This window comes from Benincasa hispida, chromosome 7, assembly GCF_027475165.1.
Source record: "Benincasa hispida cultivar pf3 chromosome 7, pf3_genome.v1.1, whole genome shotgun sequence".
NCBI lineage: Eukaryota > Viridiplantae > Streptophyta > Magnoliopsida > Cucurbitales > Cucurbitaceae > Benincasa > Benincasa hispida.
Window position 1 is genome coordinate 29,601,232 of NC_143484.1, and position 71,166 is coordinate 29,672,397.

Below are 71,166 nucleotides of genomic sequence, written 5' to 3' on the forward strand. Positions count from 1 at the left end.
TATTATTATTTATTATTATTTTTTTTTACTAACTTGCCCCTTACTATTTTTTTTTGTAGGAGTTACGGTGCAACCAAAGGAGCAAAACAAAACAAGTTTTTTTTTAATCTCATCGAACTGTCTTTGGTGCGCTCGTGTATCCTAATCGTCATGGGAGGGGCCCTGTAAAGGCTTACAACTCTCTCATTCGATCACTCTAGCTGGATCTCGAAAAGGTCTACTTTGTAGCACCGTTCGTACATCCTGATCATCATGGGAGGGATCCCACAAAGGCTTACAACTCTCCCATTCGATCACCCTAGGGAGTCTCAAAAAGGCCTACCTTGTAGCGTCGCTCGTGTATCCCGATCGTCATGGGAAGAGGCCCCGCAAAGGCATACAACTCTCCCATTCGATCAACCTAGGGAGGATCCTCGAAAGGTTTGCTTTGTTATGCTACTCCTTGATCAAAATTTGAAGATAAGGAAAATATGCCATTGAGTATTTGAAGATGAAGTGGATATGCCATCAAACCTTGAAGATGAGAAGAATGTGTCATCAAGATTTTGAACGGAGTTAGGCTAGCTAGAGTCGATCACACGCACAAGGCGAGCCAGACGGATCGGAGTTGTCCTCGCATATGAGGTGGAGCCGGATGGACTAGAATCATCCTCGCATATAAGGTAAAGCTAGACAAACCAAACTTGATCTCGCATATGAGGTGGAACCACAGCCACATTTTTGGAGAGAAAGCGAAGCTACACAAATTTTAGAGAAGAGGTAAAGTTGTACCAATATTTTGGAGAGGAAACGAAACCGCACCACGAATTTGAAGATGAAACAAAGTCGCGTCATCAGTTTGGAGATGAAATGAAACCACGCCACGACTTGGAGATAAAGCGAAGCCTCGTCATTAGTTTGGAGATGAAACGAAGCCACGCCACGACTTAGAGATGAAGCGAAGCCGCGTAATTAGTTTGAAGATGAAACGAAGCCACACCACGACTTGGAGATGAAGTGAAACCGCGTCGTTAGAGAGATGAAACGAAGCCACGCCATGACTTTAAAGATGAAGTAAAGCCACGTCATTAGTTTTGAGATGAAACGAAGCCATGCCACGACTTGGAGATGAAGCGAAGCCGCGTCATTAGTTTTGAGATGAAACGAAGCCACGCCATGACTTAAAGATGAAGCAAAGCCGCGTCATTAGTTTGGAGATGAAACGAAGCCACACCACGACTTGGAGATGAAGTGAAGCCGCGTCATTAGTTTGGAGATGAAGCGAAGCTGCGTCATGATTTTGTAAACCGAGTCATTGAAGATGGAGCTGAGCCATGCACACCGACCTGAACTTGAAGATGGAGCGGAGTCATGCACATCGACCTTTAACTTGAAGATGGAAGTGGGGCCATGCATGCCAATCTTGAACTTAAAGATGGAGAGGCATCAACGAAGCCTTTGAACTTAAAGATGGAGAAGCATCGATGAAGCTTTTGAACTTAAATATGGAGAAGCATCGACGAGATCTTCGCACTTGAGTTTGACAAAGCATCGACAAATTCTTCACATTTGAGTTTGATGAAGCATGAAGCTTTGGCAGTAGGCTTGACTTTGTGATTTTGAGCATGAAGATGAAGCATCAATGGAGCCTCTAAACTTGAAGATGGAGGAGCATATGAGTTACTTTTAAAGAGGAAGCGAAGCACATTCCACGTGTGTGCCTTTTATTTACTGTGTTGGCTTCTTACGAAGGATGAACATCTTCAACCCATTGTGTTGCCCCCAATAGGGATGAACATCTTCAATCTGAAGTGTCATTCTTTGACGGGGATGATCAGCATCAATCTTGTAGTATTATACTTAGGTGGTTGTGGTACCTCTTCTGATGAACTAAACTTAAATTTCTTTAAGTTTCTTTCGTACCTTTAAAGAAAGGGATCGAATCATGACGTAGTTCAAGTTTTTTTTTTTTTTTTTAACTAGACTGAACTTGAAGTTTCTTTCAAGCTGCCTACATACCCTTCTTAATGATAGGGATCAAGTCATAATGTAGTTCGAAGAGAATTTTTTTTCTTTTTATGCGCGACTGAACTTAAATTTCTTTAAGTTGTCTACGTACCCTTTATAATGAAAGGGATCAAGTCGTAACATAGTTTATACAATTTTTTTTTTTGGGGTCGTTCACATTTTAAGCTCATGCGGGCTAGGAGCATCATACAGTTTAGGCTCTTGCGATAAGGAGCTTCTTCATTTAAACTTCAGAAGCTCTTATTTCATCATGGTTTTGATTATCCTCTTCATTTGTAGGATTCGTCAATATGATGAGTGTTGGCTTCACTATCAAGGAACCTTCTGTACTTATGTCAACAAAATTTCCTCTTCATGTGTGAAAGGACATAATTGTGAATCTTTTCGTCGTTGTTTTCTTCATGGAATGACGTTGGCTTCAAGATTTTCATCCTTCCTTTACGTTGATCGCTTGTTGTCTTGAGACGATCAAAAGCAGATGCTGAAGGTTGATCTTTCTTTGATGTGGATATACTTAGCCTTTTGAAGGTTGAAGTTCGAGCAGAAGTAGTCGTTGGACATTGGTCTTCTTCTCCTACCATGACCATACTCAATCTTTGAAAGACTGAATATCGAGCACTTGAAGGCTTAATACGATCGAAGACAGAAGTTCTTTGCTTCATTTCTTCTAAGTCTTTGACTTCTTTAGCAGTCACATGATTATTGTCGACTTCCACTATGCCGACAGTGTGACATGCAATAACTTCTGATACTTTCTCTGGATGATTATTGAGAAAGCTTCTTAGGAGAAATTCTACCGAAGTTGTCGGTCGTCAGAATTGAGGGAAGTCTTTGTCTTCTTTCTTAGCAGGCTTAGGCTTCCATGTCATCTTTTTGTCTTTCTTTTTATGAGTCTTGTTTCTTCTTCTATAGCTTCGATAGGAACGCGACTCTTTTTGGGTGGAGTTTGGTTGTCTTCTCTTTCGATGAGTCACTACTATCCACCCTTCGTTGTCATCTTCAAAAAGATCATCTTTCTTTTCGAAATTTGCTATTTGAATCTCTTGTTGGAACTAAACAACTATAGGCTCGAATTCTCCAAACTGGATCGGACTTTGTCTTTGAGCATGGGACACAGACAGTAATGGAACATTTGAAGTCGCCGCTACTGTAGCGTGATTTGTCTGAGCTACTTCATCCAAATCTAGCTCAATCTTCTTTTCACGAGCCAACTTCATAATTCGTTCTTTCAACACGAAGCACCTTTCAACTGGGTGACTAATGACTCGATGATACTTGCAATAGTTAGAATCATCTATTTTTCCTTCTTGTTCCGGCCGCTTGCATTCCGGTAGCTGAATAAGTGTTTCTCTAGTAGTTGCTCCAACATAGCTGCCACATCAGAGTCAGGGAATGGATAAACCTTTTCTTGTCGTTCTTTAAGAGTTGGACGACGCTTCTCGCCCTCATTGTTCCTTCTTTCAAATTTTGTTTGTTTTCCTTTTGAGGAAAATTTCAGAGGGGTCACATGAAAGACCATAGATTCTTTTATGGCACTACCCACGATCTTTTCAGTGCCCTTGGCATCATTTTTGTATTTTTTTCCCTTCAAAGACTAGGAAATCTTTAGTTCCCCTATTGGCAATGCTCAGTTCCATATCATGAGCGCGTGTTGCCAGCTCCTCAAACATACGAGGTTTTATCCCTTGTAGGATGTAAAGAAGCTCCCAGTGCATGCCTTGAGTGCACATCTCCACTGCAGATAATTCAGTAAGTCTATCTTTGCAATCCAGACTTAAAGCTCTCCATCAGTTGATGTAATCGACGACTGTCTCTCCCTTCCACTGTTTGGTATTTTTCAGCTTCATCATGCTAACAGTGCGCCTTGTACTGTAGAAGAAGTTCAAGAACTCCCTTTCTAGTTGTTCCCAACTGTCAATCACTTCTGGCTCCAAATCAGTATACCAATCGAAAGCATTTCCTTTCAAGGTACGAACGAACTGCTTGACTAGTTGGTCTCCTCTGATTCCTGCATTTTCGCAGGTTTCAATAAAGTGTGCAACATGTTGTTTTGGATTGCCCTTTCCATCGAACTGCTAGAACTTTGGAGGTTGATACCTAGCTGGCATTCTCAGGTTGTTGATTCTCTTGGTGTATGGCTTCGAGTACATAAAGGAAGTTTGCAACGGTTCTCCGTACTGAGATCTTATGGAGTTTGTGATCATATCCTGGAGCTGTTGAACTGACAGGGAGGCAACAGAGGTGGATTATGATGGCTGACTTTCCTGCAAGATAGTCTTTCCTTTGTCATTGGCTTTTGTAGCTGGGGATTGACTTGATTCAGCAGTATCTTGAGCTTGTATCTGATCTTTTAAAGCAACGATTTCATGATCTCGCTCCTCTACAGTCTTCATTAGGAGATTTATCTTTACCTCCATCTCTGCCATGGTCGACTCAGTTGTTACGTCAGCCATCATGACAGACACTACATCAAAATGTGATTCTTTCTCTAATAGATCAGTAGCAAAAGCATAGTTGTCGAACAAGGGATTTTTTCTGATGACAATCCCGCCTTTAGAAGATTCCATCAGCTGGTCCAGATTTCCTCCGTGATGACAGAGCTTATGTAAGTGTTACTTGTGATGGTAGCTTTGGATGCAACTTTCTTTGGTGCCATTTGTAGACTTCTTGTCTCGGATGACGAGAGAGAGATGAGAGATAGAGATATCCCACTGGACGTGCCAATTTGTTCGCACGAGGTTTCCGGAGAAACGTGTTTCATGGAGTTAAAACTTGAGTTGGTGTTGATGTTGGAGTTGATTTGATGCGATGTGGTTCGATCTCTAATATTTGATCCTCTGATTCTCTTTCAGTTGAGTGAATATGCTTGACTTGGAGAAGGAAAGCACCGAACGTTCTTGAAGTAGAAGTCTTGGAAGAGTATTTGTGTCTTCAAAGGTCTTTTGCATTATAGGAGTGCAGCTTCAGGAGTCTTGGAAGCTTGAAGTATCAAAACTTTAATCAGTTTCTACCCCTAAAATTATAAATTAATAATTGAATCAATTTAAATTTTGAATTTTCATAATTGTATCAATTTATACCTTTCATTATGTCTTATTTGGATAAATATTGTGTGAGATTTATAATTTTACAAATCAAACCTATAAAATTTAATAAAGGAATAAATTTGGAGTCTTATTTCGTATTTCCTTTGAAAATCATCTATGTATCAATTCCAACTATTACTTTGTTAGTCCAATATTTGAATATAAGAATGGATGACTTAACGATATTCAAAGGTAATATTAATAAATGGTCTAAATTGATTCATTTATGATAATTTAAGAGTTTAATGGAAACAATTATAAATCTCATACAATTTTTTTCAACGAAATCTAAAGAATGGTATAAATTGATATATACGCAAGTTCAACTTAGGAGTTTGGGTTTAGTAAACTCTAGAATGAATCAGTCATCATGTCAATACCCACAATTTTGCTTTTCAAACTCTTCGAGTGGTTTTGGAAGAAATCTATATGTTAAAAGGCATAACTAAATAAATGAACATATTTGATTATTTGTATTTTGAAAAGATCAAATGATTATTTAATTGGAAAAATGACCATCCCCTAATTTTAAATTGAATCGAGAAAGAAATAATGGACTAAATTGCCCTTCTCAAATTATGAAATTAAACTACCACCTTAAATAAAGGTGTTGAACGAGAAATTTTGAACCAATCACAAACTGCCACGTCATTCACTAAATTAATGACGAAATTACAAATCATCAAATTTGGGACAACCTAGGAGGTGACATGTATCCCAAATTGAAGTTGAAGACAAATTTCGATAACGCCGCGTGGTTTTTTATGACCATTGAATCAGATAAGATTAATTTGACCCATTTTGATATTATTATTTTGGTTAAAAGTCCAATTGAGCTAAAAAAAAATAGGTTTAATTTGAACTAAATGTCAAATAAGGCTCAAATCCAATTAGTTGGGCCCAGGGATTAAGCTCATGGACCTACCAAGCCTAAGCTCATGAAGCCTACCTGAGAACTCTATAAATAGATAGGTTTTTCTCATTTGTGGGGGTCAGCAATTCTACACTCCAGAGAACTTAGAGGAAATTCTCTATAATCAGAAGACTCCTTAACTCCTGAAGCTGACCACGCTTGAAGACTGAAATCCTTTGGAGATACAAGCATTTTGAGGACCGAAGTCCTTTGAAAATACAAGCATTCTAAAGATCAAAGTCCTTTGTAGATATATTATTCAACTCGATATAACCATGATTAGTAAATTAACCCTTCACAGGTTGTTCATAATAACGGCTGGATCAAATGGTTGTTTTACCCCCGAGATTACCTCTTGTTCCTTAAGTTCCACTGATCCTCTAATGAACAATTAGTTTGTGATGCAATCAACAAACCGAGTCCCTCTCAGGCCAATGAGAGGGTGGGGCCTCTTGTTCAAGACTCGGAGTCAGCACTTAAGGAACAACCTCTCTACTATCCCTAAAAGTGGGTAGGAGTGAATTCCATCTTGCACCCTATGTCCCCAGCTATCTACCCGGTCTTACCCCTGAAATGGAGGTTTATTGACTCGGCGATGTTAAGCCATCACCAATGCAAATTTAAGGATAATCCCGAATAAACAGGATTTCATAGTTAGCTCAGGATTAAGGTTAAGTTACCTAGGTCATCGCTTTGAAATAGTCAGTTTTAAACAATAAACAACGTTATAAAGTAAGAGTGACTAATTTCATGGTCTGATCTTGTACAAACCCATTGCATAGGACGCCCCCACTCTTCATGTCATAACATGTATGAATTAGGATCACATCATCTGTACTACTTTACAACTCCTTGTAACAACTACAGAGTGGGCCGCATCCGATAGTGTTACCAGAATAAGGCACCTAACCTTATTCATATACTATTAATCATTTTGACTATTTACTCGAACCTGATCCACTTTTATATCTCCACATAAAGTTCAAATACTTATGTAATAGTCATGGATCTTTTAGTTTATTGGATTTATTTCTAAAGTGAAATAAAAAATTCATATATTCAATAATAATTTATTGAATTTTCAGAATAAGTTTAATTGTTTACAAACCATGAGTTTTAGGACATAAAACCCAACAAGCTACCACTTGGACTAAAACTCCAATGGTAACATATATATCTGAATATATAATACTGAGTTTTTGAGTTTTTACAGAGAAATACAATAAACTAGGGCATCACATACCCATGGTTTACCATTCGGTATCACATACCCGGTTTTTCTCTCACTTGCCCTAGGTTATATACCTGGTAGTCCTAGTCTTACTAGGAGATTCTCAAACACTTTAGCCAAGAGAATTGTTGTAAACATGTTAGTGTACAATAGACTTTTTATTAAACTATATGGGGAATGCATATTATTTTCACAACTCTTGTTTCTTAATAATGGTTAGGAAGTCATACTTCCTCCTACTACATCAAGGTACTCTCAACTCCTTGAGTAAGATGCATTTGACCTGTTTGAACAAACTTTGTTTACAGTGTCAATTTCAATCAATAACTTTTTATTGATATATGCAAGCTTTTATGGAAACAAATAATACAAGGTGATCTCGAACAATATTCTAAACCTTAAGGGTTCGATATTAACAATTATATGATCTTTTCAAATTTCTAAACTATGTAAACAACTTTTACATATCATAAACAACTTTTATGAGTTTTCTAGTTTCAGAAATACCTTAAACTTGAAATGATGTTCGAAAACAATTAAGGCAACTAGGTTTAGAAAGTTTTCACTGGATTTCATATTTTATCAAATAGTCCTAAAAATCTCAAACTTTCTATACTTTGATCCAATCGAAGTATTTCGATTTTATTTTACCTAACAATTTTTGTACACTTTGAACTTTTCAAGTGTTCTAAACTTATCACTTAGGTTAAATAACTATTTGCCTTGATTAATTTCTAGTCGTTTTAAATATCTAAATATTTGCAAATGGTTTCTAACTAGGTTGGTTCTAACAGAAGTTGCTTCACAATAAAACAACCATACTTTTGCTAATGAACATTTCATTTACAACAAAAGATTTATACAATTTTGTTCATTATAATAAGACAAAATAACTTTTATTACAATAATAAAAGTAGACAAGATCATCTTCAGTCAGCAACACACTGGTTATCTTGAGTACAGTAAGCAATCTTCAGAAACTAGTTTGCCTATTTTTCTTTCTCTGCTCTCTTCTCTGCAAGGTATTGAGGGCAGTTCCTCTTCTAGTGCCTTTCTTCGTTGCAGTGGAAAAATTTTCCTTTATCTGCAGCGTTAGCTTTGCCTCTTCTACCATTGGTTTTCTTCTTCCCTTTCCCCTTGTTCTTCTTACAGGAATACTCTTAGTCTAAGAAGAAGCAACTCAGACTTTTGGAGGATTCCTTTGAAGATACAAGCATTCTGAAGACCGAAGTCCTTTAAAGATACAAGCATTCAGACCATGCTTGAAGATTGAAGTCCTTTGAAGATACAAGCATTCTGAAGATTGAAGTCCTTTGAAGATATAGCATTCTGAAGATTGAAGTCCTTTGAAGATACAAGCATTCTGAAAACTGAAGTCCTTTGAAGATACAAGCATTTTGACCACGTTTGAAAACTGAAGTCCTTTGAAGATACAAGCATTCTAACCATGCTTGAAAACTGAAGCCCTTTGAAGATACAAGCATTCTTTTAAGACTCCAAGCTCAAGAACATCCACACACTCTGCTTCTATACGTCAAGCGTACGCATTCAACCAAGAGAAAATCAGAGGATCAAGTACTAAAGATCGAACCACGTCGCAACATCAACATCAACACTAACTTAAGTTCAACTCTACAAAACAAGTTTCTCCAGAAGCCTGGTGTGAACACTAATCCTCCAAGAAGACCATCAAGGCCAAAGGTCGATCATCCAAAAAGATCAACAAGCCCAAAGGCCTATCATCCAAGAAGATCAACAAGCCCAAAGGTCGATTGTCCAAGAAGATCAACAAGCCTAAAGGCCCATCATCCAAGAATATCAACAAGCCCAAAAGCCGATCATCCAAGAAGATCAATAACCCCAAAGGCCGATCATTCAGAAGATCAACTAGCGTAAAGACTATAGTTTATTTTAAAAGCATCAAAATATTATGTTTAGTGATTGTACTCACTTTCCACAAAATTAATATAAATACAAAGTTCAAGTTCTATGAAATAAATTTCTCTTGAAATCTCGTGCGAAAAAAAGGAATCTTAAATCAATTCAAAAGAGAATATGACCAAAATTTATTTAAATACAAAAGCCTGTAAGACAATATCTTGTGGTTCAAGACTAGATAAAGTTGCAACAAAATGGTTGATTAGTTTTACATCCAATAATCCATTAAAGAAATATCAAAGGTAATTTTATGTAACTTAAACATGTATGTGGTTAACATACAGGTGGATCATGTTTTAGTAATAACTTAAAAGTTCTATAGGATATGCATAAGGTTGGGTACCTTATCCTAGTAACACACTGATATGACCCGCTTTTTAATTGTTACAATTATTTTAAAGTGTTATAAATGATCTAATCATGATCATTCATGTGGAGACATGTGAGCAGATGTAAAACCTGTACCTTACTTTCCCCTTTTTCATTATGTTTATTGTTTAAGTAAGTAAAATGTTGGGTTAAATGTTTAAGTGTGGGAACTTAACTCTCGGTTACTTATTGATTTAGCCTTACAAAGTGAATTTCTGGCTAAGTGTTAGTCATGTCGAGGGGTGTTTGAGCAACGAGTGGGCATAAGGCAGGCATCGAGTAAATGCTGTCGAGCGTCGAGTATAAGTGATCGAAAAAGGGTCGAGCATCGAGTATAAGTGATCAAGGAAGGGTCGAGTATCGAGTATAAGTGGTTAAAGAAGGTCGAGCATCGAGTATAAGTGATCGAGGAAGGGTCGAGCGTCGAGGGTAAGCGGAGAAGGGTCGCACATCAAGTACGAGTCATTGAGTAAGGAGCATGCATCGAGCGAGCTCCCACGTCGAGTTTCCCATCGAGTATTTAACAAAGAGTCGTGGAATCTTTCATCGAGTAAGGACCTTCCTCCATCAAGATTTCTCAACAAGGATCGAGTTGCTCAAAATGCTCAGTTTTAAACATCTCTTTTAGTTACCCGGATAGATGGCTTAATCTCGGCCCTTAATCGCCACTAATGGGTGGGGTGGCTTAAGAAGATTTCACGCAAAAAGCTGGACGGTACTATAAAAAGGGAGGAGAAATTCTAGGGCTTGTTTTGGGACGATTTACTCGAGCGAACCAAATGAACTTGCTACCATTAGAAAGCTATATGAGTCTAATTTGTTAAATTGAGCCTTTGAAAGGGAGTTCTCGCTGAAGAGAGGACCAGAGAAGGAAGGAAGAGTCAAAGGTTCATTTTTCGGGCGTTTTCGGGCACTCGACGAAGAAATATAGATTTAGACCGTGGAATTCTAAGCTGATAATTTAAGATAATATTGTTATCATTTTTATGAGTAAGTTTGTAAAAGGAACTTTTGAAAGATGAGGTCTGGGGCTTGAGTTACATATTTTGGAAGCTAAACCTAGAAAGTGTTGAACAAGCAGCCAGCTTCGTGGTCTACAGCCATTGGGAAAATTTAAAGCTCCAGATCAAACCACGAAGAGTTTTATACTAAAATTTTGAGGTAACATTGTTAACACAATTCCGAGCCTATTTGAAGAAGGAATTTCTTAAAATGAGTTCTGGATTTCGAGTTATTGACATTAGAAGCTAAATTTGAAATTTTTTGGGCGAACAGACAACTACTTGCTAAACGTGGACTTCGCACCCCAAAAACCCTACTAAGTACTAGATGTGGGCGTCAGAAACAAGGCGACCAGCTGAAGTTTAAGCCCTTTTAAATTCGACTAAGTACCCGATGCCCTAAGGTAAGTTACGAGGAATTGAAAGCGAAAGGAATAAAGGTGAGCTTAATTCTGAAAGTGAATCTAAAAAGGGAAACCATGGCTAATAACTAAAGTATTTTGATATGTTCACAGGGTTGACATTAATAGGAGAAGCTCATCAGTCTTAAAAGGAGTTCTCAAAGACTGTGAGTAACTCTAATGTTTGCAAACATTTGTGAATGATTTAACAAGTCATGCTTTTATGAAAGTTACTTATTGGTAGCCAGCCTCAAACGTAACCTAGCTATTTACTTTACTATTGTTTATGAATGCTTGGTAGATTAATAACTTATAGAGTATGGATAGTTATGGTCAAGGCTTGATCTTCTTAAGTAATTAATGTCTAGTACTTATGAAATATGTTGCCCTAGACAAAACTTGAATGGTTAGCGTATGCTACTAGGGAAAGCTAGTTCTATAAGACAAGCTAACTTGAATGGTCACCTAGTAAAGTATGTTTAGCTCAATACCTCGAAGTGGTAAACGAGCTTAAAGACGGTTGATGATAGGATCCTAGCTACGTATACGTAGGGTCAGTATGACTGGGAAGGTGATGGGAAGAGGATCCACATCCCAAGTGATGAATTCAAGTTTTAGTAAAACTTGTTAGTTAAGGATGCTTTGTGTTGAGTTAGTTCCGCATTAGCAAGAGCTATCAAGAACGATAAACTATGTGATACCATTGATAATTGTTGATAAGTTTATATGTTTTCAAGCAATGAAGCCTTATGAGATTGCTTAGCATTTTCCTCAAGTATGTACTTGTTTGATCGCATGCCAAGGTAATATGATAGCCTTATTTCATATAAAGCATTCTATGTTGAAGCATGCATTCTAAAGACGGTAGCTAAGTTTCCACAAATGCTAAGCTTAAACCTACGTTCTAAAAGATTCATAATATGTATGATGTTAAAGCATGATATGTTTTTAGTAAGCGGATACTGAAAGCATGGAAGATGTCCAGGAAGTACCTAAGGTGTTGACGGTACTTAGTAACTCCAGTGCACGTAGAAAGTTCTAAAGATGAGGCCGAAGTATGGATCTCTTAGGCCATATTTGAGAGGTCGAAGTATGGGTTTCTTAGGCCATATTTGAGAGGCCAAAGTATGGGTCTCCTAGGCCATATTTCAATAACCGAGGTCGAAGTATAGGTCTCTTGGCATGATACAGACGTTGGGAGCTTGAGCGATGAATGCTCGTTCTCAACTAAGATTCAGGAAGTATTCATAGAACGTTATAATGTTTTATGCTTCAAGTGTTATGAAGTTGTTCGATGAGTTACAATTAAAGACATAAAAAATGGTCAGAAGTGACACACCTCGACTAAGGTTATAGTGGAAGTTGAGCCAGAGGGTCCCTCCCCAACCAAGTTGAGGTTCAATAAGGTTATGTTCAAGAGCAGACTAGAGAAGTCGCTCTCTTGTAAGATATTTAATGTGGAAGCTGAGGCCTAAGGGCCTTCTAAAGCTGATGTCTATGATGCCGATGTTATGTTTAAATTCTAGTAGAGAAGTTTTATGTAATTACTTGCTTGACCAATTTCTCAGTTTTCAACTACGCTTTTCAGTTCATGATCTCTTTATTAAGCATGATTATTAAGTATGTCTCTTACATTTCAAAGGTTAGTCACTCATTGGGTTTCTAGCTCACCCTATTTAAATGTCTTGACCACAGGTAGCGGTCACTCCCCAGAAGACGACTCTATTGTTGCTCTGCCACTTAAGACCAAGATGTTAGAAAGTCTAAGTGTGGGCTATGTATAAAGTAGTATGCATGTGTTATGTCATGTAGGGACTAGTTGAGTGTATTGGGCTTACTGCTTCTGTAAAGTGTATAAGTTATATTATTGAAAAGTAATATAGAACTCTATTAATGATTGTTATTTGGTTTAAGTTGATGATTGAGTATATATATGCATTTAAAGTTTCTAAGTCAGGTTAAGCAGGTTAGTAGGCAGTAAGTACCAGCAAGAGGGTTGGTAACTATTGCGGTTACATCTCTTTGCAGGTTTAAAGGATAATCTGGGAAGGGGTGTAACAAGTTGGTATCAGAGCATAAGGTTTTGGGAAATGAAGAAAATTCATGTATAAGTCCGAGTCCTAATGTGAGTCCCTAGCATGTGTACTACTTAAGTAAAGAATGTAAAGAGGAAGTGGCAGGTAGAGCACACAGACAGAAGATGGGGATTTTGACCCCTACCACTAGAGGTTCCAAAGTTAGAAAGGAACCAGATTTTAGAAAGGAAAAGCGTAGAAATCCAGTGGTTCAGGGAACGACTCCAGAAGGGAAGTCGAGCACCACAATGGGGAAATCGGATCCTCGGTTAAAGGACAGAGTATTTGACTGTCTAAAGATTGGCGACAAGTATTTGGTCTAGTTAGATGGATTCAAAGTTGAGATAAGACATGAGAAGATTAAATTGACTAATAAAAGATTAAATATGTAACAAATGTATCATATAAGGGACATTTTGGCTAAGGCTGGTTCTGGCTAGGTTGGGGTACTTAAGTCAATGAAAATGTCACAGACCTACTTGAAAACCTACCTGGAAAGGTGAATTAGATAGATTTATTACATACATGCAACTTTGATGAAAGTCTATTGAAGTATTTAATAAGACTTGAATCAAACTTGTTTAATCATCAAAAGCAAGTGTTGTTTTTTAGAAAATTAAACAAACCACTTAGTTAAAATCAGTAGTCGGATTTTTTAAGGTAACAAATCCTTAGGTATAACATTCAGTGGGAGGTAATTAGGGTATATGATACTTCACTTTACCTCTACACGTTTCTCCCTAAAAAGTTCACACTGTGAGATCTATCCTCGGCCTCGAGGCACCTCTGGAGTGTCCCCCTACTGGTGGCATTTGGGTAGGTCAATAACAAGGTGAATGGAGAGAATGTTCATAGTAAATGGGAGCGGTACGTGTGCCAACATATCCCTCGGTCTCTCTCATTAGGTTGGATAAAGTTTTAGTGCATCGCCTTATAGCACCCTGAGAATGTCCCCCTAAAGGATGGCAGTCTTGCACAACTCTTTATTTGATCTCCAGCAATGGATAGGGTTGCTTTAGTCTCTTGTCCTAATCGACTTTTCCCTAAGGTTTGCTCATTAGAGCGGGACTCTAGGGCCTAAAATGAGGGGTTACACTTACACAGAATTGTTAAGGATGTTAATAAATTCTAGACCGAACAATAGTGACTGTTAGATTCAGTTACAAGGAGTTATTTCTATCTAATGGTTGAGATTGTTTCATTCCAGTGAAGGGGCACTTGATCACCCTATGGTGACTTTTGCCCTGCCTCACTTGAGCATCATTGCAAAATAGATGTCATTCAGGGTACAATAGAACTATTTTGCTAAAACTTGATTGGTTCTAAAACTGGTTTAATGCAAGTAGATTTATTAAGTTTGCTCATTTTTAAGAAATTTTACATTATGGCTACCACTACTTTATCTTTACTTGTTGCCGACAAACTGACTGGCGAAAATTACGCTAGTTGGAAGAATACAATAAACACGATTTTAATCATCGATGACTTAAAGTTCGTCCTTATGGAGGAGTGTCGTCCTATTCCACCTCCTATCGCTGCTCAAAATGTTCGAGACGCATATGAGCGATGGACATGGGCGAACGAAAAGGCCCGAGCGTATATCTTGACCAGCTTTAACAACGTTTTGGCCAAGAAGCATGAGCCCATGATCATTGCATGCAAGATCATGGAGTCCCTGAGGGGAATGTTCGGACAATCGTCCGTGCAACTTAGGCACAACGCTCTGAAGTACATCTTCAACTCATGGATGAAGAAAGGAACATATGTTCGGGAACATGTTCTCAATATGATGGTCCACTTCAATGTGGCAAAGATGAATGGGTCAAGCATCGATGAGGCCAGCCAGGTTAGCATAATTCTAGAGTTGTTACCAAAAAGCTTCCTTCACTTCGTAAACAATGCTGTTCTGAACAGGGTTGATTACAACCTTACAACTCTACTCAATGAGTTGCAAACTTTCCAATCTTTGCTGAAAAGCAAGAAAAAGAAGGTTAGTGAGGCAAATGTTACTTCATCATCTTCCAAAAAGTTCCACAAAGGTTCGACCTCTGGAACTAAGTCTGCGCCTTCTACTTCCGACACTAGAAAGTGGAAGAAGAAGAATAGTGGTAAGAGGAAGGCGCCTACTAACGCACAACTTGCTACTCCAAGGGATAAGCAACCAGTGAGGGTTGACAAAGGAAAATGTTTTCATTGCAACTAGGATGGGCACTGGAAGCGGAACTGCCCACATTATTTGGCTGAGAAAAAGAAGGCCAAACAAGGTAAATGCGATTTACTGGTTTTGGAAACTTGTTTAGTGGAGATGATGATTATGCTTGGATTATTGACTCTGGGGACACTAACCATATTTGTTCTTCATTTCAGGGAATTAGTTCCTTGTGGTAGCTTGGGGCTGGTGAGTTAACAATGCGAGTTGGAATCGGGCACGTCATCTCATATGTGCCAGTGTGAGGTCTCTGATTGACTTTACAGAATAGGTTTATCATTTTGAATGATGTATATGTAGTTCCCAAGTTAAAGAGGAACTTCATTTCTATAAATTCTTTACTCGAATGTAATTATCAACTTAATTTTCCTGTAAATAAAGTGTTTATTTCGAAAAATGGTGTTGATATATATTCGACTCAATTGGAAAATAATTTGTATGTGCTAAGACCGATAGCAACAAATTTCCTCCATAACATAGAAATTTTTAAAGCTGTCGTAACTCAAAATAAGCAATATAAAAGTTCTCCTAAAGACAACGACAAATTTTGGTACCTACGTTTAAGGCACAGTAATCTCAATAGAATTGAGAGGTTGGTGAAGAATGGACTTCTAAGCGAGTTAGAAGAAAATTCTTTACCTGTGTGCGAGTCATGCCTTGAAGAAAAAATGACTAAAATGCCTTTTACTGGAAAAGGCTATAGGGCCAAAGAGCCTCTAGAGCTAGTGCATTCAGACCTTTGTGGTCCGATGAATGTGCAAGCCAGGGGAGGCTATGAATATTTTACACTTTTACTAGTGATTATTCAAGGTATGGGTATGTTTATTTATGCAACATAAGTCTGAGTCCTTTGAAAAGTTCAAAGAATTCAAGGCTGAAGTTGAAAACGCATTAAGTAAAACAATTAAAACACTTCGATCTGATCAAGATGGAGAGTTTTTGGATTCTGAGTTCCAGAACTATATGATAGAACATGGAATAGTTTCCCAACTCTCAACACTTGGTAAACCTCAGTAGAATGGTGTATCAGATAGAAGAAATCGTACCCTGTTGGACATGGTTCGATCGATGATGAGTTACTCTTCTTTACTTGACTTATTTTGGGGTTTTATAATAGAGACTGCAGCTTATAGCCTGAACTGTGTTCTCTCCAAGAGTGTTGCCAGAACACCTTTAAAGTTGTAAAATGGTCGTAAAGCTAGTTTACGTCATTTTCGTATCTAGGGTTGTCAGCATATCTGCTTGAGGCTAATCCTAAGAAACTAGAACCACGTTCAAGGTTATGCCTATTTGTAGGCTACCCCAAAGGGATGCGAGGGGGTTATTTTTACGATCTTGAGGAAAACAAAGTGTTTGTATCAACAAATGCTACTTTTCTTAAGGAGGATCATATACGGGAGCACAAACCTAAAAGCAAAATCTTGTTGAATGAGATTTTCAAAGAAACTACTGAATCTTCTACAAGAGTTGTTGAAGAACCTACTACATCAATAAGAGTTGTTGACTCAGGTTCACCTAGAAGGTCAAATCCACCTCAAACGTTGAGGGAACCTCGACGTAGTGGGAGGGTTACGAACCCACTTATTCATATATGGGTTTAACTAAAATCTTAACTATGGTAGTTGTGGTGAGATTGAGGATCCATTGTCTTACATGAAGGCAATGGAAGATGTTGACAGAGATGAATGGATCAAAGCCATGGATCTCGAAATGGAGTCTATGTACTTCAATTCATTTTGGGATCTTATAAATCAACCTGATGGGGTTAAACCTATAGGTTATAAATGGATCTACAAAAGAAACGGGATGTTGATGGAAAGGTGCAAACCTTCAAGGCTAGGATGGTGGCAAAGGGTTATACCTATGTAGAGGGAGTTGATGAGACTTTCTCGCCTGTTACCATGCTGAAGTCTATCTACATCCTCTTATCCATTGCCTCATATTATGACTATGAGATATGGCAAATGAATGTCAAGGTTGCTTTTCTGAATGGCAATCTTGTGGAAACCATTTTTATGATGCAGCCCGAGGGATTCATATTCCAAGGTCAAGAGCAAAAGGTTTGCAAGCTGAATCGGTCCATTTATGGACTGAAACTGTCATCTCGATCTTGGAACATAAGGTCTGATGATATCCTACTCATTGGGAATGACGTAGGCTTACTAACTACAGTTAAGAACTAGCTAAGGACCCAATTCCAAATGAAAGATTTGGGAGAGGCATAGTTTATTCTTGGTATTGAGATCTTTTGGGACCGTAAGAACAAAATGTTAGCACTGTCTCAGGAATCGTACATTAAAAAGATGTTGATCAAATATTCAATGCAAAACTCCAAGAGGGGTCTATTGCCTTTCAGGCACGGAGTTACTTTGTCTAAGGAACAGTGTCCTAAGACACCTCAAGAGGTTGAGAAAATGAGACGGGTCGCCTACGTAGGCAGTTTGATGTATGCGATGTTAGATACTATACCTGACATCTGCTGTGTAGTAGGGATAGTTAGTAGATATAAGTCCAATCCAAGATATGATCACTGGAGGGCCATCAAGAACATTCTCGAGTATCTTCGAAGAACAAGGGACTACATGCTTGTGTATGGTTCTAAGAATTTGATCCTTACAGGATACAATGACTATGATTTTCAAACTGATAGGGATTCTAGAAATCCACTTCAAGATCAGTGTTCACTCTTAACAGAGGAGTTGTAGTATGGCGAAGTACCAAGTAGGGGTGCATCGCGGACTCCAACATGGAGGTCGAGTATGTAGCGGTTTGTGAAACTGCTAAAGAGGCCATTTGGCTTAGGAAATTCCTGACTGGTCTGGAAGTTGTTCAAGATATGTTTCAGCCCATCACCCTTTATTGTGATAATAGTGGTGTTGTGGTGAATTCTCGTGAGCCTCGGAGTCATAAGTGCGACAAGCACATTGAGCGGAAATACCATCTCATCCGAGAGATTATGCATCGAGGGGACGTGATTGTCACGAAGATGGATTTGGAGCACAACATTGATGATCCGTTTACGAAGGCCCTCACGGCTACAGTGTTTGAGGGTCACCTGTACAGTATGGGTCTATGGAACAAATCACAGCTGAACTAGGGCAAGTGGGAGATCTTGTACTGGGTGTTTGTGCCCCAGTTTATTGTTTTGTGTACTTGTAATTTGATTATCTTGTACACCCTTACTAGCTTTAAGATAAGTGGGAGATTGTTGGGGTTGATGTCCTAAATCTCGTAGGGTCTTGTAGTTTGTAAACCATGTATGAACAAACATTTCAGTGATTAATAATATATGATATTTTATTCACATTAGTCTATGAAATATATGATTTTTTAGTTGCATTAACCACAAACCAACAAACTAAGATCTATGGTTATCTTTGTAACTTAAACATGTATGTAGAGATATACAAGTGGATCGTGTTTAACTGATAACCTAAAAGGTCTGTAGTATATGGATAAGATTGGGTACCTTATCCTAGTGACACTACGAGTATGGCCTACTTTGTAGATGTTACAAATGTTGTAAAGTGCTACAAATGATCTGATCCTAATCAGTCATATAGCAGGGATATTCTTTACAAAGAAGTTTGTATAAGACCGAACCACGAAATGTTTAGTCTCGTTATATAACGTCGTTCATAATAGAGACTTTCATTTCACTAGGATGACCACAGGTAACATGACCTTAATTCTCAGTGAGTTGTGAACTCCTGCCTATGAGGGCGGTCCTTTGATTTGCATGGGTGAGAGTGGTCAAATCGCCTACTCAACAAGACGACCATTTTGGAAATTCGTCTAATTGGGTAGCTGGGAACTCAACTACACAACATGCTCCCTAAAGGGCTGATTCCGGGTCTTGAACAATGTTGCGCCACACCCTCTCTTGGCTCGAGAGGGGTTTAGTCATAATGGGACTATGATCTATTATTCATTGGAGAGATCAGTAGTAATTAAGAAGTTAGATGTAACTATAGGGGCAAAATGGTAATTTGGCCCAGCTGTACTTATGAGCAATTTGTAAAGGGTCATCGTACTGTTGATTGGTTATATCCAATGGACACAGAAATATATCTATAATACGAAGAGTGCAACTGTTTGTCTTTAATGGAGTGCCCAGCAGTTAACGGATGGTGGATAATATGATTAAAGAGTTTAATAAGTTATTCACATACTGTTGGAGCTTCAAACTATAGGTCCATGAGGTCCTTTTGGTAGCTCAATGGATTTAAGTTGAGAATAGAAATGGATATGGTTTCTTAGGTCGATTCCCAACATTGACTCTCCAATTCGGTAGCATTATTGGGGCTAACCTTTTGGGTCTAAAAATGACGGATCACACTTACAAGAATTACTAAGAATTAGTATATTCTAGACCAAACAAATGATAACTAAAAGATCTATTGGAGTATGAGTTACTCTGGCAATAGTGATTAGCTGAGATTGTCTCAATTCAAAGGAGGAGTAACAGACTAGCCCTCGATAGATGTTGTTCTAAACCTCTGAAGTATCGTTGCAATAAGAATAATGATGGGTACATTATTTTCTTTGCTAAGCCTGATTGGATATTATTTAAAGGTTTATAGCAATTCACTAATAGAATTTTTTTATATTTTCAGCATGACTAGCTCGTTAGACAACTACTTGCTTTCGAGAAACTAAGTGGGGACAATTATGCTACATGGAAATCAAATCTGAATATAATACTGGTAATCGATGATTTTAGGTTTGTTTTAACTAAGGAGTGTCCTCTAAACCCCGGCTCAAACCAAGCCAAACTATTCGGGATGCATATGACAAGTGGACAAGGGCAAATAAGAAAGCCATAGTCTACATTTTTGCCAGCATATCTGATGTCTTGGCTAAGAAACACGATGGTTTACATACTGCTAAAGAGATTATGGAATCTCTGCAGGGAACGTTTGGATAGTCGTCTTTCTCCCTTAGACATGATGCCATCAAGTATGTTTATAACCGTCATATGAAAGAAAGGATCTCTGTTAAAGAACATATTTGGACATGATGGTCCATTTTAACGTGGCAAAAGTAAACGGAACTGTTATAGATGAGAAAATTCAAGTCAGTTTTATTCCAGAGTCTCTTTCGAAGATCTTCTTATAGTTCCACACAAATGCGATGATGAACAAGATAGAATATAACTGACTACTCTTCTCAATGAGCTTCAAACTTATCGGTCTCTCTTGAAATCTAAGGGACAAGAAGCAGAGATAAATGTTGCCACCACAAACAAATTCAACAGAGGATTGTCTTCTAGGACCAATTCTGGCCCTTCTTCCTCTAAGAACAATATTGTTCCAATGGAAAAGGGTAAGGAGAAAAGGAAGACTCCTACTGGCCGTAAAAGCAAGGCTAAAGTTGTAGACAAAGGAAAGTCTTTCTACTGCAACAACGATGGGCACTAAAAAGGAAACTGCCTAAAGTACTTTGCAAAGAAGAAAGCCGAAAAAGCAAAACAAGGAAACTAGTTTTTGAAGAATGCTTACGGAAGGTGAGATAACTCTCAGGGTTTTGAATAAGAGAGGTTATCTCAGCAAAATTAATGGGAGTTTTTTAAGTTGTTATCCGGAGATAGATTCATTATATTAGATAACATACTTTTTGTTTCTGAAATGTAAAGAAATCTATCTCTTGTTAGAACAATATACAAAGTATCTTTTGACATAAATGAAGTGTTCATTAGCAAAAGAAGTATTTTTATTTGTTCTACTAGAAAACAACTTATATGTTAAAACCAATCAAAGAGATGGATATTTTAGAATATTGAGATATTTAAGAACGGCTGAAATGAAAAACAAAAGGCAAAAAGTTTCTTCAAATACATATCTTTGGCACTTAAGACTTGGCCACATTAATCTCAATAGGATTGAGAGATTGGCTAAAAGTGGTCATCTATACTAGTTAGAAGACAACTCTTTACCTCTATGTGATTCTTGTCTTGAGGGTAAAATGACTAAAAGATCGTTTTTTGGAAAATGTCTTAAAGCAAAAGAAACCTTAAAAATCGTGCATTCAGATCTCAGTGGACCAATGAATGTTAAAGCACGAGAAGGGTATAAATATCTCATCAAATGATTATTCAAGGTACAGTCATGTTTACCTAGTTCATCTACAGCATTTGAAAAGTTCAAGATGTATAAGGCTGAAGTTGAGAACTTATTAGGTAAAACATGTAAGACACTTCGATCAGATCGAGGTGGAGAAAATATATACCTAAGATTTCAGGACTATTTGATAGAAAAAGGAATCTAGTCATAACTCTCTATACCAAATGCCTAAGCAGAACGGTGTATCAAGAAGAAGAAATAGAACCATGTTAGACATGGTTCGGTTGATAAGTGAGCTATGCTCAGTTGCCTAATTAGTTTTGGGAGTACTTAGTAATGACTGCTATATACTTTTTGAACATAGTTTCCATTAAGAGGATTTCTAAAACTCCATATGAGTTATGGAAAGGTCGTAAAAGTTGTTTACAACACGTAAAAGTTGTTTACATTATTTCAGAATTTGGGGACAATCGACATATGTGTTGGTGCAAAACCCTAACGGATTGGAACATCTTTCAACAATATGCCTATTCTAGGCTACCCAAAATCTGAATACTTCTTCAACTCAGAAGAAAATGAAGTATTTGTATCTACAAATGCTATTTTTCTTGAAAAAGATCACGTTAAAGATCATCAATCTTGTAATAAGCTAGTATTGTGTCAAAGTTTCCATGGAAGTTATAGAAAATCAACAAGAGTCATTGATTAAGCTGGTTCTATAACAAGGGCTGTTAAAACTAGTCAGATACATCTTTCTCCTAGTCATCTTTCTCAAAAGTTGAGAGTGCCTCGACGTAGTGGAAGAGTTGTGTGACAGCTTAACCATAACATGGGTTTAGCATAAGCTCATATCATCAATATTTGATGATAGCGTCGATAATCACCTCAAGAAGTTGAGGATATAAGATGCATTTCCTATATATTAAAAGTTAGAAGTCTACTGTATGTTGATCAATTTACAAAGGTCCTCATGGCTAAACTTTTTAAGGGTCACCTAGTGAGTCTAGGTCTATGGGTTGTTTAATCTAGGGCAAGTGGGAGAAAAACCCATGGGTATATAATGCCTAGTGAAGACATCAATATATAATGCCTAGTGAAGACATCGGTATATGATAATGTGATACCCTAGTTTATTGTATTTCTCTCTAAAACTTAACAACTCAACATTATGTGTATATATGTGTTACCACTGAAGTTTTAGTCCAAGTGGGAGTGTGTTGGGTTTTATGTCCTAAAACTCGTGGTTTGTAAATAATAAACTTATTTATTATTAATAAAGATATTATTGAGGTTTCATTCAATAAAGTTGTTATTGAATATATGAATTGTTCATTTCGTTTTAGAAAGAACCTAAATCCAATAAACTAAGATCTATGGCTATTACATGAATACTTAGACTTTATATAGAGACATAAAAGTGGATCAAGTTCAAGTAAATAGTCAAAATGGTTTATAGTATACGGATAAGACTGGGTACCTTATCTTGGGACACTATCAGATACAACCCACTTTGTATTCAGTACAAACAATGTGATCCTGAATCGTTCATGTGGAGACATGCGAGTGGGGATGTCCTGTGCAAAGAGTTTGTATAAGAGTGAACCGAGATATAAGTCATTCTTACTTTATAACGTTGTTTATTGTATAAGACTGATTTTTTCAAAGCGATGACCTTAATCCTGAGCTAACTATGAACTCCTGTTTATTCAGGATTATCCTTAGACTTTCATGGGTGAAGGTTGACTCAATAATGTCGGCTCCATAAGCCTCCTATTTCAGGGGTACGACTGGGTAGATAGCTGGGAACATAAAGTGCAAGACGGAATTCACTCCTACCTGCTTTTAGGGATAATAGAGAGGTTGTTCCCTTAAGTGCTGATTGGATCATTGGCCGGAGAGGGACTCGGTTTAATGATTGGATCGCAAACCAATTGTTCATTAGAGGATCAATGGAATTTAAGGAGAAAGATGTAATCTTGGGGGTAAAACAACTTTTGACCCAGTCGTTATTACGAACAACCTATGAAGGGTTGACTTACTGGTTATGGTTATATCAAGTGGACAGAAATATATCTACAATGAGAGGAGTGCAACTACTGGGCTTTAGTAGAGTGGCCCGGTAATTAACGAATGTTGTTTAATTGGGTTTAAGAGTTTAGCCGGTTAATCTCAAATCATTGGAGCTCATGATCTGTAGGGTCCATGAGGTCCCCTTACTAGCTTATATCGGACTAAACCTTAGAACAGTGTGACAAATGAATTTGAAGTGTTCGAATTCTGTTTTTTAAGTATAGTATTAAATATATACGATATATTTAACCTAATGTTTAATTGTGAATTAAATATAAAGAGAGAGAGAGAAAGGTGTTTAAATAAGATTTAAATATTAAAACTATGAATAGAGATTCATATTGATTGGGATTATCATTGGACTTAAACATAATCAGATATTTGAATCTTATTTAATCATATTTCTCTCTCTCTTTACGTTTAATTCACAATTAAACATTAGGTTAAATATATCATATATATTTAACGCTTTACTTCAAAAATAAAATTTGAACACTTCAATTCGTTTGTCACACTTTTCTAAGGTTTAGTCCAATTGAGCTAGTAAGGGGACCTCATGGACCTACAGATCATGGGCTCCAACGATCGGAGATTAACCGGCTAAACTTTTTAACCCAATTAACCAACACTCGTTAACTATCGGGTCACTCCACTAAAGCCTAGTAGTTGCACTTATCTCACTATAGATATATTTCTATCCATTCAATATAACTATAATCAGTAAGTCAACCTTTCATAGGTTGTTCGTAATAACGGTTGGGTCAAAAGTTGCCTTACCCCCGAGATTACATCTTACTCTTTAAGTTCCACTAATCCTCTAATGAATAATTGGTTTGTGATCCAATCACTAAACCGAGCCCCTCTTGAGCCAATGAGAGGGTATGGCCCCTTGTTCAAGACTTAGAGTCAGCACTTAAGGGAACAACCTCTCTACTATTCCTAAAATCAAGTAAGAGTGACTTCCGTCTTGCACCCTATGTCCCCAGCTATCTACCTGGTCTTACCCCTAAAATGGGAGGCTTATTGAGCCGGCGCTATTGAGCCAACCCTCACCCATGAAAATCTAAGGATAATCTCAAAACTCCTTAACTTAGAATTAAGGTCAAGTTACCTAGGTCATAGCTTTGAAATAGTCAATCTTATAGAGTAAACAGCGTTATAAATTAAGGGTGGTTTATTTCTTGATTCGGTCTTATACAAACTCTTTGAACAGGACGCCCCCACTCGCATGTCTCCTCATGAACGATTTAGGATCACATCATTTATACTGAATACAAAGTGGGCCGCATCCGATTGTGTCCTTAGGATAAGGTGCCCAGCCTTATCCATATACTATAGACCATTTTGACTATCTACTCGAACTTAATCTACTTTTATGTCACTACACAAAGTCCAAGTATTCATGTAATAGCCATGGATCTTAATTTATTGGATTTAGGTTCTTTCTAAAACGAAATGAGATATTCATATATTCAATAACAACTTTATTGAATGAAACCTCAATAACATCTTTGTTAATAATAGAATAAGTTTATTGTTTAGAAACCATGAGTTTTAAGACATAAAACCCAATAATCTTGCATTGTTGGACTGATAACGAAGCAATTGAAGTTGAATGTTATTGTTGACTTTCTTACAAGATTGTCTTCCTTTTGTCATTATCCTTGACAATCAGTGTTTGGCGTCTAGTAGCATCATGACCTTCGATGTAATTCTTTAAAGAGGTAATTTCATAATCACTCTCTTTGATTTGAAGGATCTCTTAACGAAGAGTTCTATGAGCGCGTTCGAATCACTCTAATTTCACCATGACCGAAATACACCATATGCATTCAAACACACAGTTATGCAAACAAACAGTCATTATCGGCATGCTTTGAACAAGAAATAACAAGGGAGAGAGTTCTCATACCAGTTGAAGACGCTTTTCAAGCTATGGAACTCACGCAGCGAAAGACCTCTACTCGATCAACCAACGCCCAGTAGATGCGTCAATTACAGCAGCATGAACAACCGCAAACAAATGAACGCAGCAGGGACGACACCACCAAAAAGAAGCCCCAGGTATTCTCAAAGTGAGAACTCAAAGCGTGGTCTTTGGTGAGTTTGGTAGAGGTAGGAGGAAGAACTGATCGTGCAGACGATAAGCAAGTGGGAGAGAATAAGAAGCTATCGCATAGCTAAATGCTTATCGCTTAGAAGAAACTACACGATTGTGTAGGTTTTACTGAACGATCGTTTAGAAAAAAAAAAGTAGGCGATCGTTTAGCAAACACGACACACTATACGATCGTTTAGGAAAGCTAATCGATCGTTTAGGTGCTAGGTAGCGATCGTTTAGGCGCGAGGTATGCAATCGTTTAAGCGCTAAGCGACTATCGTATAGGCTCTCAACTTTAAGCGATCGTTTACGTTTCCACACCAACGCAAAACCTTCCGATCTTTTTCTGAACTTTTCAAAATGAAACCAAATTTCATTTTCATCCTTCGGTTATAATAACCGACGCTGTTTTTCCACTAACGCACGTTCGAAAGAGATTTTAGGTTAATTATCATATAATTAACCAATTAAATTATTAATAAATATAATCATATTATAATTTTACCCTATAGTTTGATATCACATATCTACTATAGTAATTTATCCTCTACTTGATATAAATCATATTTACATCTAATTTCCTCCAAAATAATGTATCTCATACATTTAGCCAATTATATCATTTATAATTAACCAGTTCAATTATATCATATATAATCAAACTTCCTCTTGTCAATTTGAACATTTCAAATTAACCCAAATACTGATTCTCGACTTTATCCAAGCTACCCAGGGGACCTAATGAACCTGTGGCTCGAAGCTCCAACAGCCCATGAATAGCTGACTAAACTCTTCAGCTACAAGATCCACCATCCATTAATTGTCAGGCATTCCACTAAAGACCAACAGCTGAACTCTTCTTGCCACAGATATATTTCTGGGTCCATCGGATATAACCAATCATGAGTACGATGACCCTTCACAGATGCTCGTAAGTACAGTTGGGCTAAATTACCATTTTGCTTCTATAGTTATATCTCACTCCTTAAGTACCACTGATTCCTCTAATGAACATTACAACATAGTCCAACTATGTGTGAACACCTCTCGAGCCAAGAGAAGGTGTATGGTACCACATCGTTCAAGTCTCGGAAGCAGCCCTTAAAGAAGCTATCTATCTACTTACCCCTGTCTCGAGGAAGGAGTGAATTCCATCTTGTGTAGCTGAGTTCCCAGCTCCCAAATCAGACGAATCCCCAAAATGGTAGGTTTGAATCGGCGACCTGGCCACTCACACCCATACAAGTCAAATGACCATCCTCATTGACAGGAGTTCCTAACTCACTTAGGATTGAGGTTATGTTACCTATGGTCATCCTAGTGAAGTGAAGTCTCTGTCATGAACGGTGTTATATAACGAGACGTTAACACTTCGTGGTCAGGTCTTATACAAACTCTTTGTATAGGACGCCCCTGTTCGCATGTCCCCAACATGAATGATCAGGATCAAACCATCTGTGACAAGTCACAATACTTGTGACCATTCCACAAAGCGGGTTGCATCCATTGCGTTACCAGGATAAGGTTTTCATCCTTTATTCATATACTACAGACCATTTTGGTTATCACTCAAGACATGATCTACTTGTATGTCACCACATACATGCTTGAGTTATATTCAGATAACCAGGGATTTTATGTTTATTGGTTTGTGGTAAAGAAAATAAAACATGCAACTGAACAAAAAACAAAATGTGAAGTAAAATATCATATATTATACAACACAAGCATTCGTACAAACTATAGGACACAAGGCTTTAGGGCATCAACCCCAACATGATTTCCTTCATAAGCATACTCACCTATTTTTTAGTTCAGTCATCTTTCCTCACTTGTACCTACGTTAGCCATCATTACTGACATTATATTTGGGTTTGACACTTCCTTGGTTGATTGTTCATAAGATGATGTAGATTTGTTTAGTTGGGGATTGTCCTTGAGGACAACCCCACCTTTTGTTGATTTTATCATTCACTCTCATATATTCTTTGACATATCAGAGACTTGCTCCACTTTAGATTGCTAGATTTCCTTGGAGCAACCACAAGTAATGTCTCATGTAAGCGGTGCTTGAAGTTTTGGAAGTGTTGCCTTTAGATGTCATTACTTCATGAGATAGATTTTTTATGAGAGAAAGAGATGAAAAGTAGAGATGTCCCACTGGACATGCCAATTTTTCCAATGAGATATTCAAAGGAATTTGATTAGTTGAAAATAAAATTCGTATTTATATAAATTTTAGTATGTGAATACAATGTCTAATATATGATCCTTTGGTGATTTCTCTCAAAAAGTAAACTTTAATCCTTAAGTTGTTGATCTTCTTGGATGATTGGCCTTTGGATTTGATGATTTTCAATTGAATGATCGACCTTAGATCTGTTGATCAATTTGGATCAGCCTCTAACTTATTGATCAGTTTAGATCGGCCTCTGACTTGTTGATCGGTTTGAGTCGGCCTCTAACTTGTTGGTCAGGTTGGATAGGTCTCTAGCTCGTTAATCAGGTTGAATCGGCCTTTGGCTTGTTGATGAACTTGGATCGGCCTCTGGCTTGTCGATGAACTTGGATCGGCCTCTGGCTTGTTGATCTTATTAGATCAACCTCTAGTTTGTTGATCAGGTTAAATCAGCCTTTATCTTGTTGATCAGGCTGGATCGGCCTCTGGCTTATAGATCAGGTTGGGTCAACCTCTACCTTATTGATCAAATTGGATCAACCTTTGGCTTGTCTGGAGTTTCTGACTTCAAGAGCTTCAAAGAGTCATCTGATCTTATGGGAGTTTTTTTAGCTTGAGAGCTTAAGAGCTTCGGTCTTCAAAACTTGGGAGCTTCAGAGCTTTAGAGCTTCAGAGTTTCAGTATTCATAGTTTTAGAGCTTCAATCTTCAGTTCTTCCAATCTCTCTTAAAATGAAGGTTAAGATCTCTATTTATAGAGTTTTCGTAGGCCTTACATGGGTTTGAGCCCAACTACTTTTGGGCCCTAAAATTAGGCTTGGGCTTGGTGACAATATCTTCTATGGCTCAAATTTTCTCTATGGGCTTAAATTGGGTTGGACGTTGGACCAGAGAGACTTTATTTACTTGACAACAATCAAGGTTTAATTATCAATAAATCCAAAAAGTCTATTATTGTTATTGGATGACCAGAAAGGAGATATGTGGCATTTTTTAGTTTATCGTTTATTTATCTCCAAATAAAATGACTTTCATTGTAATGATGTGGTGAAATTTGGTTGGCCGAAATTTCTCATTCAACACCCTCCTAATAAAACCACGTTTAACAAAATTAGAATTCGAACACATGTTTAACAAATTCAACATTAAAAAACCTATATTTTCTATACAATCCACACATTAATAAACTAACGTTTAAGAACTCCAAACTCAAACCTCCCAAAATAGCGACCCCCTTAAAATGTGTATTTAATAAGTTAAAATTTTCAATTTTGTGTACAAAAAGTGTCTAAAATTGAAAAAGCAGGTGAATTTAATAAATGGATCTACAAGTTAATGACGATGTTACAGACAAGATACAAGACAACAAGTCAAATGGAAAACAGTAAAAGAAAAAACACACAGAGATTGGTTGCTCAGTTTTGGTGTAACTACACCTACGTTTGAGGATAATGTACTCAGTGAAAAAGAACTTCACTAATAGAGTTAATCAATTACAATAGAATACTCCTTTTTTTAAGCTTTATTGTTCTTTCCGCCTTATGTTTGAAACATAGTCCAAACAAAATTTCTTAGACTCCTCTTAAGAAATATTGTTCTTTACTCATTATTATATCCATCAACTGAGTATGTAATAATTTGTGAAAAAACTACACCAAACAACCTTAGAATTATAAACATATAGATGATCAAATAAATCAATCAACTCTTACACGAAAGAGTGCAACAATATCATTTGAAACCTTTCTCTCCATGACAACAATGTTTTCAATAAAGGCACAATCCCTAAAAGGCATACATAAACAAATATAAAGAGAGAAACAAAAGGAAAAAAAATCTACAAGGTAGAAAATCTTTGTGGCAGGCACGATTGGAAAGCTTCGCTAGAAATCTGCACCATATAAGGAAAAAAATATTCTAAAACCCTTGACAAGAGTAACAATAATGAGCATAACGAAAGGCTCAAAAGAAAAAATGAACAGTCAACACAATAGCAAAAACGTAAATTTTAAATTTGTGACTATATGAAGTCTCAAGACTTTCAATTTTGTAGGTAAATACGTCTTTAATTCTTTTTTTTTTTTTTTAAGAATTCACGAGCCGTGAATATTATGTCTATTATTTTGTTTTATATGATAAGTTAGAATCTTATTAAATATAAAATTGAAATATAGAATCTTATTAGATATAAAATTGAAATACTTCTGAAGTTACAAGACCTATTAACACATTGTAACAGACATATCTCAACCAGAATAAAGTTTGTACTGTCGACTTTGAAATTAGGGGTTTGATTTTCCATTCTACATAATATCAAAAAAAAGGTTTGATCCATCTATTAGACCTTTTTTTCTTTTTTCTTTTTTTACCAAATGACACAAACAAGCAAATCTTTTTCTTAGGTCATGTTTACAGCAATTGAAAAGTAATTCATCAATGGTAATGTAAAAAGTGGGTCACACTTAATTACTTTTATTGTTGTTTACCTACTTTCTGTAATCATAATGAGATGTGGGACTTATCCTGAAATTTGTAATCAAATCATATAATCTAATTGAGGAATAAAAGGTGTTCAATTTGATTGTGGTTGAAAATTACATGGGATCCACTACCTTTCTTGTTACTGTTGTCATTACACTGTATGAAAATTATGAATTGCCACATTTATTGTTACCTTTATCATTACCATTACTATTATAGTTACCGTATGTTACCGTTAGAGTCAAATAGTGACAATAACAATAACGATAACAATAAAATGTGACAGATTCATAATTCTAGGTAAACGCAATCAAAAGCAATCCAATTGTATTTGCAATTCAAGCCTATTACGATTCATCAATCAATGAAATCTCATTCTGATTATACAAAGTTTCATTACGGTTTGGTAAATGTGGCGTTAGTACAAAAAAATCATCAAGCAAAGTAGGATCCACGTACAGAGAGTGATCTTCGATTTAAATCTTTGAAAAACAAAATTAGAGATGTCCACGAAGTGGGGTAGGGCCGGGGATGTCATTCCTCATCCTCATCCCCGTTCCCCATTTCATTCCCCATCCCCGTAAAATTCACCACAGGGATCGGGCCGGGGAATTCTCAGGGATCGGGTTCCCCGCAAGGAATTTTTTTCCGTTACTTTTTTTTATATATATATAAATCCAATTAATTTAAATCACTAATATGAGAAAATTGTAATTAAATAATTAACTTTATCACTAAATTGTTTTTTATGGTTAGTTTTACATGAAAATTAGAATTTAAAGATAAAATACTCAAATTTTGGCCTAAAAAAGCTAATTAAATTTTTTTAGTAGAAAGAAAAAATATAAATCAAATTATTCACCTATACAATCTAAATTTAAATATTCAATTTAAACATATTCATTATTTTTCCCAACAAATAATCAAATTTGAAATTTAAAAATATAATATTTATATAATAATAATAACATAACATTAGGTAACTATACTAAATAAATATGAAGTTAATCGGGACAGGGACGGGGAACAGGGTGGGGTGAGGGCGGAGGCGGGGAATGCATTCCCCGTTCCCATCCCCGTTTAGCTCATGGAGAATTTTTTTCCCCACTCACTTCTCCATTTTTCGTTTAATCGAGGAATCTCCATCCCCGTATAGATATTGAACACCTCTAAACGGAATCTTCAAATATAATAAGCTAATTCATGAGTGATAAAGTTATAGCCATGGACATCAAAATTTATTACAAACATGTAGTTGAGATGGCATATAATGGTACGGACTACGGAGGTTACATTTGATAAGATGATTTATGGTAAACGCCCTTATCCTTTTTATCCACAATTGCGATTCCCATTCCCTTTCTCTCTGTCTTCTTCCCCAACATAACACATCTAAGCAGCCTCTTCACAGCAAAACGATTTTGCAGTCACAGAGGGAGATGATAAAGACGATTTACAGCATTCTGAGCATTTGAATTTAAATTTCTGCTCAGCAACAAGATCATGTCGTCCATTCACAACAGCCCATTACCTTGTTTCTCTGCTTCCTCTTCTTCTTTCCCCAGAAGAAATCGATGCGCTTCTTTTAAGCCTCGAATCCATTGTTCTCTTGGAGGTATGGTTCTTTTTCCGATATGGGTTTTGTTCAATTTCCCAATTTGAGTTTGTTTTTTAATAATTGGATTTGGAAAACTTGAGGTTTGACTAGTGTTTGTTGATAATTTCTTTATTGGGTTGTGGAATTGAACCTTTAATTTGGATTGTTTCCGTCGTTGTTAGGGTTTTGATTTAGGGAAGTAGAAATGATTGAGAGCTGTGATAATGGAATTGACTTTCTTTCCATGATCCATTTCAGGGCGTTTTGAGTTTTTTTTTTTTTTCTTGCTGCGTTTTGGCTTAGTTCATTTCTCCAATGAAATCAGTGCAGAATTCAAGTCAATTTCTAGCTCATTTGGAAATTCTGCATTTATGTTTGTGAATTTATGATTAAACTCAGAAACTTAGGTGGATAAGTTATATGACATTTGTTCTTTTTGATGCATTTTTAACGCTCCATAAGTATAGGATATGCTAAATACAAAAGTTTAAGCGGACAGTTTATGGTATATTTATCATTATTGCTATTCTGTGTACGTTATCAACAATGGTATATTAGCTAACCTGAGCATAACTCAATTGATTAAAATATATAGTATACCGTCAACCGGCAAGTCAAAAGGTTCGAATCCCTCACCATATAGAAAAAAATGCTACTAATGTCAGATAGAGTTTTTCTGGTTGTGAGACAATAAGAGTTTTTCAACACTCATAAGAATAAGAATTATAATGCAAGACAATCACATCCAGGAACTGTAGCAGAACCAAAAGCTACCACTTCTGCAGAACCATTGTTGCTTAATGCTGTTCGTGGAGAGGATGTGGAAAGACCCCCAGTTTGGTTGATGAGGCAAGCAGGGAGGTACATGAAGGCAGGTTTATACGGCTAAGATTTCCACAGCCTCTCTTTTTATCATTTTCTTTCATATACCTTGACATAGAGTTTTTTTTTTTCTTTAAATAGTTTAAAGTAAATTGGATCTGAATTTTATTTTTTCAACATTATATTGTTACGTTGTGATAATCGGTTTTCTTAATCAAAATGGTTAATTTTTTTTGCACTCTGTGGAGGATTTGGTTGGATTTAAAGCCCATGACCTGGATAGTTTTAGTGCACTACACATAAAGTGGTCTGGGAATATGTTTCATTAATTCACCCAAAATTTCTTTCTCCAAATTTATGTTTTTATTTAGCCTCTTTGTGTTCTTGTACCTGTTCATCCAAATAAGATATCTATTTTGGTACAATTAGGAATTAAGTCGTTAAATCACAATTTTGGTTCTGTTCTTAAGAGGGTAAACCTTGAAGTTTGTTCTTGGAGAAACATCATTTTCCTGCCAAGATATGAACATATTATTGTTACATGTAAAGTAATAAAAATGTTTATTGGATACAAACTCCAATGGGGAGTGAAAGAAAACAGGAAAACAAGAAACTTTCTGAGAATGGGAATTTAAAGGCACCTGAAATAGTACAAAGATCAAACAAATAGAAGTCCATGTGCGCTGCTGAGAGAAGCCACTTTCCCCTACTTCCAGGAAAAATCATTGCTTAATTCCTTCTTAATTCTCTTATATACACGCATACATAACTGTACTTCTTATACAACAAAGATTCGATGGTGATACACACAACTAACTGTTCAATTTTATGACACTGTTTTCCTTGATACTCTTGAGTCTTGGAATGCTCTTGGCTGCGGATTGATGTAGATTTGAACAGAAAAGTTGAGTTGATAGATTTAACTAATTCTTTGTGAAAATTTTAGTGAGGCATCTACAATGAAAGGTGGGAAAAATAATGATTCTTTCATTTCATACGAAGTTTGATTCTGGGTTTGTGTAAATTTATTTTGTATGAATTGTATTCTCTTTGAAATTTGAAAACTTATGTTTAACCCGAATCTCATGCTATGCACGTCTGTTGCAACAGAGTTACCAAATCATTTGTGAAAAATACCCTTCGTTTCGTCAAAGGTCAGAAAATACAGATCTTGTTGTGGAAATTTCACTTCAGCCATGGAATGTCTTTAAGCCTGATGGGGTGAGCTATCATATGAAGAAAGCAATGATTTTTCTGACAGTTGTAGTCATGAGTTAGTCCTTTGATTTGACTTGTTTGTTGCCCTTATCAGATTCTATTTGTGTTGGTTGCAACAGGTGATCTTATTCTCAGACATTCTCACTCCGCTTTCAGGGATGAATATTCCCTTTGACATTGTCAAAGGTAAGGGTCCGATCATCGCCAATCCTATAAGTGAAGCTGCCCAAGTTGACCAAGTGAGGGAATTTGTCCCTGAAGAAAATGTTCCATATGTTGGGGAAGCTCTGACGATTCTGCGAAAAGAGGTCTTAGATGTCATGTATTGTTTTTCAGTCTGTAGTTCATTTTATGTAATGTTTTAGCTTCTCAACTTTTAATATATCTATCATGTATTTTCCTTTCCAGGTTGACAACAAAGCAGCAGTTCTAGGTTTCGTTGGGGCTCCTTTCACCCTTGCTTCGTACGTGGTTGAAGGTGGTTCGTCGAAGCACTTTTCCAAAATAAAAAGGCTCGCTTTCTCTCAGCCAAAGGTAATGCCACACGATGATTTCGGATCAATCATATAACTATCTTCATTTCAAGTTGACATCACCAGATATTTGTGAACTTTTCTCCTTATGTAACTATACCTCACAACATGAATGTCCTCTTCAGTTCATGAATGGTCACCGAACTTCCTGAAAACCCCGCTCCGCTTTCTGTTTAAGCAAGCAAGCATAGTAAGCATTGACCCTTCATTCCTCCTGCAGGTTCTTCATGCATTACTCCAGAAGTTTACAAGCTCAATGGCGAGGTACGTTCAATACCAAGCAGACAATGGGGCGCAAGCAGTTCAAATCTTTGATTCATGGGCCACAGAGCTCAGCCCTGTGGACTTCGAAGAATTCAGTCTCCCATACTTGAAGCAGATTGTCGAATCTGTGAAGAAAACACATCCAAACCTTCCACTGATTCTTTATGCAAGTGGATCTGGGGGCTTACTTGAGAGGCTGGCTTCAACTGGTGTCGATGTTGTTAGCTTAGATTGGACAGTCGATATGGCTGAAGGTAGGAGGCGATTAGGAGCAGATGTAGCAGTTCAGGGTAATGTCGACCCCGGTGTTCTCTTCGGTTCCAAGGAATTTATCACCCAAAGGATAAATGATACTGTGAAGAAGGCAGGTAAAGGGAAGCACATTTTGAATCTAGGTCATGGCATTGTTGTGGGTACACCTGAGGAAAATGTAGCTCATTTCTTTGAGGTTGCTAAAGGAATTAGGTATTAGTGGATTGTTGAGATTGATTCATTCTGTTTAGTTGAATTTTTGCAGTGTTGTAAACTTAATCTTCTCTTTGTTGCTCTCAAAGAGCATATAGAGACTGATTCTTGATAATATTAATTTAGTTCTTGATTAAACTATGTACTATGGCCTATGGGCATGCATTATTGCTATCCTTTTTTTTTTTTTAATTTATTTAGTGATGATTTAGGGAAAATGAAATTTGAATGTTTGATGTATATTCAAAGTTTAATCATCGAGATCTTAATTTTATAAAAATCTCAATGAAGTTTTTATGTTGATTGATAGTACTGAAATCATTATAAATACTAAAAAAAATCATCAAATTTATTAAATAAACATGCAAGGATTTAATATTTTTTTAACATGTTTAAATTTATTATTAATAATATTAGATCCTCATTAGTCATATCCTTTTTATATTTATATTAAATTTAGTTTATTTTTATATGATAAAGTTTGATTCACTTTTTTTTTACGTTTAAAATCTTACATATAAATACACTCACACATGCATACATATGTCTATTTAAAACATTTCTAGAGTTTTTCTCCCTTTTTTTTTTTATTTGCACATCCTTGTCTACTATATGATTGTTATAAAATAAAGGATTAGAGCATGAAAATGAAAAACATGCCTTTTGCTAACATAAACATAGTTTAGCAACTAAAACATATACGCTTTTGTTGGAAGGTCAAAAATTAAATCTTCACTTTTACATTATTTCACCAACTACCATTCTTCTTCATTTAGAATTTCTAATCACAAAACTCAAACCTTTGACTTAGTGCTTAAACTAAGTTGGGTCGTTTTTTTTTACTGTATGTAGGATAAAAAAATCGAACTTCTAATTTTGAGATTTGTAGTACAAGTATTATATCAATTGAGTTATACTATTTTTGTAATCAATCAAATCATGTCCTAATTTAAGAAATAAAAAAATAATAAGAAGAAGCATCTCGTGAATGGCGACTTGTGGAAGTTATTTTCACGTGGAAGGTCGGCGGATTTGCTCCTCAAAACACCCCAAGTTCTTTGATTCTATAGAATTTCATCGCACAATTTTGATCACTTCGATCGTCACCCAGAAGGAAATGGCTGCTTCTAGCCTCCCTTGTTTTTCATTGCTATTTGCATTTTTTCCACATCAAAACAATGCTCCCAACAAATTTTTACCATTTTCTTCAATTATTTCAAAACCCCATTTCCGATTGAACAGGATTTGCTGCGGAGCCCCCGAAAGTGGAATTCAGCAAATCCCCTCAACTTCCAGAGCTTCCTCTTCCAAGAACAGGATGGAAGAGTACAATTTGGCTATGAAGAAGATGATGAGGAACCCCTATGAATATCACCATGAACTGGGTCAGTTTCCTCTTTTTCTTCTAATGTTTTCTCACCCCCATTTTATATTCTTCAATCGCTCTCCTTCTGCAAATTCGTTAATGGGTAATTTTGGGGCAATTTGTGTTGTTTGGAATGAAAAATGAATGGATTGTAGTTGAGAAGTTGATGTATTGAAGTGGTTTTTTGGTTTTCTGGATGTGTTTTCCTGGTATGAGAGGTACACAGTTGAACCTTTTCTGTGGGCGATGATTTATTGTAGCTTTTTGCTGAAGTTACTAAATGCTAGTGGAGGTTTAAGTAATTAATTAGAGGGTCTAGACTTTTATTGGCATATAACATTGATAACATCTTCGAATTGTTTGATAATCTAAAACAATTGTGGGTCATCTCTTTTTGTTGGGATGAAAGAGTTTCAGTTTATGAAATCTCATATTGGAAGCAGTTTTACTGGTCACTAAGGTCCTGTTTGGTTCCATTTTAGGAGATAAGTCAACCGAGAACAATTCTTTTTGTTGTGAAATTCCAACAAAATTTATATAATTGAATATGAGTTCATGAAATTACAAGACTTTTTATATGTGTTAAGGGGTGGGAGGGAGGAAGGGAGAGAGGGGAAGATACTGTATCAGGGAATCTGCTTCTGAGAAAAGAGGGGGTTTTATTTTCAGGAAATCTACTTCTATGTTCATTTGAAAACAAATATTACACTGAAGAAATGAATTTAAATTGTCAAATATCCCGTTCTGGTCCCTTTAATTTGTAGTTTATTCAATTTTTGTCTTGCAATAAATCTTAAATTTAGTTTTTATTGTTAGTTTATTGTTGATTTTTTTATTAAAAAAAAAAAGGAAAAAATTATTTATTAAAATTTTCTTGAAAACATATTCACATATTGTATTTCCTTGAAAGAAAATTGTTATTATTGTTACTATTACCATTACTATTATTATATATAGCCAATTTCGAAAACAAAAATAACTTTGAGGGACTAAATTTAGGTATTATTAAAAGTACAAGGACTATATTAGAACAAACCTCAAAGTATAGGGACCAAAGTGATATTGTAATATTTTTAAATTTTTGCTTTAATAGATTAATGTTATTGAAATTCATTTCTACTTCACACTTGCCAAAACTCAAATTCAGTGTGTTCATGGCATCTCTCTTCAAACACATAAAATGATGAACAGATTTGTTAACATATACTTTTCTAGCTAGCACTCTGTTAGAGAGCGTGAAGTGATATCAGGTTGCTAAAAACTGATGTTAAGTCATAATGCTCCTTCAATCAGGTATGAACTATACTGTGATAGCTGACAATTTGATCGTCGGTTCCCAGCCTCAGAAACCCGAAGATATCAATTTCTTGAAGGAGGAAGAAGGTGTTGCGTATATTCTTAATTTACAGCAGGACAAGGATGTCGAGTACTGGGGAATCGACTTACAATCAATTATAAAAAGATGTAAAGAACTTGGAATTCACCATATGAGGCAACCGGTAAGCACATTTCGTTTAATAACACCCTGTAGAATTAAATCTTCTGCAGAGCCATTTTCAAATCGATTGAGTCTATGAAGCACAGATACTTCATATGAGACAAAGAATCCGTATTAGATACTAATACTTCTCGGATATGTATCTGACACGCTATTTGATGTGTCTATTTTTATGCTTACCTTTTTCTAAAGAAAAAAGATAAGCAACTCATCTAATTTTTCCCATAGGCAGCCTATTTAAAAAGCTCACTACTTGAGACCAAAAACTAAGAGGAAAAGAAAAATAAAAAACCAAACCCTAGAATCATCTAATCTTCATCTTCATATCTGAGTCCCTACAAAGTCCACCAAAATATAATCCACTTAAATATCTTCAACAATTCAACAAAGAAGTTCTTCATTTATCTTCATACTTCGCTCTAATCTTCTTCTTCTTTAATCAATATGAGTCACTTTTGTATTGTATTTTATTGACTATTTTATTTCAATATCTTAGATGTTGCTTTTTGTATTGTATTATAGTATTTGTATTGTATTTGTACTATTCTAGGTTTATCTATATCCTACTTTTTTTTAAGAAAAAGAAAATGTATCTTCAACGTATCAGTATCCTAATTTTTTATAAATTAGCATACTATCGTATTCGTATCTCGTATCTGTATCCGTATCTGGGCTTCATAGCATTGAGTTCTTTTCCTTTTCTCTTTTTGTGTCCTATCTTTGAATTGTTCTATAGACTTCACCAAATGGGGAAGCTTTTCCTCATTTGGTTTCTTTTGAGTTTTTCTGTGCATTAAGAACCTAAAATAGGAAAGGAGAGGAAAGGAATGAAAAAAGCGTGGAAAAAAGTGAATAATTTGTTTCTCTTGAAGCAACTTATCAACCTTACGAATTTGTTTGCTTATTTGTTATCTGCTTAGTCGTTGAGTTAACCTATTCTTTTCTAGGCAAAAGATTTTGATCCAGATTCCCTGAGAAATGGATTGCCTAAAGCTGTTTCCTTGTTAGAATGGGCGATCTCAGAGGGTAAAGGAAAAGTTTACGTGCATTGCACTGCTGGACTCGGAAGGGCCCCGGCCGTTGCAATAGCCTACCTGTACTGGTTTTGCGGAATGAATGTAAGTTCTCTTTTACTTTGAAACTCATGTTCTATATTTAAAATGCCTGCCCTTGACAAGTTTTGAACCTAGAAACAATTTTTCTAAAAACAATAGAGAGCTTTATCAAGATTTCACTTCTAAACTACTATCACATAAATGTCAATATTTTCTGACTTGCAAAAAAGGCTTCGTCACCAGTTCTCCAAATGAAGTTTCTCATTGGGTTCTTCTTTTGGCTATGTGACAGTTAAATACAGCATATGAAGCACTGACTTCTAAAAGACCTTGTGGACCAAGTAAAAGAGCTATCCGAGGAGCCACGTACGATCTATCTAAAAATGATCCATGGAAGGAGCCATTTGAGAGCCTTCCAGATAATGCATTCGAGGATATTGCTGATTGGGAAAGAAACTTGATTCGGGATCGGGTCCATTCTCTCCGTAGAACTTGAGTAAGTGTGCAGTCTTTTGCCTTTCTTACAAAACTTGAAAGACTTCTCTAGGATCTGCTAAGGCTCATCTAGTTTGTTTTCCTTTTTTTTTTCTTCTTCCTGTTGTTGCTCTATCTGCATTATCAGTGTTTCAAAATAGAAATGCCCAAGAAATCTAAATAAATAACTGTTCATTGTACGCATCTACATTATATCGGTATTTTAGGAGCATGTCAATACGTGCAGGTTCAATGGCCTTCCATTTTTACAAGGATGAGGACTGGAGAACATAGATGTGGCAGTTTTGCTTGCTGTTAGTCTTAGGCTGTGGAGAATAAGAGATGGGACAATACATGTAGCAATAGAGGTGACCCAATTTCAATTGGTATATTTTAAGGAAGCATGTGTATACAAAACACTATATTGAATCAAAGTAATAAATATTTGTTGCAGTGTTGCACTTTATCTCTGCACAGAAATCTGATTTCTTAATCTTGAAATTTTTTCCAGACCAGGCAAAGGAATTGTCATTTGTCTAAGAATAATCTTGCTGTCACCTCAGATCATTGTAATTTTGTTTTTGTTTTTGTGTTTGATATGAGAATTGTAAACTAATTGTGCCATCTTCAATGGATAATAAATCTCTCATAGATTTTGTTCCTTCAATATCTCTACTTAATTTACCTTAGCTTCCAAACTTTTAAGACTTTCAAATATTGTATATATTCTTAAAGCTGGTTGCTTTTTTAATTATATTTAGAAAAATTATAAAAATCACCCCTAGAGTATAATTGCAGGTAATAATTGGATTCTTAAACTTCTAAAAATATTAAAATTGGGCCCCCAACTTATAATAATTGTAAATATTGAATCCACAAATGATAAAAATTGAACTCTCAAATTTTTACAATCATTATATACAAATATGTAAGTTTATACACAAATATGTAAGTTTAAAGCTCCAATTTTAATATTTGGATAAGGTTGAGGGCTAAGTTTTTAAATTTGAAAGTTTAAATGTATAATACAACTACCATCCATAGTTTTTGCAATTTACCCTTATATTTAATAAATATTCTACATAGCTACATCTTTTTTGTTCATTAATTCAATGGAAATTTAGATCGATCTACCTCAAAATTTCTCCTTTAAACAGTTTTTTAACTGTTAAAACACGATTTTTAGAATAAGAAAAGGCAGAAAACAAATACAGTATTTTGTTATTTACAATTGTTTTATTTCATATTTTGCTAGATTTTACTATTTAATACAACTTTATTTGCATGTACCATATTTGTAAGAAGATAAATCGTGAGGTAATCAGGTCAACAGAGAGAAAGTGAGATGGTCAGGTCAGTGTTATACTATAGCCAATGTGAGACATCTTACAAAATATCTAAAGTTTAACAAAGAGAGCTTATATTTTATAAAAAAATAAGCAAATGCAGCTACAATATAAAGGGAGATGAATTAGAAGGCCCCAACTGATGACATTGCTCGTATTACCTCCGCTACAAGCGACATTTGAAGTCAGCAATCAACATCCCACAATTGTGTATACGGATGTATTCTTTATAAAATAACTGAATGTTACAATGCTAGTAGCAACTGTGAGATCCTTCTAAACATTGGCGCGACAATTTGTCGAGCCTATGTCTGCAACTATTATGGATCAATAAAAGACATTACGACATGGAGCCTGCCTGAAGGTGTGCAAGGTGAGACTGGCGACGCCCCAAATAGATTGCAGTGACAATCCACAACAAGCATATCTGTGATAGCAGCAAAAGGAGTAGCATACATAAAATCAGGGAAAAGTGTTCGATCTTAATATCGAAAATATCGATAAACTAAGGTACTAAGAGAACAAAAAGAAACAATAATACGTACAGGTAGAGCGTAGAGCGAAATAGTTGAAGTTTTTCCATGGAGAGTGCTAAGGAGTAATTTGTACATTCCTGCTGCTGTAGCATCCCCTAGTCTTTGAACAAACACGTCAATACATATCTGCAGTTGAACATTTGTAATGATGAACAAACACGTCAATACATATCTGCAGTTGAACATTTGTAATGAAGATATCTTTTGGTTAGAGCAATACTTTGAACACTTGTAATATTGACAACTACACACCCTATTGTACTCAAAATTTTGAGCTTTGTCACGTCACGTGACAAACTGTGATTGGACAACTAAGTGAACTGCGAAAAGATAGGTATAACCCAAAATGTACATAGGTATAATATTATTATTGGACGACAGCAGTAGTAGATAAAGGCAAAGAAGATCTAGATGATGTATAAAAATTAAGGCAAACAATCAAAAGTTAATAAAATACTTTTGGAAGTATGAAGATTCTAATAAGCAAACCTTGGCTTTGTACTTCTCATCTTGCGATACAACGGTAAATAGGAGCTCTCTCCCGGGCCTAGTAACAACATACGTAGTAACCTGGCAAGTAAATCAACTAGGAATCAAACTAAACGAATCTGAGTTATGGCATCCGCGTCCGACAGATAAGGTTGGTATAACTATAACACTTTAGTCAAAAGTAATAAAGAATGCACAAAGCATACAAGACTACGACGCAGACCTTGCGGACAGTCTCACAAACAGCAATGGCTACCCAAGTTGGCCAAACAGCGATTGCAACCAAATTTAAGAAGGCAACTGACGGAGAAGCACAGATAGCTACGGTAACACCAGCTATGGTAAGAATGTGACCCTGAACTTGATAAGGGGGAAGAAAATCATAACAAAAACATGACAAAAACATACTTTAAATCCTGTGGTGGTCCATGAAATTTCATTTTCATTTCCCTCTGCTTTGCTTTCAAATGATTTAACTTACTCCTATCAACTTTAAAATGTTTGCCTTAAGTCCCTAAACTTACATAAAAACTACATTAGTTGTTACCCTAAACTTTTCATTAATCATTTAACAAGAACTAAAATCCGTTTAAAAATCCTATGTCCAACCTATTACATGTGGTTTCAAACACATGTCCTAGTAGAGACATCTATTGATTCAATAAATAAACAAAAATGTGCCTAAGTCAGTTTTCTATTAAATAACTTATCACCAAAAATTAATGGCGAGGACTAAAATGATTATTTTACTCAAAGTTCAAGGAACCAAATAAAATATTCAAAAGTCCAAAGATCAAACAAACTGAACATACTTTGAATCGTGATAATATTTTAACCTAAAGACGTTTGAAGCTGAATGGCCAAATGTGATATTCCTAGCTGAATTTAGTAGTCAGTTACTGTGTTATAGTACAAATTTTAAGAAATCATACCGTTATGGTAAGCTGTCCAGCAAGGATAAAAACAGCAATAAAGCTATTTATCAGCGCAAACAATTTTCTTCTGCCAAGAGAGGTAGTGACTGTAATGGCAATTATACCCACTTTCTGCACACAAAAAGTTGGGTATGTATTATGTAATTTTCACTTAAAAGGTTTCACGAGCATTTTCTAAATAAGAATGATAAACACAGATGTGTATAGAATTCAGTAGGAAAATTTTTTAAGCATTTTAAAGATATGAAACATTTCATTGGACAGATGAAATAACGTAAAGGTCAAAAGAGATTTCCAATTGGAAACTAAAAAAGAAAGACTAAAGTTCTTAAAAGGGTGCCTAAATTTGCACCAATATAACACAGTAAACAGAACCAAATCCATGAAAGAATCAGAGGAAGAAAAAGAATCCCTAATAAGACGTTTATTACACTCGCCCCATAATGTCCTAAAGAAAGCTCGAAGAGTAGTCAATCAAACTGTCTTCTTCATGCCAATAAATGGATGGCCCACCAAAAGTGATGTAAGGATGTCAGCAGGCTAAAGACCGCATCCAAAATAATATACCAAAAATGAGAAGCAAAAGAACAGTGCACAAACAAATGAGCAAGGGATTCAGCATGGCCTTGGCACATAATACACCAAGATGGAGAAATAGACATGTAGGGCATACAACGTTGGAGACGATCAGTAATATTAACGGAACCGTGGCTAAGCTCCCACAAGAAGATTTTTATTTTCTTAGGTAATAGTCCAACTAAATAACAGAATATATATCCTTTTCAAGAGGCTCACTATATCCACCAAGTCATCCATTAGAGATTTCACAGTAAACGATTAAGAAGAGTCAATAATCCACCTCCATGAATCAGAAGAAGGCAAAATTTGACAAAGAACAACAGTTGTGATAAAGAAGCTCATTCAACAGTTTCAAGCTCATAACCATTACGGCCAAAACACAAGTCCCAAGCCTCAAAATCCACAAGCCACACCTCTGACACCTTAATGTCAGGAAAACAACCAAGCCAAAACAAACAAAGGAAAGCCACAAAAAGGACACCACAACTAAGCCAATCCTCTTTCCAAAAAGAAATAGTGGAACCCATACCAAGGCAATACTGAGTACGATATGCAACCAAATCAATGGTCTGATAAATAAACTGCCACAAAGATTTACCAAATACACGAGTAGCAGACGGCAAAATACAAGAAGGGGAGTAGTACTTAGTAGCCACAATGAGCTTCCGCCACAAAGCATCCTACTCATGTGAAAACAGTCAAATCCATTTGGCCAAGGGGGCAGAATTACGACAACGAAAGTTACCTAATCAAAAGGTTGCCCTTACTTAGGATGCTGGATAGATTCCCATTTCACATTGTGCATCCCATCATCGCCTCTAGAGCCCTCCCAATAAAAAATCACAGACCAATTTCTCCAATATTTTAATAACATCAGAAGGAGCACGAGAAAGAGATAGAAAATAGGTGGTTAAACTATTTTAAGCATTTTCCTTCAAAAGTTTTTGCAAATACAAATTTACCTTCTAACTGAGAGCTTATAACATGAACAGAATGGTGTTAAAAAGAAATCAATAATGCGAATCATGAACAAGAATAAACGTACCTGCAGGTAGAAGAAGGATGAGATAACAGCACTTAGCCATAGGAATAATGCTACGCACATCAAGTAGGAGGATGATAAAATGAGCATCATTCCATCAAAGATAGCCCCGGGATGAGGCTTCATTGTAGAATTTGATTTGGGAGAATGACCTTTAAAAGCTGATGTACCCAGCCCTTCAGAGTCATTCTCATGACTGGGATCTGCATCCCTGCAAGAAAATATGGCACATCAACAAGAAGTTGGAACTTTATCATCCCATGAGGTCTGCTAAGAGAAATACTTTCTATTAAGGGATTCCATAAACAATAATTTTCATAACTGGCAACCTGATGAGAGATAATTCTTCGCCAGGGTGAGGCATATCCTGGTTTATCCCTTCGGACAATCGTGCAGCGAATTCCATAAGTATAGCAGAAAAGAGGAGAAGAACTGCCATGACAAACCTAAGTTACTTTTAGAAAAGAAGAAACAAATGTAACAGTCTTTCCCCGTCAGAACTACAAATTGCTTGATGAAAAATCAAATTCACAGATTGAAAATAAGAGGAAGGAAAGACAGATGGACCTATGTTACTGGCCTAACAGGAGGAATTAATAGAAGATTGCACTTTAAAAAAGTAAAGAGGGAGGGAGACATACAGGGCCCCAACCAAGCCATTACTGTTGCAAGTAGAGAACCGAAAAGCTGGCCGAGTGTGGCTCCAGCACCTATGAACCCAAATAATCTTGCACCTGACTGAAAAAAAAAAGGTAAAAAATCTGCAACTACACAACCATATAAAGTGTGGTTGAAACTGAAGGTATACCTCACTATCCATGACATCAATAACTCTTGCCCAAGTTGAGGAAATTGTAATTAGATTAAGTAAAGCCACCTTCAAAAAGAAGCAACGATTATTTTCACCCATTGAGGTTAGGACAAATCAACACATTTCTGAAAGTGAATGTACATGCAAAAATAATAAGAGGATTTTAATACCCAAAGGAAAAATCCAATTCTGACTGATACGTAAAACCACCCATGTTTATCCCAACCTACAGAAGAAATAGAACTTGATTGGTCACCATAATCCTTTGGGTCCTCTTTTGCAGCAAAGAACATGGTAAAAAACCCCTAAAATTGAAAAATAAAAAACAAAGTTAAAAAAAAATAAAAACAAACAAGCAAACACGATTAAATTTATCATAATCTATCTGCTTAAATTCTTAGGTTTAGATTATATATATTTTGAGTGTCCAGGCTAGCTTACGCATACTTCGACTAATCTCATGGGACAATATGCTTGACCCTACAACATTTAAGTGTCAAGAAAACTCGTAGGATATTAAATGCTAGGTAGGTGGCCATCATAGATTGAAGTTAAACCTATGGTGAATTCATTTTTATTTAACATGAATAGATGTCTTGGTTGAATCCTGGAAATATCATTTCTTCTCTACCCAATTCTAAAAATCACAAGCTGCCAACCTATTAGTTTGAGCTAGTTTCGCTGAAGAACCTAAATAAGTAGCAATAGAGAAATTGATATCACAAGCTAATATCCGCATAGCTCAACTGGTTATGGTTAAAAGTTGGAATCTCTATTCCCACTTGCAGTAGAACTTTATAGAAAATAATAATAACAAAAAAATAACAAAATTATTTACCAGATTGTCATATTACCTTGGAGTAGTGGCCAGTAGATGAAGATTGCCATAGAATAAAAAATACAACGAGCGATACACTAAAAAACCTGTGTATCAAAACCAAAGCCTGGCAATTTCAAGAATCACAATTTACAGGACAATAAAGAACTATTTTATCAAAATGGGAAAGCGGGACTTCGAGAAATGTACCTTGCCTTTGGAAAGATTAGGCAAAGAGAAAATGTGAGAAGAAACAGGTGCAGCAATCAAAGTAAGCACCAAAGACCCCACAAAAAGGCTTGGCAAATTCGACAAGCCCAAAGAAATCGCACCCTCATCGCGCAATGGAAGCACCACAAAATAGGCACTCAAAATCTAAGATAGGAAAAAAAAAACAATGCTAATTAAACTTGCAGAAAATGATCGATCAAAACAAGAAGAAACAGATGATTTCATGAACTTACGAAGAAGAAGCAGAAGGCAGAGTGAAGCAGAGCCGAGATCTCATGAGGATGCACAGTAACGAACGCAGATACAAGTGCATCGAGACGAAACTTGCTGATTATGCTCATAATTTGGCAATCCCGTCTTCAGAATAGAGATTCAACTGTTAATGGTCAACGATTAAGAAGCAACAGCTCATCTATATTAGAACAAAAAATGAATTCCCCAATTCATCTACTGCCCTTGCAATTCAAAATTGTCCAAGAAAAGAACCCACGATCAATCAATGCACACAAAGATTCAAGAACTCAAAAACCCATATGAAAGGAATTGCGAAACGAGGTTTGGTTCATTCGATTTAAAGGATTTGAGCAAATGGGTCTGAAATACTATATAACGTGATTTTGGGGAAGGAAATTAGGTAGTGGCCTCCATGGATGGATTGATGCCACCCTTAAATGGAGCATCCATGTCAGTGAAGACGGGCTCTTGAAAAAATGGGTTGTAGAGAGCAGACGAAAAGAAGCGTTAACGAGACAGAGATGAAGAGAAGATATAGTATTTTAAATTTTCTTCAATTTTTTTTTCTACTTTTACCAAACCGTCATGAAAAATACCCTAATAAAAAATGTATCGAGCAAATATAATTATATTATTTTTTATCATATTTATTTAAAATTATGAATCACCTTCACGGTTATTGTTATTGTTTCCATTAATTTTGAAGGTCAAATGGTAATAATAACAGTAAATATGTTAAAATTCATTATTTTTACTTTGGAATAGAAAAAATAATGTTGCATAACATTAACAATAACGACATGGCATAATTTTTAGACTCAATTGGATTGAGTATGCTGAGCTCGTCAATCAATTTGTATTTTTTATTATAGATTTACAAGTGAGCCATATGTATTAGTACGGATACACATCCAAGTAAATACCACTAAAATTAAATGGGGCCTACTTTTCACATTAATATTGATTTATTACCTTTTCAATGCCAAATTTAAGATTTAGGCCCAATGATATACATTTGTCCTCTGTTTCAAAAATACCTCTATATTTTCAAAAGTTGTAATAGTACCCTTTACTTTTATAAAAGTTTCAAAAGTATGATAGAATATAATTTTTTTTAGAATTTCAAGAAAATGAAACTTAAAATTTAGGGACGTAATATAGATTTTTATTTTAGGTCATTACCACATCATTTCATATCTCGGTTTTTGTCTAAAATCTTAAAGAGTTTCTATTTTAGGGGTACTTTTTAAACGTTTTATGAAAGTTTAAGAATAATTATGAAAGTATGAGGGTATTTTTGAAACAAAAAGCAAAGTTCAACGGCGTTTTTTATAATTTAACCTAAGATTTATTGAAATACAAGGAGCAAACTTGGATGTTTAAAAGACATGGTATTTTAACATAAAAAATAAAATTATTTTGTGTCCCTAAATTTTGTGGCTTTATAAATTAAAATCACAATTATAAAATAATACCTTTGAATTTTACCATTTATTTGAAAATATTTTTATTCTTTTTGAAGTTGCAATATTACTCTAGACTTTCAAACTATTTTAGTTTAAAAATTCTATAGTAATTTAGATGATGTCAATTGAGGTTGTATCATTTTGAAAGTATTTATAAACTTGTGATATTGATGTTGATTTATTTTGTTTGAAAATGCATAATGTATTTGAAATATTTATTATTTTTCTTTGTGTGTATGTGGAGACCTTTGGAAATATCTAGATGTCAATTTCATTTATGGAAAATTTAAAATTATGTTATTTTTCCATGAATTAATTTTAAAAGTTATGTGGAGAAGTTATATATTATCCTTACAAATTATTTGAAAACCTTATTTGATTTAGTTTTGAACAAAGTTAGCTAACCCAACAGTTAGACTTTTTAAGTCATGGTTTCCAATTGCAAAGAATACTACTACACTTCTTATATTACATTTTGAAATAAAAGCGTTTTATTAAATGGTTAGTTATGCTTTGAGATTTGTATTATAGGGCAACTCAATTGAAATTGATGAACATGAAACTTAGTAGTAGGAAGGTTTTATACAACGTTGCTTCTACGAGGTAACAGATTGGTGTCTATGAAAAAAAGGCGTGTGGCTTTACAGAGTTAAAAGTGAAGGCAATATGGAACTTGTTAGTGAAAAAATTGTAGGCAATATCGTTTCTAACATGAATGAAAGATTTGTGTATGTAAAGAAAGTGATTCACACAGATACCTCATTAATAAGTATTTGACCTTAGTTTCTGAGCTTACATTTTTATTTTGTTATGTTATTGAAGATCGATGTTGAAAAAAGTTCTTAGAGCCTTTTTGTTTTTTGTTTTTGTTTTTATTTGTTTTTTTTTTTTTTTTTGGACTTGGGGGAATTTTATCTTTAAAAATAATACTTATTTCTTTATTGTGAGTTTTTGCTGAATGTTTGGTGGTTATTTTTCTAAAAAATACCTGATATATTTATTGCTACTTTGGTTGATTTTCAAAGATTAATAACTTACTGAGGTTATTTTAAGTGAAATTAAGTAAGAGAGTAGTTTTAAATAATAATATCTAAATTCATTTAAATTGATACAATCGAAACTTTAGTACAAATTGATTTTTCTCTCAAAAAACAAAATTCAAATTACTTTTACAGTCCCTTCATAAATCATGTCCCCAATTTTAACTTTAAAAAGAGCTTCAAATTATTTTCTCTATTTTCTTTCTGTTAAATCATTAACAAAGTTACTGAAAGAAATTGCATTGGCTTTTATTTATTTAAGAGATTAATTGACATTCTGTATTGGATATTCTAAACTGTATAGATTACTTATTATATCAGATTTAAAAATAGGTAGTAAAAAATTTCTGTTCAGTACAAAATCGAAATTTAACAAAAAGATCAAAATGAATACTCATAGTATTAATTCAAAAGGTATGGAATTAAAATTAATATACAAGTTAAGAATCTGAATCAGACTCTGATTCTGTATCTGGTTGTAATATTAATGGTTTAGTTCTGTTTGTGTTGGCTTCTAGAGGGGGAAGGCCATCATCGTCGCTCGAGTCGACCTCAGTGACCTCATCCTCTTCTGGTCGATTATTTTGTGCTTGCAGATTTTCATTTTGATCTCCAACAATTGCATTCTTGAAGATCTCTGGCCTGCAATTGATTGATAAAAAGTAGGGATGTAAGTTGATCTACCAGTTTAATAAAAACAAAAAGCTTTGCATGAAACCAGTTTTCTAAGATCTAGGAACAGGCTGGGTTGAGGCGGGAATACACTAACTCATCCCTGTCTCCGTGAGGATTTTTCGTCTCTGTTTGGAGATCGATTCCCCACATGAAAGACTAAGGATATCGGATATCCAAACCAAACCAAAATAAACTTGCCATCTGCTACACCTTTTTCACAACAGTTAAAAGAACAAAGTTATTTTCATGCTTCTAAATATTTGTGAAGGGACATCTGTTTGATCATGAGCGAAACCCTCATATTTGTTTGATCGATTAATAGAATTCGCAAAAATTTACCAAGCAATGCCTAATCCATTTTAACGAATAGATTGAAATTTGATATAATATAACATACCATTCTGGGGATTTTTGAAGCTCGCGAACTTGTTCAAAATATAAAACTCGAGAAACAATGCATGCCACCTTGCTTCCGGATTCAAGAGCATTCTTCTTTCCACTTTCATCAACTACAACAAAACTTCCTGCAATGATGACAAAGCAAACAACACTTCTTTCAGATACCTATTTCAGTACTCCAGAAGCAATCAGTAAAGGCAGAATCTAAAGTTATGTTAGAGTAGTAATCTTAAATGTGACATAATTATAGTTAGGTTAAATTACAAGTTTAATCCCTAAGCTTTCGAGTTTGTGTCAAAAAGATCAATGAGTTTTAAAAAATGTCTAAAATGTCGCTGAACTTTAAGAATATCTAACAAGTCAACTTCAATTTTGTGTCTAACAAATTCCTAACATATTTTTTAAAAAAATGAAAAATTAGGCCTATTAGACACAATTGAAATTTCAAAGGTCTATTAGCCATAAATTAAAAGTTTAGAAACTATAAGACAATTTATAAATTCAAGAACCAAATAAATACAAAACCTGAAACTAAAAGTTCAGGAACATATTAAATACATTTTAAAGTTCATGGAACAAATAGATACAAACTTAAAAGCTTAGATAAACTGTAGGAGTTAGGGAGTTCATATATTAGACAAAATTTTGGAAAAACAGTCTTGTAGGATGAAGAGAGAGCCTCTAGAAAGGCTATTAGCAATATGATGGCCTCTTGAAAGGCTATGAGCAATATAACTTCTCTTTAATATCGGAGTACAATTTCAGTTGTTTTCTAAAGATTGAGATCCTAACAAATCATCGAAAATAATCTCTCTCTATGTTTCAATGAATATAGTCAAAGCTACTAAATGAAAGGGGAAAAAACAGCCATAACTAACAGTCAACCACTGCAGTTTATGGATTCCTAGAACACTGAAAATGAAATAGCATAGCTTCCCGACGTTCACAGCTTACTGCATAGAACCTTGATATAAAGGGTGAGGCAAATGCGAAAAGGGAATTTTTGTTTTTCTTCTCTCATTTCTTTTTGATAGTAGAAGATCTCTTGTTTGTGTAGATTCTTTTTTATGAAGAACCAAGCTTTCAGTGTGAAAAAATGAACCTTGCTTACTTAGGAAGGCAATTTAATGCGATGGGAGCAATGAGTTGAGTAGAATGGGTAATAAAACATACCTCGTTTTATCCACATACTCTTTTGAAACTTGGCAGGAAATAATGCGAGTGATTTCTCGCCTTGTGCATCCATGACCTAGACGATTAAAGGAATGCAAATGGTATTAAAGATTTTCCGACACACAATAGAAAGAAAAGCAGCCCACTCAAAATAACTGGCAAACAATATACATCCTGGTTTCCTACAAAATCAAGAAATGAACAAATTATTGTGCATGAAACAGATAAACTGCACAGGTTATGGTTTCCTCCATATGAACGCTTAACTAGAAGTATGATTTCTATAAAGAAATTGCAACACAACAAGCGTATCAGAATCATTTATTTAAATAGTTTGCAAATATTTCAAATACATAATGTAACCCTACAATCAAACGTGCAAGAATTAAAACCTACAATTTTCAATTTTGAAAACAAAACATCGGTGGATAATTAACTGCAATAAAAGAAGTTTTTCATTCACGTAGATTGATGCAACGTAGTAGACAATAGCAGAAGCGCAAGATTGTGAAGTAAAATAATTGACGAAACCAGAGAGCGAGCATAACCGATGAAATAGAAAGATACCTCGATTAGATTGGAACCACGAATTGAGACAACCTGCATAATGCTATGACCATCTTCAATGCTCGAGATATGTTGCTCTGATGCCCTCTGCAAGTTCTTTCTTCCACCTTTCATGCTCTGACAGAGATTCAGCTTCAACTAGGGTTCTTCTTCTAATAAGTGACGAGAAGAGAATAGAGTTGGAGGTGGGAAGCCGCTGGCCGCCGGTAGAGGGAGATCAGAACGGTGGCGTATGTACGGTGGGGCGACTGAAGTGAGGTGAAAGAGTTAGGATTTGTCGAGGTCTCCACCTCAGCGACTGTCGAAAGACTCCGCCTCCGTCCAATGGTTCGCGCGCCGTCCGAGTCTCCGCCTCACGTTCGTGCGCCGCCGTCCGATGGTGACGTCGTCAGATGGAAGCTGTGGTCGCCGATTTTTGGTGGAAGGAAGATCGCAAAATTGAGTTTTTTAGAAAGAAAACACGTAGGCGTGTTTGTTTAAGGGTTGGATTGGATGGATACTAAGCCCAACTCGGCAACATCTAGGAAGCCCGACTTCCTATGCCTTGAACAGTAAACCCACGAATTTTTCTCTCTTTTTCGTTCTAATTTAATTTAGAAAGTTGGACGATCAACTTTCAAATATTGTCTTTGGTGATTGTTGTTGGTCAAACTTCAATCGTCACTTTCGATGACCACCTCTAGTTATCAACTTCGATTGCCATTTTCGATAACCATCTCTAGCCAACCATCTCTAACCACCAACTTCAATGATCGCTCTGACTGCCACTTCTAATAGCATGAATATTTTTTGCACTCTTAGTTTAATCACACTAATATCTTTTAAAATACACTTTCTCTTTTAGTTATTTTTTTTATTTGGGTGTTTTTTTAGTTATTATTATTAGATTGTTTTTTAAATTTTCTCTCTTTTATTCTTTGTTTAATATTAATGTTTCCTTTATTTTAGAAGATTTCAGTTATTTTTTATTTTTCCTCATTGAAAATCGATCACCTATCTATTAAGATCTCAAGTATGTGTCAAATATATTGGTAATTGTATAATTAAGTATAATATATTTAGACTATATATAGATAGAAAGCTCTAATTTAATTTAATAGTTTTTTTTTCCTTTAGTCAATTCAACTAGCTCGAAGATTTAGAATATTTTTTAAATGTATGTTGGTAACAACTTAGCACCAAAAAAATTAAAACTCAAGCTTTATGATTTTTTTTATTCCTCAAATGTAATTTGATAAATATATATATATATAATTTTTCAATAATTGAATATAAGACTAAAATACTAGTTTATTTCAATTTGAAGTTAGCATGTTACGATAAAAAATTTTATAAAAAAATGATCATTTTTAAATTAGTTAAAGTAACAAAAGTCTATGAAGTCCTATCTCAAAACCTAGTAAAATCAAAATATCAAATTATTTTTAAAATAAATTAAATAAAATTATAAATTTAGTCACATCTCTATTTCAAAATTTAAAAAAACAAATATTCTCCGATTTTTTTTCTTTTTGTTTATTTTAAACTTAACTATTATGTGATATCAATAAATACATCAGAGTTATGTTACTCTGTTCTTCTTGTCTTGTGTTGTTAGGTTTTACTGAGTATAGGGAAGTAGTGGCCTAATAAATTGGTATCATAGCCCTACAACCTAGGACAAACAAGGCAAATGGCGCAAAAACAAATTGAAGAAAGGATGGACACAAATGAGAATGAGATTGAATTAAGGACATGATCTTGGGCCTCTGTAAGAGCATAGAGAAACTAACCAAAGAAGTCTGAGAAGAAAATAGCTCGATAAGGAAGAAGGAGAAATCTGATGCGACTGATGGTTCCCAACTCAAGATGAAAGGGAAGATGGAGGAGGTGGATTTAGCTCAAAGCCAAGGAATTGGAAGGGTTAACAAAGTAAATATAAACAACTGAAGATGTCGATCTTCGTAGGAGAAAATCTGAAATCTTGGGTTTATAGGGCAGAACATTATTTCGAAATACATGAGTTAAACAATGTAGAAAAAGTGAAGGTGGCAGTGGTGAGCTTCGCTCCAGATGAAGTCAGTTGGTTTAGATGGAGTCATAACCGCAAGGCGATTCTTACTTGGGAAGAGTTGAAGAAATGGATGTTTGAACATTTTTTTACCGACGGGCGAAGGTAGTCTCGGAGCAAGATTATTACTAACCAAACAAGATGGAAACTATGCTGATTATATGAAGAAATTCGTAACCTACTCAGCGTCGCTGACTGAGATGGCAGAGAATGTGCTCACAGATGCATTTTTAAACGAACTCGAGTTATCGTTACAAGCTGAGGTCATCAACCGGTACCCTGTAAGCTTGGATGGATGTATGAGGGAGGCCCAGCTCGTCAATGATTGTAACTTAGCTCTCAAGTTGGCCCTAAATGACTTAGGAATTATTGGGCCGAGCAAGGGAGAAGCCCAAGTTGGAAGCAAATCGAATAATAAATCTACGAAAGTAAACCCTAAAGGGACCGAGACAGGAATGACATGGCAGGTTTCGATCCCAGTCAAGGGAAACTTTGTGAAGAAGGATCCACTGGTGAAGCATATGTCTCATAACAAATATAGAGAATGATTGGAGAAGGGATTGTGCTTCTGTAGCGATGAAAAATATTCGCACGGTCATCGCTGCAAGGTAAGGGATAATGGGGACCTAATGTTGTTCATCACAAATGAGGAGGAAGAGGTCGAAGAGACAAAGGTTGTCGTTGTTGAAATAGAAGAAGCTCTACAGTTGAAATCGATTGAGGTAATAGAAAACGCATAAATCTCTCTACGATCGATGATGGGATTTTCGAAGAGAGGTGCAATGAAATTGAAGGGAACAATAGAGGGAAAGAAGGTTGTCGTGTTGATCGATTGTGGGGAAACTCACAATTTCATCCATTAGAAATTGGTTGAAGAGCTGAAACTACCATTAATTGACACAGTGAAGTATGGAGTGGTAATCGGCAACAGAGGGGTGATATGAGGTAACGGAGTTTGCAAGTTTGTGGTAGTCAAATTACAAGGGTTGGTTGTAAGAGCCGATTTCTTCTAATTGATTTGGGAAAAATGGATGTAGTCTTAGGAATGCAATGGTTATTTACAACGAGATTCATGGGAGTACAATGGCCCTCGTTGACAATGTGATACACTGAAGGAGAGATGATAGCTTGTAGAAATACAAGCTATTATAGCCTTTACTTAGAATTATGAGGGCTAATAAGCAAAATATGTGTTAATAATACCAAGAATTCATGTGGAAAAGTGAGCTTGCATCGACCAGCATTGAAAATCCTCACTAACCCTATATAATGTGTTATTCTGCATCAAAATGTCTATTTTTGCAATTATTGCAGGAATTGATCACATGCCTTGATCCCAGCCCACCGCAAAGTTGATCACATGCGTTGATCTTCATGAAGACTAGTTCGTTGCATGGAATGCTATGTTCACAGAGTGATAATCGTGATAGAAGGTTGATCACAAGGTGGGTAGAATGCGTTGATACTTCAAGAGAAACAAGCATGAACGCATACCTTGAGAATATCAACAAGATAAGGTGATGTTGACATTCCACATACTGCATCAAAAATGGCGGGATTCAAAGTGAGATTGCCCAATGTTGTCAATATTTTAGCTCTATAAATAGAGCCTTGAAGCCCAACTTCAAACCATCCAAGTTTCTGCCTTAGGAAAATTCTTGTGATCACAGATGAGAGCATGAGCAAGACATTTTTTTAGAATTCTTCACTTCCACAAGCCCTTCCGAGTGACGACCGGAGCTTCGCCAGAGATAGAGCTCGAGAGAGACTTCTTCACCACTCATCCATGGCACCACTGGCAACTTTGACGCACTTCGGATGAAAAGCAAGAGATTGCTTACATCTAGCCCTCCACCTCTCCTCATATCTCTGTATTGTATTACATTTGGCTTAAGACATTAATACGTTTTGTAATCAATTCATCTCTTCAGTTCCTTCAACACCATCTTCATCATCTTCTTCTTCTTTATCATCGTTTAATTTCATCGTTGAGTTAAGTGTTAATTGCAAGAGTCGCATACTCAATCATGCGACCTAGAGATATGACACATGTAGCAAACCATCGAAAGGTGTGCATTGCACGAGTATAGTGAGTTAATCCTCTTTGCTTGGTGTGAGGCTATCGCAATGCTTGTCTATGAGCTGAGTAGCTACAATTAACTGTCCGAGAGGGTAAATAATGGAACACACTAAGTAGGATTACTTTAGCAACCAAGTATAGTGATGTAGTGAATTTATTCCCTCCACAATTTTGTTTCTTCATTCACCTTATTATGCGTTAATAGTTGCCGCATCTCTACCAATTCTCATAGTCAAACTTCCATTGCTCAATCTATTTAGTTAGGAGTAGGAGTAACGCATAGCCCATTAACTTCTCTTTTTATTTATTAATCGCCTCAGACACATTACTTCACAAACCTCATTTAGCTACAAATCCTTGTGTCCGACCTCGGATCATCCCGAGAAACTTGCGTTTTTGTTATACTTGGCGAGAAAACAAGAAAACTTGTGACAGGAAGGTCATCGCATACACGCTTAACGCATATGCATATTCTTCAGTCCAACGTATGACCATCAACGCATATAGATTAATGCATATCAAAAGAATAGTGCACTTTTTTTTTTTTTTTCGAACTAGAGAGAATATTTACATTGAAAGAAGGCTCGTTGTTGTCCAGACCAGAGATTTCTCTGAAAGCTTTAGCTAAAGTGTGGGACGAGGAGGATCAAGGATTTCTAATTGAATTCCAGAATGTGAAGATAGTTGATAATTAAGAAGTACTTCCTGATGAGGAAAGGAAAGAGGAAGAAGTCTTACCTGTCATGATTCAAACACTGCTAAAAAAAGTGAGGATATTTTTGAAATTCCAATGGAACTTTCCCCAAAACGCAAGATTGACCATCAGATTATTATGCAAGAAGGACAACCGCCAGTCAATGTAAGACCACATAAATATGAACACCATCAAAAAAATGAATGCTCATGGGGAAGATGTTGCAAGCTGGAATAATTAGATCGAGTCGAACCCATATTCAAGTCCTGTTCTGTTAGTTAAAAAGAAATATGGGGGTTGGAGATTCTGTGTTGATTATAGAAAGTTGAACCAAATTACAGTGGTGGATAAGTTCTCGATTCCAGTCATCAAAGAATTGTTAGATAAGCTCCATGGATCTTCGATTTACTCAAAATTGGACCTACGCTCAGGTTATCACCAAATTTGAATGAAAGAGAAGGATGTTGAAAAAACGACTTTCCATACTCACGAAGGACATTGTGAGTTTTTAGTGATGCCTTTCGGTTTGACAAATGTTCCAGCTACTTTTAATCATTGATGAATCAAATATTTCGGTCGTTCTTACAAAAGTTTATATTGGTATTTTTTTTATGATATTCTTATCTATAGTCCTGATATTACTACTCATGAGATGCATTTGGCAGTAGCTTTTAACATCTTACGTGATCATAAGTTGTACACGAACAAGAAGAAGTACTCATTCTGTCAAACTTGAATCCAATATTTAAGTCATTGAGTCTCACAAAAAGGAGTGGAAGCTGATGAAGAAAAGGTGAAAGCAATGATTCACTAGCCCTAACCAAAGAATGTAACGAGACTCATAGGGTTTCTTGGCCTTACAGGTTATTATAGAAGGTTTGTTCAAAGATATAGACAAATTGCAGCACCATTAACTCAGTTACTTAAAAAAAAATGCTTTTATTTGGATTGAGCAAGCTAAACAAGCTTTCGAAGAACTTAAACAAGCTAGGATGACATCCCTATTTTAGCTCTACATGATTTTTCACTCCCTTTTGTGATCGAGACTGATGCATTCGGATTTGGATTAGAGGTTGTTCTAACTCAGAACTCTAAATCGATTACTTATTTTAGTAAAAAATTATCACCCCAGGCTCAAGAGAAATCGATCTATGAAAGAGAACTGATGGTTGTGGTCTTGGCAGTGCAAAAATGGTAAATTTATCTATTGGATAACAAGTTCACGGTTATTTCAGACCAAAAAGCATCAGAGTTCTTGATTGAACAGGGGGCGGTACAATCTCAATATCAGAGATGGTTGACGAGGCTAATGGGATACGACTTTGAGATTTTATACCAACCTAGACTTCAAAATAAAGTCGTTGATGCTTTATCCTGATTACCTCCAACGGTGGAAATATTTGTTTTGACTATTCCAGTATTGCTGGATGTGGAGTTAGTGTTTAAGGAAGTGGATAAAGATGAAGAATTACAGATACTGCCTTATTGAAAGAAAACCTGGAGGGAAACCAAAGTATCAATGGAAGCATGGGAGACTGTTATACAAAGGAAGATTAATGATGTTGAAAACATCTTTCTTAATCCCATTACTCCTCCATACTTTCCATGATTCGGTTTTAGGGGGACATTCGTGTTTTCTTCGTATGTACAAAAGAATGTCAGGAGAACTATTTTAGCATGGGATGAAATCTGATGTGAAGAGACATGTCGAGCAATGTGAGATCCCCCAACGCAATAAAACAGAATCGCTGAACCCCATGGGGCTACTTCAACCTATGCCAATTCCAAAGCAAATTTGGGATGACTTGACCATGGATTTCATAGAAGAGTTGCCAAAATTTGAAGGTTATGATTTGATCATGGTGATGGTGGATAGGTTGAGTAAATATGTTCATTTCATTCGTCTTCAACATCCTTTCTCAGTCAAACAAGTAGTAGAATCGTTTATCCAAGAGGTTACACGACATCATGGGGTTCCGAAATCGATTATTACGAACCGAGATAAAATCTTCCTCAGTCATTTTTGGAAGGAAATATTCTCAATGATGGGAACAGTGTTAAAAAGAAGTACAACATTTCATCCCAAACTGATGGTCAAACGGAGAGGTTAAACCACTGTCTTGAGACCTATTTGAGGTATTTTTGCAACGAGCAACCTTCTAAATGGAGTAAGAGGATTCCTTGGGCTGAGATTTGGTACAACACCACATTCCATACATCAATTAAGACAACACCTGATCAAGTAGTCTTTGGTAGGAGACCTCCACCTTTAGTGTCGTATGGGAAAAAGAAAACAACAAATGGTGGAACAACAATTGATGGCCAGAGACACTGCCCTGAACGCTTTAAAAGAACATTTAGTAATTGCTCAAAGTCGTATGAAAAAGCATGTTGATCTACACGAAGGGAATTACATTTTGAGGTAGGGGATAAGATATTCCTGAAACTCCATCCTTGTAGACGATGGTCCCTAGCTAGAAAAATGTGTGAGAAGTTGGCTCCTAAATACTATGGTCCATATAAAATCATGGAACGAATTGGGAAAGTGACCTACAAGCTAGACCTTCCTCCTGAAGCCATTATACACAACATATTCCACATTTCTCAGTTGAAAAAGAAATTGGGGCAATCGACTCAAGTTCAACAAAACTTTGACAAAGGAGTTTGAATTACAGGTGATGCCTGATGCTATTTTAGGGATTCATTGGAATGGGGAGTTAGCTATGAAAGAGTAGTTGGTGAAATGGAAAAGCTTGCCAGAGAGTGAGGCTATATGAGAGTTGGTTTATTTGATGACTGAACAGTTTCCCCAATTCCACCTTGAGGGCAAGGTACAATTGAAGGTGGATGGTGTTGTTAAACCCCCAATTATTCACACTTATAAGAGGAAGGGTAGAAGAGGAATTACACTAAGAACATTTTGAGTAAAGGCCGGATTAGCTTTTAAGAAGAGGATCATCCACTCTCTCAAATGTGCTAGTTTTGTGTACTTTTCTTTACATGTTATTTCTCTTTATCAGTTTGTTGCTTAGTACGTATTACTTCTTTTGGACATTGTAATGGCAACCTTTCTTTATCAGTGATATCAATATATACATCTTGTCTTGTGTTGTTGTGTTGTTGGATTTTACTGAATGCAGGGAAGCAGTGACCTAACACATATATATTCAGATCCTTTGGCATTATGCCCTCGAAAATACTCCCATTCTCACATGCTTCTACATAGATAACCTGCAAAAATGTATACACCATCTAATATTACACAAAAGCTTTTCACAGTGCTTAGAAATTTGATCTCTCTCTCTAGCAGCATGTTTCTTCTTTAAAATTTCAATAAAGTCCATGGCATAGACAAAAGGCAAGTTGGGCATGCCTGGGAAAGAGTATATACACTAGCTTAGTAAAACAAAATTCAAAAGAAATCAGTTGAATTAGTCTTATCTTTTAAAACAACCCAAATACTCCAGGGCCTCCATGATCAGAAAGAATGGTAAACAAAAATCCTGTCATTTGGTTTGCTGTCCACAACTTTCCCACTCCCTCCATTAACAGCAGGTTTATTTCCCAGAAACACAGCATACTGATTCTGAGCAGTCACATGCTCCCCAGTGTAATCCTATACAGTATAAAGAATATAAACAAATTAAGCTGTTAGGTTTAGTTGCCAATTAACATGATATCTTAACAGAGAAGTCCAAGTTTTACCAACATTTACTTTTGCTTGTTGGACTTCTTTATCTAACCATTTCTTTAGCTCATCAGTTCATTTCCATGAATTTCTTATCCAGTCTGGCTTATAAACTTTTGTGGCTACTTTTTCTATTGAATTAAAATTCCTAAATGTACTCTTAAACCACAGAATGACCCAAAAACTAAAGTTGATGGAAGCAAATTTAATATCATATCATCTAACACGTACCTTGAGGACACCTGGATAAACATCTCCTTGTGGGTGGTTGATGATGATTCCAGGCCTTGGATTCAGCACATTTGTGGCTATATCATCATTACATAAACACCACAATATTTTAATCCTTCATTCCTCCTTTGTTCAGCAGTTGATAAGCATGGCAGATGGCCTATTCCCCCAAAAATCAAAAAACACCCCAAATTTCAATCAATTTCAAATTCTAATTTACAGAACTTAATTTCAAATTCCGAATACCTGATGCCTGTAATTCCCAAAACCCTGAAGAACCAGCTACAAGAACTGCCCATCTGGTAACCACTTTTTGATCATCTCACCACCACAAGGAGTGAAATTATCTTTCCATTCTGTACTTTTCAGAATAAAGAAAACCGTTTTATACTCTTGAAAATGTTGTTTTTTTTATTACGAATTACTCCTTCAAAGATCAAAGAACAGTGATCTATAGTAAAACTTTCAAGGATCTAAATGAATATTCTGGCTTCCTTATGAAGACATTGATTATACATTCAAAATTGTTTGCATTTGGGTCGAATTTAACATCCGACAGCCAACTATTTGAATAATTACACCTTGGTAGGAGGGCTAGTAAGAGAGGTCGCTCTTCAAATCCTGCAGGAACAGCAATCCTTGCACAAACATGGCATAAATTAACAATAGAACACGAATCCCTCTCTCCTCTTCAAATCTTGCAGGAACAGCAATCCTTGCACAAACATGGCATAAATTAACAATAGAACGTGAATCCCTCTTTCCAACAGACAATGAATCGCAGGTTGTTTCCAAACAGAAACCAAAATCAAGCAGCAACTTCTTGCTCTTTGGCAGCAAGCTCATTTTGAATGTGCTGAGGGACAACATCAAACTTGGCTAATTGCATTGTGTATGAAGCTCTGCCTTTTGTCATCCCCCTCAGCGTACTCACGTATTGAAACATCTCAGCTAAAGGAACCAGCGCATCCACAACCTGCATTCGTTCGAAACTTCGTTGATAATATGCACTACTGAACGTACAATTCATTAACGAGAATGAATGTGTGCAGTTATCGTGAATTTTATGTGGTGTGAAGGCATTTAGGTTTATGGCATACCTTCAGACCACCGGGCTTGTCACCAAAGCTATTGATCTGGCCTCTCCTGGAGTTGAGATCTCCAATTACGTCTCCGAGATGTTCCTCGGGGGTGACAACTTCGACTTTCATGATCGGTTCGAGCATTCTAGGACCTGCTTTCCTCATTCCTTCTCTGAAAGCTCCCCTAGCTGCAAGTTGAAAGGCCAAGACACTTGAATCTACATCGTGGTACGTACCATCAACTAGCACGGCACGAACATCAACCACAGGAAAGCCAGCAAGAACACCATTGCTCATACACTCTTCCAATCCCTTGACCACCCCCGGAATGTATTCTTTTGGCACTGCTCCACCCTTGATTTCACTTTTGAATTCATATCCACTGCCTGCCTCCATGGGTTCGAACCGCACTGTAATATCAGCAAACTGTCCTTGACCACCTGACTGTTTCTTGTGCACATACTTTACTTCTGACACTTTCGAAATACTTTCTCGGTAGTTAACTTGTGGCGCACCGACATTAGCTTCAACCTGTTTAAACCAAGCAATCAAATCATCCAATTCTATTGTTAGCTTAGCTTTAACAAAAATGGAGGTTTAAGCAATAAAGATTTACATACTTCAGAGTAAAATGTCAAGCAACATATACAAACCTTGAATTCCCTCTTAAGCCTGTCAACAATGATTTCAAGATGCAACTCTCCCATGCCTTCAATCACAGTTTGGTTTATCTCTTCATCACGGGAGAAGTGAAATGATGGGTCTTCTTGAGCCAACTTGATTAAACCAGTTGCCATCTTATCAACATCAGCTTTGGTTTTGGGCTCGATTGCGACCTTAATCACAGGATCAGGGAAGTCCATCCGTTCAAGTACAATAGGATGATCTGGGTCACACAAGGTTTCACCAGTAATGGTATCTTTAAGACCAGCTAGAGCGACAATATCCCCAGCAAGGGCTACCTTTACATCCTCTCTGCTGTTTGCATGCATTTCTAGAAGTCTACCAATTCTCTCTTTTTTTCCTTTGTTTGAGTTCAATACATAGGATCCTGCAGAAAGTTTACCAGCGTATACTCTCACAAATGTCAGTGATCCAACAAAAGGATCACTCATGATCTTGAAAGCTAGTCCAGAAAATGGTTCGTCATCATTGGCAGCCCTTTCAACAATCAGTTCTGGGTTCTCAGGGTCAGTTCCCTTCATGGGCGGCAAGTCGATTGGTGAAGGTAAATAGTCTACAACAGCATCAAGTAATGGCTGGACCCCTTTGTTTTTAAAAGCCGAGCCACACAGTACTGGAACAAAACAAGCAGATATTGTTCCCTTCCGAATAAGCTTCTTAATGGTGGACTCATCAGGTTCGATCCCTTCCAAATAGTTCTCCATAGCTTGATCATCCAACTCAACAACAGTCTCAATCATCTGTGATCGATAGTCTTGAGCAAGATCCACAAGGTCTTCTGGAATATCTTCATACTGAAACTTTGCACCCAACTCTTCTCCTGACCAAACTATAGCTTTCATCCTCACAAGATCAACAACACCCTTAAAGTTATCTTCAGAGCCAATTGGTAATTGAAGAACAAGCGGCTTAGCGCCCAAGTTCGTCACAATCATGTCTCTTGTTCGGAAAAAGTTCGCTCCAAGGCGATCCATTTTGTTGATGAAGCAAATCCTTGGCACACCATACTTATCAGCCTGCCTCCAAACAGTTTCCGACTGTGGTTCAACTCCAGCAACACTGTCAAATAGGCATATCGCTCCATCCAGTACTCTAAGTGCCCGCTCCACCTCAAGGGTAAAATCGACATGACCTGGAGTATCGATAATATTTATACGGTGTTTATTCCAAAATGTGGTAGTTGCAGCGGAAGTAATGGTAATTCCCCTTTCTTTTTCTTGCTCCATCCAATCCATTGTAGCTGCTCCCTCGTGTACTTCCCCTATCTTGTAGTTTCTTCCTGTGTAGTATAGAATACGTTCAGTTGTAGTCGTCTTACCGGCATCAATGTGAGCCATGATTCCGATATTCCTGTAATCTTCAAGTGGAACTGTACGCTTCCCATCTGCAAACAAAAGATGAAAACAAGCACATCCCTATTGAGTAGTTTCTTTGATAACTTGCATTAGTGAAAAAGGTAGACTTTTGTCTTAGAAAAGCATCAAACTAGAAAAATTCAGCAGTTGCACAACTTCAGTAAGGCCGTAACCAAGACCACAAAACAAACAAACAAAAAAAAATCAACAAGATTTCATAAATGTTATTAAAGAAACAAGGATCATTACAAAACTCTCCCCTGCAGGAAATGAAAAACTAGAACTGAAACCAATAGCCAAGAGTCGTCATATAGTTCTAATACTTCAGAACACATGGGATCTAATAATTTAAGGTATCAAAGGGGTATTAACAATAACGCACATTCATTAGCTACTCAAATTAAAATTTAAAGAATGTTGAGAACGAACAAGCAAGCAAACAATTCATTCAATAGCTATGGAGCTTCACGAATTCAAAACTCTGGCATAGAAGTACTCCGAAACCCCATCTTAAAAATGAAAATTTGAGATAGAAAGACAAGAAAGAATACCTTCGGCAGCCATGGCAAAGACAGAGAGATTGCGTCTGTTCTGTTGACGTGAATTACAAAGCTTAGAAGAAGCTGATGAACTGAAACGAAGGTTGGTACCAAAGAATTGGGAGCGGGAAGGTCGAGAAGAACGAAGGAGGAAGTGAGTTCGAGTGAGAGGCGTTGCAGGCCAACGCTGAGAGCCATTGAAACTGCAAACGGAAGAAGCTAATCTCACTGACTCTGCCGCCATCATCGTCTTCTTCCCTGCTCTCGGAAATGGAGATTTCGAGTCTGCTTCGGATTACAAGCCGTAGATATATTAGATAACGTCTCTCCTATTTCTTCTTCCTCGAAAATTGTTTTCCACAAACAGCCCTCTACAAACACAATAGTAACCTAATTGCCCTAACTAATAATTTCATTTTTCTTTATTAGCCTTGTGTTTTTTGTTTCTTTTTCCCTTTTCTTGAGGTAATTATTTAAAAAAAAAAAAAAAAAAAAAAAAAACACATTCGAGTCTCTAAACTTTTATAAAAGTAACAATTTTAGTCCCTAAACTTTAGTTTATAATAATTTAGTTCTTAAACTTTAGTATATAGTAATTTAGTCTTTGTATTTTCAAATTTGTAATAATGTAGTCCCTAACGTGAAAAAAAATGATCAAAATTAGATATCAATTTTAATTGTTTTATGATGTAGACTTTGTATTTTTTTAAAATACTGAGTCTTTTAGTTTATTGATTTAATTATGCAAAAATTTCATTAAATCTTAATACTAATTTCTACAATAGTACTAAATTTGTTACAAATTCTAAAGAACAAGAATTAAATTGTTACATGGAAAGTTCAGGAACTAAATTGTACAAAATTGAAAGTATAGAGATTAAATTATTACAAACCAAAGTTCAGAGACTAAATTGTCACTGCTATGAAAGTTTAGGGGCCAAAAATGATTTTTAACCTTTTTTCTAATTAATACTTAAAAAACCAAATTTGCCACAGATTTGAATCGTCGGCCCATATAATGTTATATTCTAAAACAAAAAAGTAACAATTATGTAGAGTTAAAATTTACCGACACAAATAAATCATCTTTAGGCTTAACTCAACCTGTCTTGTTTAAGTCTACAATGAAACATGTTAGACTAAGTTAACCTATGAGTCATCTCTTAATTTCAACAATGAGATAATAGCGAATAAGCAAATTTGATAATTAAGTGTAGCCTTGATTCTTGCTATAACTAGTAGACTCATGTTCGCCCTGTGATTTTGATTCTAAGCGTGCTTAAAATGATGAAGAAAATTGGTGATGAATGACTATAATGAATGAAGATGGATGAAAGAGTGATTTCTCTCTTTGTAAGAAAATCAGGTGATGTGTTGGTAGTGAATGCATGCACACCTTGTGAATGCATACAAGTTCTCTTAAGTCAGACCCAAGTATAAATCTAACTTAAGTTTCTTGGTGAGTCTAGGGTCGAATGCAGGGGCTCTAGAATACTCTAACGCAGACCTTGTTTTTGGATCTAATGCAGAGGTTTCCTAATTAATTTAAGAACTGTTGGTTATTTACACTAAGCTAATGGCACGCATGCAAGAAAAAATAGAAGTTCAGAGGGAAAAAGGGATTTATGGATGACGTGGTTCTAAGTGTAAGTTGCATGCGTTGATTTCTAGCAAGTTCAGCGAGCTTATATGAGCGGAATGAAGATGATAAAAATGCTTGTTTACACTCTAAATGTATGTGTATGCGTTGGAAACTCTATTCTTTAGTTTACGCCAAATTCAACATCTCTCAATACGAAAGCCACATGTAATCCTATCTCTAAGGTGCATGCATTGATCATAAAGAACATGCAAAGACACTAGCAACTCTATTTCTAGACTTGCTTCACACTCCGATTTAATGCGTTCAATAGTTAAATTGCTCTCTCGAGATACTTAACTACTTATCACTTTAATCAACTGATCAGGAAGACTTAAGCAACAGATTTCATGCTCTCATTAAGTCAGAAAATTCACAAACACACACAATTTCAAAGGTAAACAAATGGAGAAGTGATAAATGGCCGAAGATAAGATTGAATTAAAGATAACCAGTATTTATACAAACAATCGCAGCTTAATAAAATGAAATAGTGAATGGAAGTGAAGTGTGAAAAGTAGAAGTCAAGCTGCAGAGTTCAATCTCTTGTCCTCTTTGGTTTTATTTTATTTTTATTTTTTTTAATGCTTGCTACAACCAACGTGGTAAAGGAGTTGAAGATGATATCTCTCAAGCTTCTCTTCAACAACACCTCTTGATCAACGGTGAAATGGTGTCTTCCCTCCTACTTCTTGCTTGCAAACAACAAAGTCTATCTACTGGTGCTGAAGAAAATTTCTAACTGTCTGGCTCTAAAAGGTCTAACTTTGATTAAGGCGGCTTTTCCTTATATAGGCAAATCTCAACAACTTAGTGATTGGACTTGCATTAAATTCCATACCTTGGAACAGCCGTCAGCCACTTCTAAAATGTTCAGATACCACAGTTAGATGCTCATGCCTGTAAGTGGTGATTTGACAGGAAATGCACGAGCTAATGTATCCTTCATGTGTCGAATATTCTCGGACGCATACCCCTTGCGTTGCCCTTGGTTGCAACACTTAGTAAATTTCTTTGATTCCTACGTTGAAATGCATTAGTGAAGCAGCTTTTTACTTAAAATGATACTTTTGTATGAGTTTACTACATGTATGAAATTTCATGCATTTTTATTTCATAATGAGTGCATTTATATCACTAAAGATTCTATTTATTTCAACTTTAAGAGAATAATGACTTGTATTTTTACAGGTTATCAACCCATAGGTCAATTTTCCTATTTTCTATTTGACTGAGAGAATTTAGAGCTTAGTTGAGAAAAATCTTTTTCTAAATTTTGAATTATCACCCAAATGAATTTGTTAGAATGAAATTTAACGATCTAGGTTTGATCATTCTTTAATGTGTGTGATTAAGGCATTAGCATCATTGTTTTTAAATCACCAATTGACCAAAAAACTTAAACTTAAGAATAAAGGTTAAATGTAATATTATATAATCTAACTGTTGCTATTGTTTAACAATGGCATGTTCAACAAGTGTATCACTTTATGCCATGATTTTAATTTTACCACAATCTATAGGAGAACACTACCTCTTTAGACCAAGGCCACACTAGCAATCTTAAGTCACAACACTTCTATCTTCTTATACGAGAGCAAGGTTGAAGTCACCAAACTATATTTTTAGCTCCTAAAATGGTCAAATCTTAAATCATACCTTGAGAAAACTCATCAACCAAATATACTCAAAAACAAAAATTATTCAGCAACATAATTTTATATAGGTCTGTTTGGTGACTATTTCGTTTTTGAAAAGTAAGTATATTTCCTCTCATTTTTTACAATGGTTTGCATCTTTCTTAGGTACAATGGTTGAATTCTTAACCAAATTTCAAAAACAAAAACAAGTTTTTAAAGCTCATTTTTTTAGTTTTCAAAATTTAGCTTGGTTTTTTAAACTATCGGTAAAAAGTAGATAACAAAGAAAGAAATTTGGAAGGGGGAGTAGTGTCTATAAACTTAATTTTCAAAAACCAAAAATCAAAACAAGATGATTATCAAATGGGACCATAATTTTTACTTACAATTGTAGACATGTATGTTTCAATTATTTGTTTGGGAGAATTTAAGACTTTTATGAAATAGACATTTGCATTAACCAAGTAATTTTAAGGTAACGTAAGATATTCTGACATTTGGGATATGATTGACTTTACGACAGACATTTCATGATTTTGGAATGCCGTTCTAAAATATGAGATTTTGAGATAATTTTCATATTGGCACTTTTTTTTTTTTTTTTTTTTTTTTTTTTTTTTAGTTTTTGCCCTCTTTTCTTCTTTTATTCAATTAACTATATTTATGCTTTCCTATTTACATATGAAGTAAATTCTATTTAAATGGTATGATATGTATTAATATATAGCTCAATATTTTTTTTAATTCAAATCTAAACTGAAAAGTATTTGTTTATTTTACTTTTCAAATAGTGACCATCGATATATTTTTTTTTAAAAAAAAATAACAGTTTGATATTATTTCTTTAAAATTTGATGTACAAGAATCCATAAAAATAAATATTATCAACCATATAATTGTCTTTTTTTAAAATAAGTTGACGTACTTCAAATCTAAATCAAAATAAATATTTAAGGTTATTTCTTTTTATTAAAAAAATTCAAAACAATATACATCAGCTAATTTTTACAAAGCAAACATGAAATTTAATGTGAACCAATTTTATAACAACAAAATATTAAATTACATTTTGAGAAGAATAAAATATTAAATTTGTAAAGATATTAAAATGTTACATAAGTTCAATTATATTAAATTAATAAATAAAATATCCAAAAATAGAAGGATGTTTTTTTGAACAATACAACATTTCAAGACATTTTCATCCAGACATCCTTACCCCATGTGTGTGTGTGTATATATATATATATATTGCTAATCTCCTAAGACTGGTTTCGTTAATCCCTTTCTTTCCTATTTGAAGATGTTCTGGGGATTCTTTTGTGTTACTGGATTGGTTATCCTCCATTATATCTAGGAGTATTCATGGGTTGAAAGACTTTTTAGACCCATCCAATTGTTCGAGTTATAAATTTTTTTCAACCCGAATAACTCTTATTAAATTGGATTGGGTTGGTTCGGGTTAATTGGATCATTTATTTAAAAATTTTGTTATAAAAAGAACTAAAACGTAAATATGTAAAAATATAATTTAATTGTCTTCATATATTGAATTAAAATCAATAACTCAATTTCAATTTATATAGTGAAAATTATCTTTCTAAAGTGTAGAGAAACTATTTTAAGAGTTGTTGGAGAATAAATTATTCAAAAAATATTGGAATTAAAAAAATTAACATCAATATAGATATATATAAATAATTATATTATAAGTAATAAAAGAATATATTTTAAAGTTAATAATAAATTCGGGTTGGTTCGTGGGTTCATCTAATATAACTCAAACCGTACAAATTGGGTTGGGTTGATCGATTTTTTTGAGTCATCGAATTTTTTGAACACCACTAGTTATATTTGAAGAGGCTCGTGATGTAAACTGATTAATCGCTTTAATATATTTTCCTTTAGCCATCTCCTAAAAGGGTATAAAATTGGTTATGGCAACTTGGTAAATTGGATTGTAAATAAGGGCAGAAGTGTCAAAGTGATCTATGGGACCATGGACAGTTTTGAATTGGCAAAGAGCAGGTTTGGAATGGGCCACATAGGCTTGCAATTCCACACCACATATTATAGATGTGGTTTACCAAATCATTTTCACTTTCAACCAACTTGAAGCTCAAATCATTCGCACGTGTGGTCATATACATATTCATAAATATTAATATGAGGATATGAAGTTCTGATTGGGAATACAGTTACCCTCACCCTCTTAAATTATAAATACCAAAATGAAACATTGCTCACCTATAAAAATAATGAAATCACTTCACAACATACATATATAAATATATAAATTATTTAAGCCCGTTTGGTAACCATTTTACTTTTTATTTTTGTTTTTTAAAATTAAGCCTATGGACACTACTTTCACTTCCAAATTTTTTCCTTTATTACCTATTTTTCATCATTTGTTTAAAAAACCAAGCCAAATTTTGAAAATTAAAAAAATGTTGTTTTCAAAAAGTTGTTTTTGTTTTTGGAATTTGACTAAGAATTTAACCATTGTACTCAAAGAAAGATGCACATAATTGTCAAAAATGTAGATGAAATAGACTTAATTTTCAAAGACAAAATGTTTACCAAACAGAGCTTTAGATATTTAGGGTTAGAAATCATATTTTAACTATCTTAGACATATATACTTTATCTTATTTCCACGTAGTTGAACCCAAATGTGTGTGATATGTTTTGGGTTTATATTAGGACATATATATATATATATATATTTTAAAAGGTGCCCCTAAATTCTTCTCTTTTTTCAAAAATATCTTTATTCTATTAAAATTGTAATATTATCCTTGACCTTCTACAAAATTACTTTTAGAGAAAATCTATTCAAATATGCGGGATAAAAATCAATAAATGAAATGGCAATGATTTGAAAAGTAAATTAGGCATTTGAACATTACCACACACATGTTCCAGGTCCAATTTTCAAATCTAATTTGGAAATATTTATTAAAGGTCATATATATTCTAACGTTTGAAAGTTTGAAAGAATATGGGTAATTTTTAATAAAGGACAAATCATATTGTTCTTGCTTATTTGTAGAATGTACTAATAATTTATTATCAATACTGTTATGGGTAATTTTGGAGTGAAGGGTATATTCAGCATAAAATAAGAATAGAAATAATAAAGTCGAAAAAATAACAAAGTTTGAGCTAAAAATAGCACCCTGGGCCCATTCACGCATAGGAAAAAGGGTTATTTCGTGTCAAAGCTAAATTTATGTGCTCGATCTTGGCTTGGGCCAAGACCAAGTCTGACCCTAGAAAATTAAATATTTAATGGGGAATGTCCGTGCATGATCTGCCCCAAGCATTGTATTAGGACTAAAATGAGTTTAGGGGGAGATGCTTAGCTTCGACCTAGTCAAACATGAAATTGGGCATACTCCTTGGCTCGGTAGGTTATATAACTATCCTAAGGCAACTCCGAAACCTATCGAATAACTTAGGTCAACTTTCTCTATAAATACATCATTATAACTTTATATGAGGTAATTTGAATCATACTCTCAAACTCTCTAGCTTTTACACTCTTTTATTCTTTGACTTTAAACATGTGTGTGGCAAGTATTGTAATAACGTGTAGGTTTTATTTTTTTGCAGGTCACGTTATTATGCTCTTTAGAAAAATTTACTATTGACGTCAACGTGAAAGTCAAGTACATTTCTCCGATCTGGATTTTGGGATCTAGCAAATAAAGTTGTATGCATGTCC

At 35.5% G+C, this 71,166-nt stretch overlaps 5 protein-coding genes and 1 pseudogene across 12 annotated transcripts; 2 read left to right on the forward strand and 4 right to left on the reverse strand.

The window, feature by feature from the left end:
- The first annotated feature begins 31,306 nt into the window (after positions 1 to 31,306).
- On the forward strand, positions 31,307 to 35,162 carry HEME2 (Uroporphyrinogen decarboxylase). Its single transcript, XM_039037049.2, has 6 exons — positions 31,307 to 31,737; positions 32,469 to 32,590; positions 33,652 to 33,762; positions 33,879 to 34,067; positions 34,168 to 34,293; positions 34,513 to 35,162. The coding sequence occupies exons 1-6, from the start codon at positions 31,626 to 31,628 to the stop codon at positions 35,026 to 35,028; spliced, it is 1,176 nt and encodes a 391-aa protein (XP_038892977.1). The 5' UTR covers positions 31,307 to 31,625; the 3' UTR covers positions 35,029 to 35,162.
- Positions 35,163 to 35,956: 794 nt separating this feature from the next.
- Positions 35,957 to 40,081, forward strand: LSF2 (dual specificity protein phosphatase (DsPTP1) family protein). Its single transcript, XM_039035627.2, has 5 exons — positions 35,957 to 36,406; positions 37,681 to 37,886; positions 38,833 to 39,003; positions 39,233 to 39,436; positions 39,662 to 40,081. Exons 1-4 carry the CDS (start codon positions 36,010 to 36,012, stop codon positions 39,434 to 39,436), a joined length of 978 nt encoding a protein of 325 aa, XP_038891555.1. The 5' UTR covers positions 35,957 to 36,009; the 3' UTR covers positions 39,662 to 40,081.
- A 731-nt stretch (positions 40,082 to 40,812) lies between these two features.
- Positions 40,813 to 46,978, reverse strand: LOC120081729 (TLC ATP/ADP transporter). 6 transcript variants are annotated; one of them, XM_039036830.2, is made up of 13 exons: positions 46,434 to 46,957; positions 46,180 to 46,344; positions 46,007 to 46,076; positions 45,323 to 45,457; positions 45,150 to 45,218; positions 44,983 to 45,079; positions 44,671 to 44,773; positions 44,345 to 44,552; positions 42,718 to 42,831; positions 42,009 to 42,140; positions 41,786 to 41,866; positions 41,306 to 41,422; positions 40,813 to 41,187 (listed from the first exon to the last, which is right to left on the reverse strand). In XM_039036830.2, the coding sequence occupies exons 4-13, from the start codon at positions 45,443 to 45,445 to the stop codon at positions 41,101 to 41,103; spliced, it is 1,131 nt and encodes a 376-aa protein (XP_038892758.1). In that variant the 5' UTR covers positions 45,446 to 45,457; positions 46,007 to 46,076; positions 46,180 to 46,344; positions 46,434 to 46,957; the 3' UTR covers positions 40,813 to 41,100. The 6 variants fall into 6 exon arrangements, 4 of the variants coding, with proteins under 4 accessions (XP_038892758.1, XP_038892756.1, XP_038892759.1 ...); XM_039036828.2 differs by having other exon boundaries at positions 46,007 to 46,096; XM_039036831.2 differs by having other exon boundaries at positions 46,185 to 46,344; positions 46,434 to 46,943.
- A 2,244-nt stretch (positions 46,979 to 49,222) lies between these two features.
- Positions 49,223 to 52,315, reverse strand: LOC120080908 (uncharacterized). 2 transcript variants are annotated; one of them, XM_039035584.2, is made up of 4 exons: positions 51,755 to 52,315; positions 51,188 to 51,263; positions 50,013 to 50,139; positions 49,223 to 49,582 (listed from the first exon to the last, which is right to left on the reverse strand). In XM_039035584.2, exons 1-4 carry the CDS (start codon positions 51,866 to 51,868, stop codon positions 49,381 to 49,383), a joined length of 519 nt encoding a protein of 172 aa, XP_038891512.1. In that variant the 5' UTR covers positions 51,869 to 52,315; the 3' UTR covers positions 49,223 to 49,380. The 2 variants fall into 2 exon arrangements, with proteins under 2 accessions (XP_038891512.1, XP_038891513.1); XM_039035585.2 differs by having other exon boundaries at positions 51,188 to 51,369; positions 51,755 to 52,216.
- Positions 52,316 to 59,836: 7,521 nt separating this feature from the next.
- On the reverse strand, positions 59,837 to 61,225 carry LOC120081011 (vacuolar-processing enzyme-like; annotated as a pseudogene). The gene is made up of 4 exons (XR_016530479.1): positions 61,162 to 61,225; positions 60,744 to 60,806; positions 60,498 to 60,657; positions 59,837 to 60,194 (listed from the first exon to the last, which is right to left on the reverse strand). The product of XR_016530479.1 is annotated as a vacuolar-processing enzyme-like (transcript).
- On the reverse strand, positions 60,881 to 64,557 carry SCO1 (Translation elongation factor EFG/EF2 protein). Its single transcript, XM_039036209.2, has 4 exons — positions 64,170 to 64,557; positions 62,233 to 63,647; positions 61,598 to 62,110; positions 60,881 to 61,473 (listed from the first exon to the last, which is right to left on the reverse strand). Exons 1-4 carry the CDS (start codon positions 64,402 to 64,404, stop codon positions 61,306 to 61,308), a joined length of 2,331 nt encoding a protein of 776 aa, XP_038892137.1. The 5' UTR covers positions 64,405 to 64,557; the 3' UTR covers positions 60,881 to 61,305.
- Between the last annotated feature and the right edge of the window lie 6,609 nt (positions 64,558 to 71,166).

Bases quoted from the DNA above. Each gene is read 5' to 3' on its own strand.
- SCO1 (XM_039036209.2), bottom strand. From the start codon at position 64,404: ATGATGGCGGCAGAGTCAGTGAGATTAGCTTCTTCCGTTTGCAGTTTC. The intron at 63,648-64,169 runs GTATTCTTTCTT...TTTTGTTTGCAG, and splicing joins CTTTGCCATGGCTGCCGAAG to ATGGGAAGCGTACAGTTCCA. The intron at 61,474-61,597 runs GTATGCCATAAA...GAACGAATGCAG, and splicing joins ACAAGCCCGGTGGTCTGAAG to GTTGTGGATGCGCTGGTTCC.
- LOC120081729 (XM_039036828.2), bottom strand. From the start codon at position 46,541: ATGAGCATAATCAGCAAGTTTCGTCTCGATGCACTTGTATCTGCGTTC. The intron at 46,097-46,179 runs GTACATTTCTCG...TGAAATTGCCAG, and splicing joins CTAATCTTTCCAAAGGCAAG to GCTTTGGTTTTGATACACAG. The intron at 45,458-46,006 runs GTAATATGACAA...TTTCAATTTTAG, and splicing joins CTACTGGCCACTACTCCAAG to GGGTTTTTTACCATGTTCTT.
- HEME2 (XM_039037049.2), top strand. From the start codon at position 31,626: ATGTCGTCCATTCACAACAGCCCATTACCTTGTTTCTCTGCTTCCTCT. The intron at 33,763-33,878 runs GTGAGCTATCAT...TGGTTGCAACAG, and splicing joins ATGTCTTTAAGCCTGATGGG to GTGATCTTATTCTCAGACAT. The intron at 34,294-34,512 runs GTAATGCCACAC...TTCCTCCTGCAG, and splicing joins TCGCTTTCTCTCAGCCAAAG to GTTCTTCATGCATTACTCCA.
- LSF2 (XM_039035627.2), top strand. From the start codon at position 36,010: ATGGCGACTTGTGGAAGTTATTTTCACGTGGAAGGTCGGCGGATTTGC. The intron at 36,407-37,680 runs GTCAGTTTCCTC...TCCTTCAATCAG, and splicing joins TGAATATCACCATGAACTGG to GTATGAACTATACTGTGATA. The intron at 37,887-38,832 runs GTAAGCACATTT...ATTCTTTTCTAG, and splicing joins TTCACCATATGAGGCAACCG to GCAAAAGATTTTGATCCAGA.
- LOC120080908 (XM_039035584.2), bottom strand. From the start codon at position 51,868: ATGAAAGGTGGAAGAAAGAACTTGCAGAGGGCATCAGAGCAACATATC. The intron at 51,264-51,754 runs GTATCTTTCTAT...TTAATCGTCTAG, and splicing joins GTGGTTCCAATCTAATCGAG to GTCATGGATGCACAAGGCGA. The intron at 49,583-50,012 runs GTATGTTATATT...AATCAATTGCAG, and splicing joins CTTCAAAAATCCCCAGAATG to GCCAGAGATCTTCAAGAATG.